Raw genomic sequence first — 72089 nt, 5'->3', positions numbered from 1 at the left:
CTGCAAAAATCCAAAACTCCAAAATTCCGAAACTCGGAAACTCCAAAACTCTGAACCTCCAAAATCTCCAAAGCTCCACAACCCCGAATCTCCAAAACTCTGAAACTCAAAAAATCCATACCTCCAAAATCCAAAATTCTAAAACTCCAAAACTCCAAAACTACAAAATGTTGGAACAACAAAACCCCAAATCTCCAAAAATCCATACCTCCAAAACTCCAAAAATCCAAAACTCCGAAACTCCAAAACTCCAAAAGTGCAAAAATCCAAAACTCCAAAGCTCTAAAACTCCAAAAGTCCAATAATCCGAAACTCCAAAAGTCCAAAACTCCAAAAATCCAAGACTCCAAAAATCCAAAACTCCAAAAATCCAAAACTCGAAAACTCCAAAACTGCAAAAATCCAAAACTCCAAATTTCGAAAATCGGAAACTCCAAAACTCGGAAACTCCTAAACTCCGAACCTCCAAAATCTCCAAAACTCCACAACACCGAATCTCCAAAACTCCGAAAACTCCAAAATTCCATACCTCCAAAATCCAAACTTCTAAAACTCCAAAACTACAAAACTACAAAATTCTGGAACAACAAAACCCCGAATCTCCAAAAATCCATACCTCCAAAACTCCAAAAATCCAAAACTCCGAAACTCCAAAACTCCAAAACTCCAAAACTCCAAAAGTGCAAAAATCCAAAACTCCAAAACTCCAAAACTCCAAAAATCCAAAACTCCAAAACTCCAAAACTCCGAAACTCCGAAACTCCAAAACACCAAAACTCCAAAACTCTGAAACTCCAAAACTCCAAAACTACAAAATTACGAAACTCCAAAACTGCAAAAATCCAAAACTCCAAAATTACGAAACTCGGACACTCCAAAACTCCGAAACTCCGAAACTCCGAAAATCCAGAACTCCAAAACTCCAAAACTCCAAAGCTCTAAAACTCCAGACGTCCAATAATCCGAAACTCCGAAAGTCCAAAACTCCAAACATCCAAAACTCCAAAAATCCAAAACTTAAAATTCGAAACTCCAAAACTCCAAAACTCCGAAACTGCAAAACTCCAAAACTCCGAAACTCCAAAATTCCGAAACTCCAAAACTCCGAAACTCCGAAAATCTGGAACTCCAAAACTCCAAAACTCCAAAGCTCTAAAACTCCAAAACTCCAAAACTCCAAAAATCCAAAACTCCAAAATTCCGAAACTCGGAAACTCCAAAACTCGGAAACTCCAAAACTCCGAACCTCCAAAACTCCAAAACTCCACAACCCCTCAAAACTCAAAACCTCCAAAAATCCAAAACACCAAAACTCCAATGCTTTAAAAATCCAAAACTCCAAAAATCCAAAACTCGAAATATTGAAAACTCCACAAATCCGAAACTCCAAAACTCCGAAACTTCAAAACTCTGAAACTCCAAAACTCCGAAACTCACAAACTCCGAACTCCACAACCCCGAATCTCCTAAACTCTGAAACTCCAAAACTCTGAAACTCCAAAAATCCAGAACTCCAAAACTCCAAAGCTGTAAAACTCCAAATGTCCAATAATCCGAAACTCCGAAAGTCCAAAACTCAAACAATCCAAAACTCCAAAAATCCAAAACTCCAAAAATCCAAAACTCCAAAATTCCGAAACTCGGAAACTCCAAAACTCGGAAACTCCAAAACTCCGAACCTCCAAAACTCCAAAACTCCACAACCCCTCCAAACTCAAAACCTCCAAAAATCCAAAACACCAAAACTCCAATGCTTTAAAAATCCAAAACTCCAAAAATCCAAAACTCCAAAAATCGAAAACTTAAAAACTCCAAAACTCCACAAATCCGAAACTCCAAAACTCCAAAACTCCGAAACTCCAAAAGTCTGAAACTCCAAAACTCCGAAACTCACAAATTCCGAAACTCCGCAACCCCGAATCTCCAAAACTGAAACTCCAAAACTCGGAAACTCAAAAATCCAGAACTCCAAAACTCCAAAGCTCTAAAGCTCCAAAAGTCCAATAATCCGAAACTCCGAAAGTCCAAAACTCAAAGAATCCAGAACTCCAAAAATCCAAAACTTAAAATTCGAAACTCCAAAACTCCAAAATTCCGAAACTCCAAAACTCTGAAACTCCGAAAATCTGGAACTCCAAAACTCCAAAGCTCTAAAACTCCAAAAGTCCAATAATCCGAAACTCCGAAAGTCCAAAACTCCAAAAATCCAAAACTCCAAAAATCCAAAACTCCAAAAATCGAAAACTCGAAAACTCCAAAACTGCAAAAATCCAAAACTCCAAAATTCCTAAACTCGGAAACTCCAAAACTCCGAACCTCCAAAATCTCCAAAGCTCCACAACTCCGAATTTCCAAAACTCCGAAACTCCAAAAATCCATACCTCCAAAACTCCAAAAATCCAAAACTCCAAAACTCCAACACTCCAAAAGTGCAAAAATCCAAAACACCAAAGCTCTAAAACTCCAAAAGTCCAATAATCCGAAACTCTGAAAGCCCAAAACTCCAAAAATTCAAGACTCCAAAAATCCAAAACTCCAAAAATCCAAAACTCGAAAACTCCAAAACTGCAAAAATCCAAAACTCCAAAATTCCGAAACTCGGAAACTCCAAAACTCGGAAACTCCAAAACTCCAAACCTCCAAAATCTCCAAAACTAAACAACCCCGAATCTCCAAAACTCCGAAACTCCAAAAATCCATACCTCCACAATCCAAAATTCTAGAACTCCAAAACTACAAAAATACGAAATTCTGCAACAACAAAACCCCGAATCTCCAAAAATCCATGCCTCCAAAACTCCAAAAATCCAAAACTCCAAAAGTGCAAAAATCCAGAACTCCGAAACTCAAAAACACCAAAAAACCAAAACTCCAAAACTCCAAACCTCCAAACTTCGAAAACTCCCAAACCCCGAATCTCCAAAACTCGGAAACTCCAAAACTCCAAAAGTGCAAAAATCCAAAACTCCAAAACTCAAAATCTCCAGAACTCCAAAAATCCAAAACTCCAAAACTCCGAAACTCCGAAAATCCGAAACTCCAAAACTCCAAAACTCCGAAACTCCAAAACTCCGAAACTCGAAAACTCCTAAACTCCGAAACTCTGAAAATTCAAAACTCCAAAAAGTCAAGACTCCGAAAATCCGAAATTCCGAAACTCCACAACCCCAAATCTCCAAAACTCCACAAATCCAAAACTAGAAAACTCCAAAACTGCAAAACTGCAAAACTCCAAAACTCCGAAACTCCAAAACTCCAAAAGTCCGAAACTCCGAAACCACAAAAATCTGGAACTCCAAAACTCCAAAGCTCTAGAACTCCAAAACTGCAAAAATCCGAAACTCCAAAATTCCGAAACTCCACAACTCCGAATCTCCAAAACGGCGCAACTCTCAAACTTAAAAACTCCGAAACTCCAAAACTCCAAAACTCTGAAACTCGGAAACTCTAAAACTCCAAAACTCCAATAATCCGAAACTCCGAAAATCCTAAACTCCAAAAATCCAAAACTCCGAAACTCCAAAACTCCAACACTCCGAAACTCCGAATTTCTGGAACTCCAAAACTCCAAAGCTCTAAAACTCCAAAACTCCAAAAATCCGAAACTCCTTAAATCCAAAACTAGAAAACTCCACAACTGCAAAAAACTGAAACTCCAAAATTCCGAAACTCCACAACCACGAATCTGCAAAACTGCGAAACTCCAAAACTCAGAAACTCCAAAACTCTGAACCCCCAAAACTACAAAACTTGAAACTCCGAAACTCCGAAACTCCGAAACTCCAAAACTCCAAAACTGCAAAATTCTGGAACAACAAAACCCTGAATCTCCAAAAATCCAAAAATCCGAAACCCCAAAACTCAAATTCCGAAACTCCACAACCCTGAACCTCCAAAACTCCGAAACTCCAAAACTTCGAAATTCCGAAACTCCAAAACTCCAAAACTCCGAACTGCAAAACTCCAAAACTCCGAAACTCCGAAACTCCGGAACTCCGAAACTCCGAAACTCCGAAACTCCAAAACTCCGAAACTCCGAAACTCCGAAACTCCAAAACTCCGAAACTCCAACAATCAATACCTCCAAAACTACAGAATTCGGAAACTCCAAAACCCCGAATTTTCAAAACTCCGAAACTGCAATAGTCCGAAACTCTAAAACTCCAAAAATCCGAAACTCTGAAAATTCAAAAATCCGAAACTCCAAAAATCCGGAACTCTACAACCCCGATTCTCCATACGGCGCAACTCCCAAACTAAAAAACTCCGAAACTCCAAAACTCCGAAACTCGGAAACTCCAAAACTCCAAAACTACAAAATTCTGGAACTCCAAAATTCTGAATCTCCAAAAATCCATACCTCCAAAACTCCAAAACTCTGGAACTCCAAAATCTCCAAAGCTCCACAACCCCGAATCTCCAAAACTCTGAAACTCAAAAAATCCATACCTCCAAAATCCAAAATTCTAAAACTCCAAAACTCCAAAACTACAAAATGTTGGAACAACAAAACCCCAAATCTCCAAAAATCCATACCTCCAAAACTCCAAAAATCCAAAACTCCGAAACTCCAAAACTCCAAAAGTGCAAAAATCCAAAACTCCAAAGCTCTAAAACTCCAAAAGTCCAATAATCCGAAACTCCAAAAGTCCAAAACTCCAAAAATCCAAGACTCCAAAAATCCAAAACTCCAAAAATCCAAAACTCGAAAACTCCAAAACTGCAAAAATCCAAAACTCCAAATTTCGAAAATCGGAAACTCCAAAACTCGGAAACTCCTAAACTCCGAACCTCCAAAATCTCCAAAACTCCACAACACCGAATCTCCAAAACTCCGAAAACTCCAAAATTCCATACCTCCAAAATCCAAACTTCTAAAACTCCAAAACTACAAAACTACAAAATTCTGGAACAACAAAACCCCGAATCTCCAAAAATCCATACCTCCAAAACTCCAAAAATCCAAAACTCCGAAACTCCAAAACTCCAAAACTCCAAAACTCCAAAAGTGCAAAAATCCAAAACTCCAAAACTCCAAAACTCCAAAAATCCAAAACTCCAAAACTCCAAAACTCCGAAACTCCGAAACTCCAAAACACCAAAACTCCAAAACTCTGAAACTCCAAAACTCCAAAACTACAAAATTACGAAACTCCAAAACTGCAAAAATCCAAAACTCCAAAATTACGAAACTCGGACACTCCAAAACTCCGAAACTCCGAAACTCCGAAAATCCAGAACTCCAAAACTCCAAAACTCCAAAGCTCTAAAACTCCAGACGTCCAATAATCCGAAACTCCGAAAGTCCAAAACTCCAAACATCCAAAACTCCAAAAATCCAAAACTTAAAATTCGAAACTCCAAAACTCCAAAACTCCGAAACTGCAAAACTCCAAAACTCCGAAACTCCAAAATTCCGAAACTCCAAAACTCCGAAACTCCGAAAATCTGGAACTCCAAAACTCCAAAACTCCAAAGCTCTAAAACTCCAAAACTCCAAAACTCCAAAAATCCAAAACTCCAAAATTCCGAAACTCGGAAACTCCAAAACTCGGAAACTCCAAAACTCCGAACCTCCAAAACTCCAAAACTCCACAACCCCTCAAAACTCAAAACCTCCAAAAATCCAAAACACCAAAACTCCAATGCTTTAAAAATCCAAAACTCCAAAAATCCAAAACTCGAAATATTGAAAACTCCACAAATCCGAAACTCCAAAACTCCGAAACTTCAAAACTCTGAAACTCCAAAACTCCGAAACTCACAAACTCCGAACTCCACAACCCCGAATCTCCTAAACTCTGAAACTCCAAAACTCTGAAACTCCAAAAATCCAGAACTCCAAAACTCCAAAGCTGTAAAACTCCAAATGTCCAATAATCCGAAACTCCGAAAGTCCAAAACTCAAACAATCCAAAACTCCAAAAATCCAAAACTCCAAAAATCCAAAACTCCAAAATTCCGAAACTCGGAAATTCCAAAACTCGGAAACTCCAAAACTCCGAACCTCCAAAACTCCAAAACTCCACAACCCCTCCAAACTCAAAACCTCCAAAAATCCAAAACACCAAAACTCCAATGCTTTAAAAATCCAAAACTCCAAAAATCCAAAACTCCAAAAATCGAAAACTTAAAAACTCCAAAACTCCACAAATCCGAAACTCCAAAACTCCAAAACTCCGAAACTCCAAAAGTCTGAAACTCCAAAACTCCGAAACTCACAAATTCCGAAACTCCGCAACCCCGAATCTCCAAAACTGAAACTCCAAAACTCGGAAACTCAAAAATCCAGAACTCCAAAACTCCAAAGCTCTAAAGCTCCAAAAGTCCAATAATCCGAAACTCCGAAAGTCCAAAACTCAAAGAATCCAGAACTCCAAAAATCCAAAACTTAAAATTCGAAACTCCAAAACTCCAAAATTCCGAAACTCCAAAACTCTGAAACTCCGAAAATCTGGAACTCCAAAACTCCAAAGCTCTAAAACTCCAAAAGTCCAATAATCCGAAACTCCGAAAGTCCAAAACTCCAAAAATCCAAAACTCCAAAAATCCAAAACTCCAAAAATCGAAAACTCGAAAACTCCAAAACTGCAAAAATCCAAAACTCCAAAATTCCTAAACTCGGAAACTCCAAAACTCGGAAACTCCAAAACTCCAAACCTCCAAAATCTCCAAAACTAAACAACCCCGAATCTCCAAAACTCCGAAACTCCAAAAATCCATACCTCCACAATCCAAAATTCTAGAACTCCAAAACTACAAAAATACGAAATTCTGCAACAACAAAACCCCGAATCTCCAAAAATCCATGCCTCCAAAACTCCAAAAATCCAAAACTCCAAAAGTGCAAAAATCCAGAACTCCGAAACTCAAAAACACCAAAAAACCAAAACTCCAAAACTCCAAACCTCCAAACTTCGAAAACTCCCAAACCCCGAATCTCCAAAACTCGGAAACTCCAAAACTCCAAAAGTGCAAAAATCCAAAACTCCAAAACTCAAAATCTCCAGAACTCCAAAAATCCAAAACTCCAAAACTCCGAAACTCCGAAAATCCGAAACTCCAAAACTCCAAAACTCCGAAACTCCAAAACTCCGAAACTCGAAAACTCCTAAACTCCGAAACTCTGAAAATTCAAAACTCCAAAAAGTCAAGACTCCGAAAATCCGAAATTCCGAAACTCCACAACCCCAAATCTCCAAAACTCCACAAATCCAAAACTAGAAAACTCCAAAACTGCAAAACTGCAAAACTCCAAAACTCCGAAACTCCAAAACTCCAAAAGTCCGAAACTCCGAAACCACAAAAATCTGGAACTCCAAAACTCCAAAGCTCTAGAACTCCAAAACTGCAAAAATCCGAAACTCCAAAATTCCGAAACTCCACAACTCCGAATCTCCAAAACGGCGCAACTCTCAAACTTAAAAACTCCGAAACTCCAAAACTCCAAAACTCTGAAACTCGGAAACTCTAAAACTCCAAAACTCCAATAATCCGAAACTCCGAAAATCCTAAACTCCAAAAATCCAAAACTCCGAAACTCCAAAACTCCAACACTCCGAAACTCCGAATTTCTGGAACTCCAAAACTCCAAAGCTCTAAAACTCCAAAACTCCAAAAATCCGAAACTCCTTAAATCCAAAACTAGAAAACTCCACAACTGCAAAAAACTGAAACTCCAAAATTCCGAAACTCCACAACCACGAATCTGCAAAACTGCGAAACTCCAAAACTCAGAAACTCCAAAACTCTGAACCCCCAAAACTACAAAACTTGAAACTCCGAAACTCCGAAACTCCGAAACTCCAAAACTCCAAAACTGCAAAATTCTGGAACAACAAAACCCTGAATCTCCAAAAATCCAAAAATCCGAAACCCCAAAACTCAAATTCCGAAACTCCACAACCCTGAACCTCCAAAACTCCGAAACTCCAAAACTTCGAAATTCCGAAACTCCAAAACTCAAAAACTCCGAACTGCAAAACTCCAAAACTCCGAAACTCCGAAACTCCGGAACTCCGAAACTCCGAAACTCCGAAACTCCAAAACTCCGAAACTCCAACAATCAATACCTCCAAAACTACAGAATTCGGAAACTCCAAAACCCCGAATTTTCAAAACTCCGAAACTGCAATAGTCCGAAACTCTAAAACTCCAAAAATCCGAAACTCTGAAAATTCAAAAATCCGAAACTCCAAAAATCCGGAACTCTACAACCCCGATTCTCCATACGGCGCAACTCCCAAACTAAAAAACTCCGAAACTCCAAAACTCCGAAACTCGGAAACTCCAAAACTCCAAAACTACAAAATTCTGGAACTCCAAAATTCTGAATCTCCAAAAATCCATACCTCCAAAACTCCAAAACTCTGGAACTCCAAAACTCAAAAATTCCGAAACTCCACAACCCTGAACCTCCAAAACTCCGAAACTCCAAAACTCCAAAACTCCAAAACTCCAAAGCTCCAAAACTCCGAAACTCCAAAACTGCGAAACTGGAAAACTCCAAAACTCCGAAAGTCCAAAACTCAAGAACTCCAAAACTCCGAAACTCCAAAACTCCAATAATCTGCAACTCTGAAAATCCAAAGCTCCAAAAATCCAAAACACAAAAACTCCAATGATCCAAAAATCCAAAACCCCAAATATCCAAAACTCCAAAAATCGAAAACTTAAAAACTCCAAAAATCGAAAAATCCGAAGCTCCAAAACATGAAAACTCCGAAACCCCGAATCTCCAAAACTCCAAAACTCCAAAAATCCATACCTCCAAAACTCCAAAAATCCAAAACTCCAAAAGTGCATAATCCAAAACTCAAAAACTCCAAAACTCCAAAAATCCAAAACTCCAAAACTCCAAAACTCTGAAACACCAAAACTACAAAAATCCGAAACTCCAAAACTCCAAAACTCCGAATCTCCAAAACTACAAAATTCCGAAACTCCAAAACTATGAAACTCCAAAATACTTAAACTCACAACACTAAATCTCCAAAACTCCGAAACTCCAAAGCTCTAAAACTTAAAATTCGAAACTCCAAAGCTCCAAAATTCCGAAACTGCAAAACTCCGAAACTCCGAAAATCTGGAACTCCAAAACTCCAAAGCTCTAAAACTCCAAAAGTCCAATATTCCGAAACTCCGAAAGTCCAAAACTCAAACAATCCAAAACTCCAAAAATCCAAAACTCCAAAAATCCAAAACTCCAAAACTCCAAAATTCCGAAACTCGGAAACTCCAAAACTCGGAAACTCCAAATCTCCGAACCTCCAAAACTCCAAAACTCCACAACCCCTCCAAACTCAAAACCTCCAAAAATCCAAAACACCAAAACTCCAATGCTTTAAAAATCCAAAACTCCAAAAATCGAAAACTTAAAAACTCCAAAACTCCACAAATCCGAAACTCCACAAATCCGAAACTCCAAAACTCCAAAACTCCAAAACTCCACAACCCCTCAAAACTGAAAACCTCCAAAAATCCAAAACACCAAAACTCCAATGCTTTAAAAATCCAAAACTCCAAAAATCTAAAAACTTAAAAACTCCAAAACTCCACAAATCTGAAACTCCAAAACTCCAAAACTCCGAAACTCCAAAACTCTGAAACTCCAAAACTCCGAAACTGACAAATTCCGAAACTCCGCAACCCCGAATCTCCAAAACTGAAACTCCAAAACTCCGAAACTCAAAAATCCAGAACTCCGAAACTCCAAAGCTCTAAAACTCCAAAAGTCCAATAATCCGAAACTCCGAAAGTCCAAAACTCAAACAATCCAGAACTCCAAAAATCCAAAACTTAAAATTCGAAACTCCAAAACTCCAAAATTCCGAAACTCCAAAACTCCGAAACTCCGAAAATCTGGAACTGCAAAACTCCAAAGCTATAAAACTCCAAAAGTCCAATAATCCGAAACTCCGAAAGTCCAAAACTCCAAAAATCCAAAACTCCAAAATTCCGAAACTCGGAAACTCCAAAACTCCGAACCTCCAAAATCTCCAAAGCTCTAAAACTCCAAAACTCCAAAAATCCAAAACTCCAAAAATCTAAAAACTTAAAAACTACCAAAACTCCGAAACTCCGAAACTCCGAAAATCCAAAACACCAAAACTCCAAAACTCCAAAAATCCAAAACTCCAAAACTACCAAAACTCCGAAACTCCGAAACTCCGAAAATCCAAAACACCAAAACTCCAAAACTCTGAAACTCTAAAACTCCAAAACTCCAAAACTACAAAATTACGAAACTCCAAAACTGCAAAAATCCAAAACTCCAAAATTCCGAAACTCGGAAACTCCAAAACTCCGAAACTCTGAAAATCCAGAACACCAAAACTCCAAAACTCCAAAGCTCTAAAACTCCAGACGTCCAATAATCCGAAACTCCGAAAGTCCAAAACTCCAAACATCCAAAACTCCAAAAATCCAAAACTTAAAATTTGAAACTCCGAAACTCCAAAACTCCGAAACTGCAAAACTCCAAAACTCCGAAAATCCGGAACTCCACAACTCCAAAACTCCAAAGCTCTAAAACTCCAAAACTCCAAAACTCCAAAAATCCAAAACTCCAAAATTCCGAAACTCGGAAACTCCAAAACTCGGAAACTCCAAAACTCCGAACCTCCAAAACTCCAAAACTCCACAACCCCTCAAAACTCAAAACCTCCAAAAATCCAAAACACCAAACTCCAATGCTTTAAAAATCCAAAACTCCAAAAATCCAAAACTCCAAAAATCGAAAACTTAAAAACTCCAAAACTCCACAAATCCGAAACTCCGAAACTCCGAAACTCCAAAACTCTGAAACTCCAAAACTCTGAAACTCACAAACTCCGAAACTCTGCAACCCCGAATCTCCAAAACTCTGAAACTCCAAAACTCCGAAACTCCAAAAATCCAGAAGGCCAAAACTCCAAAGCTCTAAAACTCCAAATGTCCAATAATCCGAAACTCCGAAAGTCCAAAACTCAAACAATCCAAAACTCCAAAAATCCAAAACTTAAAATTCGAAACTCCAAAACTCCAAAATTCCGAAACTCCAAAACTCTGAAACTCCGAAAGTCTGGAACAACAAAACCCCGAATCTCCAAAAATCCATACCTCCAAAACTCCAAAAATTCAAAACTCCGAAACTCCAAAGCTCCAAAAGTGCAAAAATCCAAAACTCCAAAACTTAAAAACTCAAAAACTCCAAAACTCCAAAAATCCAAAACTCCAAAACTCCGAAACTCCGAAAATCCAAAACACCAAAACTCCAAAACTCTGAAACTCCAAAACTCCAAAACTACAAAATTACGAAACTCCAAAACTGCAAAAATCCAAAACTCCAAAATTCCGAAACTCGGAAACTCCAAAACCCCGAAACTCCGAAAATCCAGAACTCCAAAACTCCAAAACTCCAAAGCTCTAAAACTCCAGACGTCCAATAATCCGAAACTCCGAAACTCCAAAACTCCGAAACTGCAAAACTCCAAAAATCCAAAACACCAAAACTCCAATGATTTAAAAATCCAAAACTCCAAAAATCTAAAACTTAAAAACTCCAAAACTCCAAAACTCCACAAATCCTAAACTCCAAAACTCCAAAACTGAAACTCCGGAACTCCGAAACTCACAAATTCCGAAACTCCGCAACCCCGAATCTCCAAAACTCAGAAACTCCAAAACTCCGAAACTCCGAAACTCCAAAAATCCAGAACTCCAAAACTCCAAAGCTCTAAAACTCCAAAAGTCCAATAATCCGAAACTCCGAAAGTCCAAAACTCAAACAATCCAAAACTCCAAAAATCCAAAACTAAAAATTCCGAAACTCCGAAACTCCGAAAATCTGGAACTCCGAAAATCTGGAACTCCAAAACACCAAAAATCCAATAATCCGAAACTCCGAAAGTCCAAAACTGCAAAAATCCAAAACTCCTAAAATCCAAAACTCCAAAAATCCAAAACTCCAAAACTCCAAAACTGCAAAAATCCAAAACTCCAAAATTCCGAAACTCGGAAACTCCAAAACTCCGGACCTCCAAAATCTCCAAAGCTCCACAACCCCGAATCTCCAAAACTCCGAAACTCCAAAAATCCATACCTCCAAAATCCAAAATTCTAAAACTCCAAAACTCCAAAACTACAAAATTTTCGAACAACAAAACCCCAAATCTCCAAAAATCCATACCTCCAACTCCAAAAATCCAAAACTCCGAAACTCCAAAACTCCTAAAGTTGAAAAATCCAAAACTCCAAAGCTCTAAAACTCCAAAACTCCAAAAATCCAAAACTCCAAAACTCCGAAACTCCAAAACTCCAAAACTACAACATTACGAAACTCCAAAACTGGAAAAATCCAAAACTCCAAAATTCCGAAACTCGGAAACTCCAAAACTCCGAAACTCCGAAAATCCAGAACTCCAAAACTCCAAAACTCCAAAGCTCTAAAACTCCAGACGTCCAATAATCCGAAACTCCGAAAGTCCAAAACTCCAAACATACAAAACTCCAAAAATCCAACTTAAAATTCGAAACTCCAAAACTGCGAAACTGCAAAACTCCAAAACTCCGAAACTCCAAAACTCCGCAACTCCAAAGCTCTAAAACTCCAAAAGTCCAAAACTCCAAAAATCCAAAACTCCAAAATTCCGAAACTCGGAAACTCCAAAACTTGGAAACTCCAATACTCCGAACCTCCAAAACTCCAAAACTCCACAACCCCTCAAAACTCAAAACCTCCAAAAATCCAAAACATCAAAACTCCAATGCTTTAAAAATCCAACTCCAAAAATCGAAAACTTAAAAACTCCAAAACTCCAAAACTCCACAAATCCTAAACTCCAAAACTCCAAAACTGAAACTCCAAAACTCCGAAACTCACAAATTCCGAAACTCCGCAACCCCGAATCTCCAAAACTCAGAAACTCCAAAACTCCGAAACTCCAAAAATCCAGAACTCCAAAACTCCAAAGCTCTAAAACTCCAAAAGTCCAATAATCCGAAACTCCGAAAGTCCAAAACTCAAACAATCCAAAACTCCAAAAATCCAAAACTTAAAATTCGAAACTCCAAAACTCCGAAACTGCAAAACTCCAAAATTCCGAAACTCCAAAACTCCGAAACTCCGAAAATCCGAAACTCCAAAACTCCAAAACTCCGAATCTCCAAAACTACAAAATTCCGAAACTCCAAAACTATGAAACTCCAAAATGCTTAAACTCACAACACTAAATCTCCAAAACTCCGAAACTCCAAAGCTCTAAAACTTAAAATTCGAAACTCCAAAACTCCAAAATTCCGAAACTGCAAAACTCGGAAACTCCGAAAATCTGGAACTCCAAAACTCCAAAGCTCTAAAACTCCAAAAGTCCAATAATCCGAAACTCCGAAAGTCCAAAACTCAAACAATCCAAAACTCCAAAAATCCAAAACTCCAAAAATCCAAAACTCCAAAACTCCAAAATTCCGAAACTCGGAAACTCCAAAACTCGGAAACTCCAAAACTCCCAACCTCCAAAACTCCAAAATTTCACAACCCCTCCAAACTGAAAACCTCCAAAAATCCAAAACACCAAAACTCCAATGCTTTAAAAATCCAAAACTCCAAAAATCGAAAACTTAAAAACTCCAAAACTCCACAAATCTGAAACTCCAAAACTCCGAAACTCCAAAACTCTGAAACTCCAAAACTCCGAAACTGACAAATTCCGAAACTCCGCAACCCCGAATCTCCAAAACTGAAACTCCAAAACTCCGAAACTCAAAAATCCAGAACTCCGAAACTCCAAAGCTCTAAAACTCCAAAAGTCCAATAATCCGAAACTCCGAAAGTCCAAAACTCAAACAATCCAGAACTCCAAAAATCCAAAACTCCAAAAATCGAAAACTCGAAAACTCCAAAACTGGAAAAATCCAAAACTCCAAAATTCCGAAACTCGGAAACTCCAAAACTCCGAACCTCCAAAATCTCCAAAGCTCTAAAGCTCCAAATCTCCAAAACTCCAAAAATCCAAAACTCCAAAAATCTAAAAACTTAAAAACTACCAAAACTCCGAAATCCGAAACTCCGAAAATTCAAAACACCAAAACTCCAAAACTCCAAAAATCCAAAACTCCAAAACTACCAAAACTCCGAAACTCCGAAACTCCAAAAATCCAAAACACCAAAACTCCAAAACTCTGAAACTCTAAAACTCCAAAACTCCAAAACTACAAAATTACGAAACTCCAAAACTGCAAAAATCCAAAACTCCAAAAATCCGAAATTCCGAAACTCCACAACCCCAAATCTCCAAAACTCCACAAATCCAAAACTAGAAAACTCCAAAACTGCAAAACTGCAAAACTCCAAAACTCCGAAACTCCAAAACTCCAAAAGTCCGAAACTCCGAAACCACAAAAATCTGGAACTCCAAAACTCCAAAGCTCTAGAACTCCAAAACTGCAAAAATCCGAAACTCCAAAATTCCGAAACTCCACAACTCCGAATCTCCAAAACGGCGCAACTCTCAAACTTAAAAACTCCGAAACTCCAAAACACCAAAACTCTGAAACTCTAAAACTCCAAAACTCCAATAATCCGAAACTCCGAAAATCCTAAACTCCAAAAATCCAAAACTCCGAAACTCCAAAACTCCAACACTCCGAAACTCCGAATTTCTGGAACTCCAAAACTCCAAAGCTCTAAAACTCCAAAACTCCAAAAATCCGAAACTCCTTAAATCCAAAACTAGAAAACTCCACAACTGCAAAAAACTGAAACTCCAAAATTCCGAAACTCCACAACCACGAATCTGCAAAACTGCGAAACTCCAAAACTCAGAAACTCCAAAACTCTGAACCCCCAAAACTACAAAACTTGAAACTCCGAAACTCCGAAACTCCGAAACTCCAAAACTCCAAAACTGCAAAATTCTGGAACAACAAAACCCTGAATCTCCAAAAATCCAAAAATCCGAAACCCCAAAACTCAAATTCCGAAACTCCACAACCCTGAACCTCCAAAACTCCGAAACTCCAAAACTTCGAAATTCCGAAACTCCAAAACTCCAAAACTCCGAACTGCAAAACTCCAAAACTCCGAAACTCCGAAACTCCGGAACTCCGAAACTCCGAAACTCCGAAACTCCAAAACTCCGAAACTCCAACAATCAATACCTCCAAAACTACAGAATTCGGAAACTCCAAAACCCCGAATTTCCAAAACTCCGAAACTGCAATAGTCCGAAACTCTAAAACTCCAAAAATCCGAAACTCTGAAAATTCAAAAATCCGAAACTCCAAAAATCCAAAACTCCAAAACTCCAAAATTCCGAAACTCGGAAACTCCAAAACTCGGAAACTCCAAATCTCCGAACCTCCAAAACTCCAAAACTCCACAACCCCTCCAAACTCAAAACCTCCAAAAATCCAAAACACCAAAACTCCAATGCTTTAAAAATCCAAAACTCCAAAAATCGAAAACTTAAAAACTCCAAAACTCCACAAATCCGAAACTCCACAAATCCGAAACTCCAAAACTCCAAAACTCCAAAACTCCACAACCCCTCAAAACTGAAAACCTCCAAAAATCCAAAACACCAAAACTCCAATGCTTTAAAAATCCAAAACTCCAAAAATCTAAAAACTTAAAAACTCCAAAACTCCACAAATCTGAAACTCCAAAACTCCAAAACTCCGAAACTCCAAAACTCTGAAACTCCAAAACTCCGAAACTGACAAATTCCGAAACTCCGCAACCCCGAATCTCCAAAACTGAAACTCCAAAACTCCGAAACTCAAAAATCCAGAACTCCGAAACTCCAAAGCTCTAAAACTCCAAAAGTCCAATAATCCGAAACTCCGAAAGTCCAAAACTCAAACAATCCAGAACTCCAAAAATCCAAAACTTAAAATTCGAAACTCCAAAACTCCAAAATTCCGAAACTCCAAAACTCCGAAACTCCGAAAATCTGGAACTGCAAAACTCCAAAGCTATAAAACTCCAAAAGTCCAATAATCCGAAACTCCGAAAGTCCAAAACTCCAAAAATCCAAAACTCCAAAATTCCGAAACTCGGAAACTCCAAAACTCCGAACCTCCAAAATCTCCAAAGCTCTAAAACTCCAAAACTCCAAAAATCCAAAACTCCAAAAATCTAAAAACTTAAAAACTACCAAAACTCCGAAACTCCGAAACTCCGAAAATCCAAAACACCAAAACTCCAAAACTCCAAAAATCCAAAACTCCAAAACTACCAAAACTCCGAAACTCCGAAACTCCGAAAATCCAAAACACCAAAACTCCAAAACTCTGAAACTCTAAAACTCCAAAACTCCAAAACTACAAAATTACGAAACTCCAAAACTGCAAAAATCCAAAACTCCAAAATTCCGAAACTCGGAAACTCCAAAACTCCGAAACTCTGAAAATCCAGAACACCAAAACTCCAAAACTCCAAAGCTCTAAAACTCCAGACGTCCAATAATCCGAAACTCCGAAAGTCCAAAACTCCAAACATCCAAAACTCCAAAAATCCAAAACTTAAAATTTGAAACTCCGAAACTCCAAAACTCCGAAACTGCAAAACTCCAAAACTCCGAAAATCCGGAACTCCACAACTCCAAAACTCCAAAGCTCTAAAACTCCAAAACTCCAAAACTCCAAAAATCCAAAACTCCAAAATTCCGAAACTCGGAAACTCCAAAACTCGGAAACTCCAAAACTCCGAACCTCCAAAACTCCAAAACTCCACAACCCCTCAAAACTCAAAACCTCCAAAAATCCAAAACACCAAACTCCAATGCTTTAAAAATCCAAAACTCCAAAAATCCAAAACTCCAAAAATCGAAAACTTAAATACTCCAAAACTCCACAAATCCGAAACTCCGAAACTCCGAAACTCCAAAACTCTGAAACTCCAAAACTCTGAAACTCACAAACTCCGAAACTCTGCAACCCCGAATCTCCAAAACTCTGAAACTCCAAAACTCCGAAACTCCAAAAATCCAGAAGGCCAAAACTCCAAAGCTCTAAAACTCCAAATGTCCAATAATCCGAAACTCCGAAAGTCCAAAACTCAAACAATCCAAAACTCCAAAAATCCAAAACTTAAAATTCGAAACTCCAAAACTCCAAAATTCCGAAACTCCAAAACTCTGAAACTCCGAAAGTCTGGAACAACAAAACCCCGAATCTCCAAAAATCCATACCTCCAAAACTCCAAAAATTCAAAACTCCGAAACTCCAAAGCTCCAAAAGTGCAAAAATCCAAAACTCCAAAACTTAAAAACTCAAAAACTCCAAAACTCCAAAAATACAAAACTCCAAAACTCCGAAACTCCGAAAATCCAAAACACCAAAACTCCAAAACTCTGAAACTCCAATGGAGTGCATATTGCAACCGCGCTAAAACGACGCAGGACAAGAAAGGAAAGCACAGGACAAGACGCGGAACTTCAACTAAAGTTCAATCTTCAACTTCAACTTCAACTTCAATCTTTGAAGCCTACTGCATAAAAAAAGAAAATGACCGTTGCATCAGCTCCACTTCAGTATCTTTATCTAAGAAAGAGTTAAACTACCTAGATGTGAACTTGTGCCACGCGCGCCATCGTGCCTGTGTTATTTGATGGTTTCGGCTGTTTATCTGGTGTGATTACGTTTCCTGTATAAATGTGGTTTTCCCGTAGTAAACTTTAGTTGAAGTTCCGCGTCTTGTCCTGTGCTTTCCTTTCTTGTCCTGCGTCGTTTTAGCGCGGTTGCAATATGCACTCCATTGTCAACCACCAACTAGCCCGCCTTCACTTGTTACATCTGAAACTCCAAAACTCCAAAACTACAAAATTACGAAACTCCAAAACTGCAAAAATCCAAAACTCCAAAATTCCGAAACTCGGAAACTCCAAAACCCCGAAACTCCGAAAATCCAGAACTCCAAAACTCCAAAACTCCAAAGCTCTAAAACTCCAGACGTCCAATAATCCGAAACTCCGAAACTCCAAAACTCCGAAACTGCAAAACTCCAAAAATCCAAAACACCAAAACTCCAATGATTTAAAAATCCAAAACTCCAAAAATCTAAAACTTAAAAACTCCAAAACTCCAAAACTCCACAAATCCTAAACTCCAAAACTCCAAAACTGAAACTCCGGAACTCCGAAACTCACAAATTCCGAAACTCCGCAACCCCGAATCTCCAAAACTCAGAAACTCCAAAACTCCGAAACTCCGAAACTCCAAAAATCCAGAACTCCAAAACTCCAAAGCTCTAAAACTCCAAAAGTCCAATAATCCGAAACTCCGAAAGTCCAAAACTCAAACAATCCAAAACTCCAAAAATCCAAAACTAAAAATTCCGAAACTCCGAAACTCCAAAACTCCGAAACTGCAAAACTCCAAAACTCCGAAAATCCGGAACTCCACAACTCCAAAACTCCAAAGCTCTAAAACTCCAAAACTCCAAAACTCCAAAAATCCAAAACTCCAAAATTCCGAAACTCGGAAACTCCAAAACTCGGAAACTCCAAAACTCCGAACCTCCAAAACTCCAAAACTCCACAACCCCTCAAAACTCAAAACCTCCAAAAATCCAAAACACCAAACTCCAATGCTTTAAAAATCCAAAACTCCAAAAATCCAAAACTCCAAAAATCGAAAACTTAAAAACTCCAAAACTCCACAAATCCGAAACTCCGAAACTCCGAAACTCCAAAACTCTGAAACTCCAAAACTCTGAAACTCACAAACTCCGAAACTCTGCAACCCCGAATCTCCAAAACTCTGAAACTCCAAAACTCCGAAACTCCAAAAATCCAGAAGGCCAAAACTCCAAAGCTCTAAAACTCCAAATGTCCAATAATCCGAAACTCCGAAAGTCCAAAACTCAAACAATCCAAAACTCCAAAAATCCAAAACTTAAAATTCGAAACTCCAAAACTCCAAAATTCCGAAACTCCAAAACTCTGAAACTCCGAAAGTCTGGAACAACAAAACCCCGAATCTCCAAAAATCCATACCTCCAAAACTCCAAAAATTCAAAACTCCGAAACTCCAAAGCTCCAAAAGTGCAAAAATCCAAAACTCCAAAACTTAAAAACTCAAAAACTCCAAAACTCCAAAAATCCAAAACTCCAAAACTCCGAAACTCCGAAAATCCAAAACACCAAAACTCCAAAACTCTGAAACTCCAAAACTCCAAAACTACAAAATTACGAAACTCCAAAACTGCAAAAATCCAAAACTCCAAAATTCCGAAACTCGGAAACTCCAAAACCCCGAAACTCCGAAAATCCAGAACTCCAAAACTCCAAAACTCCAAAGCTCTAAAACTCCAGACGTCCAATAATCCGAAACTCCGAAACTCCAAAACTCCGAAACTGCAAAACTCCAAAAATCCAAAACACCAAAACTCCAATGATTTAAAAATCCAAAACTCCAAAAATCTAAAACTTAAAAACTCCAAAACTCCAAAACTCCACAAATCCTAAACTCCAAAACTCCAAAACTGAAACTCCGGAACTCCGAAACTCACAAATTCCGAAACTCCGCAACCCCGAATCTCCAAAACTCAGAAACTCCAAAACTCCGAAACTCCGAAACTCCAAAAATCCAGAACTCCAAAACTCCAAAGCTCTAAAACTCCAAAAGTCCAAAACTCCAAAAATCCAAAACTCCAAAATTCCGAAACTCGGAAACTCCAAAACTTGGAAACTCCAATACTCCGAACCTCCAAAACTCCAAAACTCCACAACCCCTCAAAACTCAAAACCTCCAAAAATCCAAAACATCAAAACTCCAATGCTTTAAAAATCCAACTCCAAAAATCGAAAACTTAAAAACTCCAAAACTCCAAAACTCCACAAATCCTAAACTCCAAAACTCCAAAACTGAAACTCCAAAACTCCGAAACTCACAAATTCCGAAACTCCGCAACCCCGAATCTCCAAAACTCAGAAACTCCAAAACTCCGAAACTCCAAAAATCCAGAACTCCAAAACTCCAAAGCTCTAAAACTCCAAAAGTCCAATAATCCGAAACTCCGAAAGTCCAAAACTCAAACAATCCAAAACTCCAAAAATCCAAAACTTAAAATTCGAAACTCCAAAACTCCGAAACTGCAAAACTCCAAAATTCCGAAACTCCAAAACTCCGAAACTCCGAAAATCCGAAACTCCAAAACTCCAAAACTCCGAATCTCCAAAACTACAAAATTCCGAAACTCCAAAACTATGAAACTCCAAAATGCTTAAACTCACAACACTAAATCTCCAAAACTCCGAAACTCCAAAGCTCTAAAACTTAAAATTCGAAACTCCAAAACTCCAAAATTCCGAAACTGCAAAACTCGGAAACTCCGAAAATCTGGAACTCCAAAACTCCAAAGCTCTAAAACTCCAAAAGTCCAATAATCCGAAACTCCGAAAGTCCAAAACTCAAACAATCCAAAACTCCAAAAATCCAAAACTCCAAAAATCCAAAACTCCAAAACTCCAAAATTACGAAACTCGGAAACTCCAAAACTCGGAAACTCCAAAACTCCCAACCTCCAAAACTCCAAAATTTCACAACCCCTCCAAACTGAAAACCTCCAAAAATCCAAAACACCAAAACTCCAATGCTTTAAAAATCCAAAACTCCAAAAATCGAAAACTTAAAAACTCCAAAACTCCACAAATCTGAAACTCCAAAACTCCGAAACTCCAAAACTCTGAAACTCCAAAACTCCGAAACTGACAAATTCCGAAACTCCGCAACCCCGAATCTCCAAAACTGAAACTCCAAAACTCCGAAACTCAAAAATCCAGAACTCCGAAACTCCAAAGCTCTAAAACTCCAAAAGTCCAATAATCCGAAACTCCGAAAGTCCAAAACTCAAACAATCCAGAACTCCAAAAATCCAAAACTCCAAAAATCGAAAACTCGAAAACTCCAAAACTGGAAAAATCCAAAACTCCAAAATTCCGAAACTCGGAAACTCCAAAACTCCGAACCTCCAAAATCTCCAAAGCTCTAAAGCTCCAAATCTCCAAAACTCCAAAAATCCAAAACTCCAAAAATCTAAAAACTTAAAAACTACCAAAACTCCGAAATCCGAAACTCCGAAAATTCAAAACACCAAAACTCCAAAACTCCAAAAATCCAAAACTCCAAAACTACCAAAACTCCGAAACTCCGAAACTCCAAAAATCCAAAACACCAAAACTCCAAAACTCTGAAACTCTAAAACTCCAAAACTCCAAAACTACAAAATTACGAAACTCCAAAACTGCAAAAATCCAAAACTCCAAAAATCCGAAATTCCGAAACTCCACAACCCCAAATCTCCAAAACTCCACAAATCCAAAACTAGAAAACTCCAAAACTGCAAAACTGCAAAACTCCAAAACTCCGAAACTCCAAAACTCCAAAAGTCCGAAACTCCGAAACCACAAAAATCTGGAACTCCAAAACTCCAAAGCTCTAGAACTCCAAAACTGCAAAAATCCGAAACTCCAAAATTCCGAAACTCCACAACTCCGAATCTCCAAAACGGCGCAACTCTCAAACTTAAAAACTCCGAAACTCCAAAACACCAAAACTCTGAAACTCGGAAACTCTAAAACTCCAAAACTCCAATAATCCGAAACTCCGAAAATCCTAAACTCCAAAAATCCAAAACTCCGAAACTCCAAAACTCCAACACTCCGAAACTCCGAATTTCTGGAACTCCAAAACTCCAAAGCTCTAAAACTCCAAAACTCCAAAAATCCGAAACTCCTTAAATCCAAAACTAGAAAACTCCACAACTGCAAAAAACTGAAACTCCAAAATTCCGAAACTCCACAACCACGAATCTGCAAAACTGCGAAACTCCAAAACTCAGAAACTCCAAAACTCTGAACCCCCAAAACTACAAAACTTGAAACTCCGAAACTCCGAAACTCCGAAACTCCAAAACTCCAAAACTGCAAAATTCTGGAACAACAAAACCCTGAATCTCCAAAAATCCAAAAATCCGAAACCCCAAAACTCAAATTCCGAAACTCCACAACCCTGAACCTCCAAAACTCCGAAACTCCAAAACTTCGAAATTCCGAAACTCCAAAACTCCAAAACTCCGAACTGCAAAACTCCAAAACTCCGAAACTCCGAAACTCCGGAACTCCGAAACTCCGAAACTCCGAAACTCCAAAACTCCGAAACTCCAACAATCAATACCTCCAAAACTACAGAATTCGGAAACTCCAAAACCCCGAATTTCCAAAACTCCGAAACTGCAATAGTCCGAAACTCTAAAACTCCAAAAATCCGAAACTCTGAAAATTCAAAAATCCGAAACTCCAAAAATCCGGAACTCTACAACCCCGATTCTCCATACGGCGCAACTCCCAAACTAAAAAACTCCGAAACTCCAAAACTCCGAAACTCGGAAACTCCAAAACTCCAAAACTACAAAATTCTGGAACTCCAAAATTCTGAATCTCCAAAAATCCATACCTCCAAAACTCCAAAACTCCAAAACTCTGGAACTCCAAAACTCAAAAATTCCGAAACTCCACAACCCTGAACCTCCAAAACTCCGAAACTCCAAAACTCCAAAACTCCAAAACTCCAAAACTCCAAAACTCCGAAACTCCAAAACTGCGAAACTGGAAAACTCCAAAACTCCGAAACTCCGAAAGTCCAAAACTCAAGAACTCCAAAACTCCGAAACTCCAAAACTCCAATAATCTGCAACTCTGAAAATCCAAAGCTCCAAAAATCCAAAACACAAAAACTCCAATGATCCAAAAATCCAAAACCCCAAATATCCAAAACTCCAAAAATCGAAAACTTAAAAACTCCAAAAATCGAAAAATCCGAAGCTCCAAAACATGAAAACTCCGAAACCCCGAATCTCCAAAACTCCAAAACTCCAAAAATCCATACCTCCAAAACTCCAAAAATCCAAAACTCCAAAAGTGCAAAATCCAAAACTCAAAAACTCCAAAACTCCAAAAATCCAAAACTCCAAAACTCCAAGACTCTGAAACACCAAAACTACAAAAATCCGAAACTCCAAAACTCCAAAACTCCGAATCTCCAAAACTACAAAATTCCGAAACTCCAAAACTATGAAACTCCAAAATACTTAAACTCACAACACTAAATCTCCAAAACTCCGAAACTCCAAAGCTCTAAAACTTAAAATTCGAAACTCCAAAGCTCCAAAATTCCGAAACTGCAAAACTCCGAAACTCCGAAAATCTGGAACTCCAAAACTCCAAAGCTCTAAAACTCCAAAAGTCCAATAATCCGAAACTCCGAAAGTCCAAAACTCAAACAATCCAAAACTCCAAAAATCCAAAACTCCAAAAATCCAAAACTCCAAAACTCCAAAATTCCGAAACTCGGAAACTCCAAAACTCGGAAACTCCAAAACTCCGAACCTCCAAAACTCCAAAACTCCACAACCCCTCCAAACTCAAAACCTCCAAAAATCCAAAACACCAAAACTCCAATGCTTTAAAAATCCAAAACTCCAAAAATCGAAAACTTAAAAACTCCAAAACTCCACAAATCCGAAACTCCACAAATCCGAAACTCCAAAACTACAAAACTCCAAAACTCCACAACTCCTCAAAACTGAAAACCTCCAAAAATCCAAAACACCAAAACTCCAATGCTTTAAAAATCCAAAACTCCAAAAATCTAAAAACTTAAAAACTCCAAAACTCCACAAATCTGAAACTCCAAAACTCCAAAACTCCGAAACTCCAAAACTCTGAAACTCCAAAACTCCGAAACTGACAAATTCCGAAACTCCGCAACCCCGAATCTCCAAAACTGAAACTCCAAAACTCCGAAACTCAAAAATCCAGAACTCCGAAACTCCAAAGCTCTAAAACTCCAAAAGTCCAATAATCCGAAACTCCGAAAGTCCAAAACTCAAACAATCCAGAACTCCAAAAATCCAAAACTTAAAATTCGAAACTCCAAAACTCCAAAATTCCGAAACTCCAAAACTCCGAAACTCCGAAAATCTGGAACTGCAAAACTCCAAAGCTATAAAACTCCAAAAGTCCAATAATCCGAAACTCCGAAAGTCCAAAACTCCAAAAATCCAAAACTCCAAAATTCCGAAACTCGGAAACTCCAAAACTCCGAACCTCCAAAATCTCCAAAGCTCTAAAACTCCAAAACTCCAAAAATCCAAAACTCCAAAAATCTAAAAACTTAAAAACTACCAACACTCCGAAACTCCGAAACTCCGAAAATCCAAAACACCAAAACTCCAAAACTCCAAAAATCCAAAACTCCAAAACTACCAAAACCCCGAAACTCCGAAACTCCGAAAATCCAAAACACCAAAACTCCAAAACTCTGAAACTCTAAAACTCCAAAACTCCAAAACTACAAAATTACGAAACTCCAAAACTGCAAAAATCCAAAACTCCAAAATTCCGAAACTCGGAAACTCCAAAACTGCAAAAATCCAAAACTCCAAAATTCCGAAACTCGGAAACTCCAAAACTCCGAACCTCCAAAATCTCCAAAGCTCCACAACCCCGAATCTCCAAAACTCCGAAACTCCAAAAATCCATACCTCCAAAATCCAAAATTCTAAAACTCCAAAACTCCAAAACTACAAAATTTTCGAACAAAACCCCAAATCTCCAAAAATCCATACCTCCAAAACTCCAAAAATCCAAAACTTCGAAACTCCAAAACTCCAAAAGTGCAAAAATCCGAAACTTCAAAGCTCTAAAACTCCAAAAGTCCAATAATCCGAAACTTTGAAAGTCCAAAACTCCAAACATCCAAAACTCCAAAAATCCAAAACTTAAAATTCGAAACTCCAAAACTCCGAAACTGCAAAACTCCAAAATTCCGAAACTCCAAAACTCCGAAACTCCGAAAATCCGGAACTCCAAAACTCCAAAACTCCAAAGCTCTAAAACTCCAAAAGTCCAAAACTCCAAAAATCCAAAACTCCAAAATTCCGAAACTCGGAAACTCCAAAACTTGGAACCTCCAAAACTCCGAACCTCCAAAACTCCAAAACTCCACAACCCCTCAAAACTGAAAACCTCCAAAAATCCAAAACACCAAAACTCCAATGCTTTAAAAATCCAAAACTCCAAAAATCTAAAAACTTAAAAACTCCAAAACTCCACAAATCTGAAACTGCAAAACTCCAAAACTCCGAAACTCCAAAACTCTGAAACTCCAAAACTCCGAAACTGACAAATTCCGAAACTCCGCAACCCCGAATGTCCAAAACTCTGAAACTCCAAAACTCCGAAACTCCAAAAATCCAGAACTCCAAAACTCCAAAGCTCTAAAACTCCAAAAGACCAATAATCCAAAACTCCGAAAGTCCACAACTCAAACAATCCAAAACTCCAAAAATCCAAAACTTAAAATTCGAAACTCCGAAACTCCAAAATTCCGAAACTCCAAAACTCCGAACCTCCAAAATCTCCAAAGCTCAACAACCCCGAATCTCCAAAACTCCGAAACTCCAAAAATCCATACCTCCAAAATCCAAAATTCTAAAACTCCAAAACTCCAAAACTCCTAAAGTTGAAAAATCCAAAACTCCAAAGCTCTAAAACTCCAAAACTCCAAAAATCCTAAATTCCAAAACTCCGAAACTCCAACAATCAATACCTCCAAAACTACAGAATTCGGAAACTCCAAAACCCCGAATTTCCAAAACTCCGAAACTGCAATAGTCCGAAACTCTAAAACTCCAAAAATCCGAAACTCTGAAAATTCAAAAATCCGAAACTCCAAAAATCCGGAACTCCACAACCCCGATTCTCCATACGGCGCAACTCCCAAACTAAAAAACTCCGAAACTCCAAAACTCCGAAACTCGGAAACTCCAAAACTCCGAAACTCGGAAACTCCAAAACTCCAAAACTACAATATTCTGGAACTCCAAAATTCTGAATCTCCAAAAATCCATACCTCCAAAACTCCAAAACTCCGGAACTCCAAAACTCAAAATTCCGAAACTCCACAACCCTGAACCTCCAAAACTCCGAAACTCCAAAACTCCAAAACTCCAAAACTCCAAAACTCCAAAACTCTGAAACTCCAAAACTGCGAAACTGGAAAACTCCAAAACTCCGAAACTCCGAAACTCCAAAACTCAAAAACTCCAAAACTCCGAAACTCCAAAACTCCAATAATCTGCAACTCTGAAAATCCAAAGCTCCAAAAATCCAAAACACAAAAACTCCAATGATCCAAAAATCCAAAACCCCAAATATCCAAAACTCCAAAAATCGAAAACTTAAAAACTCCAAAAATTTAAAAATCCGAAGCTCCAAAACATGAAAACTCCGAAACCCCGAATCTCCAAAACTCCAAAACTCCAAAAATCCATACCTCCAAAATCCAAAATTCTAAAACTCCAAAACTCCAAAACTACAAAATTCTGGAACAAAACCCCAAATCTCCAAAAATCCATACCTCCAAAACTCCAAACATCCAAAACTCCAAAACTCTGAAACACCAAAACTACAAAAATCCGAAACTCCAAAACTCCAAAACTCCGAATCTCCAAAACTACAAAATTCCGAAACTCCAGAACTATGAAACTCCAAAATACTTAAACTCACAACACTAAATCTCCAAAACTCCGAAACTCCAAAGCTCTAAAACTTAAAATTCGAAACTCCAAAACTCCAAAATTCCGAAACTGCAAAACTCGGAAACTCCGAAAATCTGGAACTCCAAAACTCCAAAACTCCAAAAATCCAAAACTTAAAATTCGAAACTCCAAAACTCCGAAACTGCAAAACTCCAAAATACCGAAACTCCAAAACTCCGAAAATCCGGAACTCCAAAACTCAAAACTCCAAAGCTCTAAAACTCCAAAAGTCCAAAACTCCAAAAATCCAAAACTCCAAAATTCCGAAACTCGGAAACTCCAAAACTTGGAAACTCCAAAACTCCGAACCTCCAAAACTCTAAAACTCCACAACCCCTCAAAACTGAAAACCTCCAAAAATCCAAAACACCAAAACTCCAATGCTTTAAAAATCCAAAACTCCAAAAATCTAAAAACTTAAAAACTCCAAAACTCCACAAATCTGAAACTGCAAAACTCCAAAACTCCGAAACTCCAAAACTCTGAAACTCCAAAAGTCCAATAATCCGAAACTCCGAAAGTCCACAACTCAAACAATCCAAAACTCCAAAAATCCAAAACTTAAAATTCGAAACTCTAAAACTCCAAAATTCCGAAACTCCAAAACTCCGAAACTCCGAAAATCTGGAACTCCGAAAATCTGGAACTCCAAAACACCAAAAGTCCAATAATCCGAAACTCCGAAAGTCCAAAACTGCAAAAATCCAAAACTCCAAAAATCCAAAACTCCAAAAATCCAAAACTCCAAAACTCCAAAACTGCAAAAATCCAAAACTCCATAATTCCGAAACTCGGAAACTCCAAAACTCCGAACCTCCAAAATCTCCAAAGCTCCACAACCCCGAATCTCCAAAACTCCGAAACTCCAAAAATCCATACCTCCAAAATCCAAAATTCTAAAACTCCAAAACTCCAAAACTACAAAATTTTCGAACAACAAAACCCCAAATCTCCAAAAATCCATACCTCCAACTCCAAAAATCCAAAACTCCGAAACTCCAAAACTCCTAAAGTTGAAAAATCCAAAACTCCAAAGCTCTAAAACTCCAAAACTCCAAAAATCCAAAACTCCAAAACTCCGAAACTCCAAAAATCCAAAACACCAAAACTCCAAAACTCTGAAACTCCAAAACTCCAAAACTACAACATTACGAAACTCCAAAACTGCAAAAATCCAAAACTCCAAAATTCCGAAACTCGGAAACTCCAAAACTCCGAAACTCCGAAAATCCAGAACTCCAAAACTCCAAAACTCCAAAGCTCTAAAACTCCAGACGTCCAATAATCCGAAACTCCGAAAGTCCAAAACTCCAAACATACAAAACTCCAAAAATCCACCTTAAAATTCGAAACTCCAAAACTCCGAAACTGCAAAACTCCAAAACTCCGAAACTCCAAAACTCCGCAACTCCAAAGCTCTAAAACTCCAAAAGTCCAAAACTCCAAAAATCCAAAACTCCAAAATTCCGAAACTCGGAAACTCCAAAACTTGGAAACACCAATACTCCGAACCTCCAAAACTCCAAAACTCCACAACCCCTCAAAACTCAAAACCTCCAAAAATCCAAAACACCAAAACTCCAATGCTTTAAAAATCCAAAACTCCAAAAATCGAAAACTTAAAAACTCCAAAACTCCAAAACTCCACAAATCCTAAACTCCAAAACTCCAAAACTGAAACTCCAAAACTCCTGACAAATTCCGAAACTCCGCAACCCCGAATCTCCAAAACTCAGAAACTCCAAAACTCCGAAACTCCAAAAATCCAGAACTCCAAAACTCCAAAGCTCTAAAACTCCAAAAGTCCAATAATCCGAAACTCCGAAAGTCCAAAACTCAAACAATCCAAAACTCCAAAAATCCAAAACTTAAAATTCGAAACTCCGAAACTCCAAAATTCCGAAACTCCAAAACTCCGAACCTCCAAAATCTCCAAAGCTCAACAACCCCGAATCTCCAAAACTCCGAAACTCCAAAAATCCATACCTCCAAAATCCAAAATTCTAAAACTCCAAAACTCCAAAACTCCTAAAGTTGAAAAATCCAAAACTCCAAAGCTCTAAAACTCCAAAACTCCAAAAATCCTAAATTCCAAAACTCCGAAACTCCAACAATCAATACCTCCAAAACTACAGAATTCGGAAACTCCAAAACCCCGAATTTCCAAAACTCCGAAACTGCAATAGTCCGAAACTCTAAAACTCCAAAAATCCGAAACTCTGAAAATTCAAAAATCCGAAACTCCAAAAATCCGGAACTCCACAACCCCGATTCTCCATACGGCGCAACTCCCAAACTAAAAAACTCCGAAACTCCAAAACTCCGAAACTCGGAAACTCCAAAACTCCGAAACTCGGAAACTCCAAAACTCCAAAACTACAATATTCTGGAACTCCAAAATTCTGAATCTCCAAAAATCCATACCTCCAAAACTCCAAAACTCCGGAACTCCAAAACTCAAAATTCCGAAACTCCACAACCCTGAACCTCCAAAACTCCGAAACTCCAAAACTCCAAAACTCCAAAACTCCAAAACTCCGAAACTCCGAAACTCCAAAACTCAAAAACTCCAAAACTCCGAAACTCCAAAACTCCAATAATCTGCAACTCTGAAAATCCAAAGCTCCAAAAATCCAAAACACAAAAACTCCAATGATCCAAAAATCCAAAACCCCAAATATCCAAAACTCCAAAAATCGAAAACTTAAAAACTCCAAAAATTTAAAAATCCGAAGCTCCAAAACATGAAAACTCCGAAACCCCGAATCTCCAAAACTCCAAAACTCCAAAAATCCATACCTCCAAAATCCAAAATTCTAAAACTCCAAAACTCCAAAACTACAAAATTCTGGAACAAAACCCCAAATCTCCAAAAATCCATACCTCCAAAACTCCAAACATCCAAAACTCCAAAACTCTGAAACACCAAAACTACAAAAATCCGAAACTCCAAAACTCCAAAACTCCGAATCTCCAAAACTACAAAATTCCGAAACTCCAGAACTATGAAACTCCAAAATACTTAAACTCACAACACTAAATCTCCAAAACTCCGAAACTCCAAAGCTCTAAAACTTAAAATTCGAAACTCCAAAACTCCAAAATTCCGAAACTGCAAAACTCGGAAACTCCGAAAATCTGGAACTCCAAAACTCCAAAACTCCAAAAATCCAAAACTTAAAATTCGAAACTCCAAAACTCCGAAACTGCAAAACTCCAAAATACCGAAACTCCAAAACTCCGAAACTCCGAAAATCCGGAACTCCAAAACTCAAAACTCCAAAGCTCTAAAACTCCAAAAGTCCAAAACTCCAAAAATCCAAAACTCCAAAATTCCGAAACTCGGAAACTCCAAAACTTGGAAACTCCAAAACTCCGAACCTCCAAAACTCTAAAACTCCACAACCCCTCAAAACTGAAAACCTCCAAAAATCCAAAACACCAAAACTCCAATGCTTTAAAAATCCAAAACTCCAAAAATCTAAAAACTTAAAAACTACAAAACTCCACAAATCTGAAACTGCAAAACTCCAAAACTCCGAAACTCCAAAACTCTGAAACTCCAAAAGTCCAATAATCCGAAACTCCGAAAGTCCACAACTCAAACAATCCAAAACTCCAAAAATCCAAAACTTAAAATTCGAAACTCTAAAACTCCAAAATTCCGAAACTCCAAAACTCCGAAACTCCGAAAATCTGGAACTCCGAAAATCTGGAACTCCAAAACACCAAAAGTCCAATAATCCGAAACTCCGAAAGTCCAAAACTGCAAAAATCCAAAACTCCAAAAATCCAAAACTCCAAAAATCCAAAACTCCAAAACTCCAAAACTGCAAAAATCCAAAACTCCAAAATTCCGAAACTCGGAAACTCCAAAACTCCGAACCTCCAAAATCTCCAAAGCTCCACAACCCCGAATCTCCAAAACTCCGAAACTCCAAAAATCCATACCTCCAAAATCCAAAATTCTAAAACTCCAAAACTCCAAAACTACAAAATTTTCGAACAACAAAACCCCAAATCTCCAAAAATCCATACCTCCAACTCCAAAAATCCAAAACTCCGAAACTCCAAAACTCCTAAAGTTGAAAAATCCAAAACTCCAAAGCTCTAAAACTCCAAAACTCCAAAAATCCAAAACTCCAAAACTCCGAAACTCCAAAAATCCAAAACACCAAAACTCCAAAACTCTGAAACTCCAAAACTCCAAAACTACAACATTACGAAACTCCAAAACTGCAAAAATCCAAAACTCCAAAATTCCGAAACTCGGAAACTCCAAAACTCCGAAACTCCGAAAATCCAGAACTCCAAAACTCCAAAACTCCAAAGCTCTAAAACTCCAGACGTCCAATAATCCGAAACTCCGAAAGTCCAAAACTCCAAACATACAAAACTCCAAAAATCCACCTTAAAATTCGAAACTCCAAAACTCCGAAACTGCAAAACTCCAAAACTCCGAAACTCCAAAACTCCGCAACTCCAAAGCTCTAAAACTCCAAAAGTCCAAAACTCCAAAAATCCAAAACTCCAAAATTCCGAAACTCGGAAACTCCAAAACTTGGAAACACCAATACTCCGAACCTCCAAAACTCCAAAACTCCACAACCCCTCAAAACTCAAAACCTCCAAAAATCCAAAACACCAAAACTCCAATGCTTTAAAAATCCAAAACTCCAAAAATCGAAAACTTAAAAACTCCAAAACTCCAAAACTCCACAAATCCTAAACTCCAAAACTCCAAAACTGAAACTCCAAAACTCCTGACAAATTCCGAAACTCCGCAACCCCGAATCTCCAAAACTCAGAAACTCCAAAACTCCGAAACTCCAAAAATCCAGAACTCCAAAACTCCAAAGCTCTAAAACTCCAAAAGTCCAATAATCCGAAACTCCGAAAGTCCAAAACTCAAACAATCCAAAACTCCAAAAATCCAAAACTTAAAATTCGAAACTCCAAAACTCCGAAACTGCAAAACTCCAAAATTCCGAAACTCCAAAACTCCGAAACTCCGAAAATCCGGAACTCCAAAACTCCAAAACTCCAAAGCTCTAAAACTCCAAAAGTCCAAAACTCCAAAACTGCAAAAATCCAAAACTCCAAAATTCCGAAACTCGGAAACTCCAAAACTCCGAACCTCCAAAATCTCCAAAGCTCCACAACCCCGAATCTCCAAAACTCCGAAACTCCAAAAATCCATACCTCCAAAATCCAAAATTCTAAAACTCCAAAACTCCAAAACTACAAAATTTTCGAACAACAAAACCCCAAATCTCCAAAAATTCATACCTCCAAAACTCCAAAAATCCAAAACTCCGAAACTCCAAAACTCCAAATGTTGAAAAATCCAAAACTCCAAAGCTCTAAAACTCCAAAAGTCCAATAATTCGAAACTCCGAAAGTCCAAAACTCCAAAAATCTAAGACTCCAAAAATCCAAAAATCCAAAACTCGAAAACTCCAATACTCCAAAGCTCTAAAACTCCAAAAGTCCAATAATCCGAAACTCCGAAAGTCCAAAACTCCTAAAATCCAAGACTCCAAAAATCCAAAACTCCAAAAATCCAAAACTCGAAAACTCCAAAACTGCAAAAATCCAAAACTCCAAAATTCCGAGACTCGGAAACTCCAAAACTCGGAAACTTCAAAACTCCGAACCTCCAAAATCTCCAAAACTCCACAACCCCGAATCTCCAAAACTCCGAAACTCCAAAAATCCATACCTCCAAAATCGAAAATTCTAAAACTCCAAAACTACAAAACTACAAAATTCTGGAACAACAAAACCCCGAATCTCCAAAAATCCAAAAATCCGAAACTCCAAAACACAAAAATTCCGAAACTCCACAACCCTGAACCTCTAAAACTCCGAAACTCCAAAACTCCGAAACTCCGAAACTCCAGAACTCCGAAACTCCAAAAATCCAAAACTCGAAAACTCGAAAACTGCAAAAATCCAAAACTCCAAAATTCCGAAACTCGGAAACTCCAAAACTCCGAACCTCCAAAATCTCCAAAGCTCCAGAACCCCGAATCTCCAAAACTCCGAAACTCCAAAAATCCATACCTCCAAAACTCCAAAAATCCAAAACTCTGAAACTCCAAAACTCCAAAAGTGCAAAAATCCAAAACTCCAAAGCTCTAAAACTCCAAAAGTTCAATAATCCGAAACTCCGAAAGTCCAAAACTCCAAACATCCAAAACTCCAAAAATCCAAAACTTAAAATTCGAAACTCCAAAACTCCGAAACTGCAAAACTCCAAAATTCCGAAACTCCAAAACTCCGAAACTCCGAAAATCCGGAACTCCAAAACTCCAAAACACCAAAGCTCTAAAACTCCAAAACTCCGAACCTCCAAAACTCCAAAACTCCACAACCCCTCAAAACTGAAAACCTCCAAAAATCCAAAACACCAAAACTCCAATGCTTTAAAAATCCAAAACTCCAAAAATCTAAAAACTTAAAAACTCCAAAACTCCACAAATCTGAAACTCCAAAACTCCAAAACTCCGAAACTCCAAAACTCTGAAACTCCAAAACTCCAAAACTAACAAATTCCGAAACTCCCCAACCCCGAATCTCCAAAACTCTGAAACTCCAAAACTCCGAAGCTCCAAAAATCCAGAACTCCAAAACTCCAAAGCTCTAAAACTCCAAAAGTCCAATAATCCGAAACTCCGAAAGTCCAAAACTCAAACAATCCAAAACTCCAAAAATCCAAAACTTAAAATTCGAAACTCCAAAACTCCAAAATTCCGAAACTCCAAAACTCCGAAACTCCGAAAATCTGGAACTCAGAAAATCTGGAACTCCAAAACACCAAAAGTCCAATAATCCGAAACTCCAAAAGTCCAAACTCCAAAAATCCAAAACTCCAAAAATCCAAAACTCCAAAAATCCAAAACTCGAAAACTCCAAAACTGCAAAAATCCAAAACTCCAAAATTCCGAAACTCGGAAACTCCGAAACTCCGAACCTCCAAAATCTCCAAAGCTCCACAACCCCGAATCTCCAAAACTCCGAAACTCCAAAAATCCATACCTCCAAAATCCAAAATTCTAAAACTCCAAAACTCCAAAACTACAAAATTTTCGAACAACAAAACCACAAATCTCCAAAAATTCATACCTCCAAAACTCCAAAAATCGAAAACTCCGAAACTCCAAAACTCCAAATGTTGAAAAATCCAAAACTCCAAAGCTCTAAAACTCCAAAAGTCCAATAATTCGAAACTCCGAAAGTCCAAAACTCCAAAAATCCAAGACTCCAAAAATCCAAAAATCCAAAACTCGAAAACTCCAATACTCCAAAGCTCTAAAACTCCAAAAGTCCAATAATCCGAAACTCCGAAAGTCCAAAACTCCTAAAATCCAAGACTCCAAAAATCCAAAACTCCAAAAATCCAAAACTCGAAAACTCCAAAACTGCAAAAATCTAAAACTCCAAAATTCCGAAACTCGGAAACTCCAAAACTCGGAAACTTCAAAACTCCGAACCTCCAAAATCTCCAAAACTCCACAACCCCGAATCTCCAAAACTCCGAAACTCCAAAAATCCATACCTCCAAAATCGAAAATTCTAAAACTCCAAAACTACAAAACTACAAAATTCTGGAACAACAAAACCCCGAATCTCCAAAAATCCGAAACTCCAAAACACAAAAATTCCGAAACTCCACAACCCTGAACCTCTAAAACTCCGAAACTCCGAAACTCCGAAACTCCAAAACTCCGAAACTCCGGAAATCCGAAACTCCAAAACTCCAAAACTCCGAAACTCGAAAACTCCGAAACTCCAAAACTCCGAAACTCCGAAAATCTCGAACTCCAAAACTCCAAAGCTCTAAAACTCCAAAAGTCCAATAATCCGAAACTCCGAAAGTCCAAAACTCCAAAAATCCAAAACTCCAAAAATCCAAAACTCCAAAAATCCAAAACTCGAAAACTCCAAAACTGCAAAAATCCAAAACTCCAAAATTCCGAAACTCGGAAACTCCAAAACTCTGAACCTCCAAAATCTCCAAAGCTCCACAACCCCGAATCTCCAAAACTCTGAAACTCAAAAAATCCATACCTCCAAAATCCAAAATTCTAAAACTCCAAAACTCCAAAACTACAAAATGTTGGAACAACAAAACCCCAAATCTCCAAAAATCCATACCTCCAAAACTCCAAAAATCCAAAACTCCGAAACTCCAAAACTCCAAAAGTGCAAAAATCCAAAACTCCAAAGCTCTAAAACTCCAAAAGTCCAATAATCCGAAACTCCAAAAGTCCAAAACTCCAAAAATCCAAGACTCCAAAAATCCAAAACTCCAAAAATCCAAAACTCGAAAACTCCAAAACTGCAAAAATCCAAAACTCCAAAATTCCGAAAATCGGAAACTCCAAAACTCGGAAACTCCTAAACTCCGAACCTCCAAAATCTCCAAAACTCCACAACACCGAATCTCCAAAACTCCGAAAACTCCAAAATTCCATACCTCCAAAATCCAAACTTCTAAAACTCCAAAACTACAAAACTACAAAATTCTGGAACAACAAAACCCCGAATCTCCAAAAATCCATACCTCCAAAACTCCAAAAATCCAAAACTCCGAAACTCCAAAACTCCAAAACTCCAAAACTCCAAAAGTGCAAAAATCCAAAACTCCAAAACTCCAAAACTCCAAAAATCCAAAACTCCAAAACTCCAAAACTCCGAAACTCCGAAACTCCAAAACACCAAAACTCCAAAACTCTGAAACTCCAAAACTCCAAAACTACAAAATTACGAAACTCCAAAACTGCAAAAATCCAAAACTCCAAAATTACGAAACTCGGACACTCCAAAACTCCGAAACTCCGAAACTCCGAAAATCCAGAACTCCAAAACTCCAAAACTCCAAAGCTCTAAAACTCCAGACGTCCAATAATCCGAAACTCCGAAAGTCCAAAACTCCAAACATCCAAAACTCCAAAAATCCAAAACTTAAAATTCGAAACTCCAAAACTCCAAAACTCCGAAACTGCAAAACTCCAAAACTCCGAAACTCCAAAATTCCGAAACTCCAAAACTCCGAAACTCCGAAAATCTGGAACTCCAAAACTCCAAAACTCCAAAGCTCTAAAACTCCAAAACTCCAAAACTCCAAAAATCCAAAACTCCAAAATTCCGAAACTCGGAAACTCCAAAACTCGGAAACTCCAAAACTCCGAACCTCCAAAACTCCAAAACTCCACAACCCCTCAAAACTCAAAACCTCCAAAAATCCAAAACACCAAAACTCCAATGCTTTAAAAATCCAAAACTCCAAAAATCCAAAACTCGAAAGATTGAAAACTCCACAAATCCGAAACTCCAAAACTCCGAAACTTCAAAACTCTGAAACTCCAAAACTCCGAAACTCACAAACTCCGAACTCCACAACCCCGAATCTCCTAAACTCTGAAACTCCAAAACTCTGAAACTCCAAAAATCCAGAACTCCAAAACTCCAAAGCTGTAAAACTCCAAATGTCCAATAATCCGAAACTCCGAAAGTCCAAAACTCAAACAATCCAAAACTCCAAAAATCCAAAACTCCAAAAATCCAAAACTCCAAAATTCCGAAACTCGGAAACTCCAAAACTCGGAAACTCCAAAACTCCGAACCTCCAAAACTCCAAAACTCCACAACCCCTCCAAACTCAAAACCTCCAAAAATCCAAAACACCAAAACTCCAATGCTTTAAAAATCCAAAACTCCAAAAATCCAAAACTCCAAAAATCGAAAACTTAAAAACTCCAAAACTCCACAAATCCGAAACTCCAAAACTCCAAAACTCCGAAACTCCAAAAGTCTGAAACTCCAAAACTCCGAAACTCACAAATTCCGAAACTCCGCAACCCCGAATCTCCAAAACTGAAACTCCAAAACTCGGAAACTCAAAAATCCAGAACTCCAAAACTCCAAAGCTCTAAAGCTCCAAAAGTCCAATAATCCGAAACTCCGAAAGTCCAAAACTCAAAGAATCCAGAACTCCAAAAATCCAAAACTTAAAATTCGAAACTCCAAAACTCCAAAATTCCGAAACTCCAAAACTCTGAAACTCCGAAAATCTGGAACTCCAAAACTCCAAAGCTCTAAAACTCCAAAAGTCCAATAATCCGAAACTCCGAAAGTCCAAAACTCCAAAAATCCAAAACTCCAAAAATCCAAAACTCCAAAAATCGAAAACTCGAAAACTCCAAAACTGCAAAAATCCAAAACTCCAAAATTCCTAAACTCGGAAACTCCAAAACTCCGAACCTCCAAAATCTCCAAAGCTCCACAACTCCGAATTTCCAAAACTCCGAAACTCCAAAAATCCATACCTCCAAAACTCCAAAAATCCAAAACTCCAAAACTCCAACACTCCAAAAGTGCAAAAATCCAAAACACCAAAGCTCTAAAACTCCAAAAGTCCAATAATCCGAAACTCTGAAAGCCCAAAACTCCAAAAATTCAAGACTCCAAAAATCCAAAACTCCAAAAATCCAAAACTCGAAAACTCCAAAACTGCAAAAATCCAAAACTCCAAAATTCCGAAACTCGGAAACTCCAAAACTCGGAAACTCCAAAACTCCAAACCTCCAAAATCTCCAAAACTAAACAACCCCGAATCTCCAAAACTCCGAAACTCCAAAAATCCATACCTCCACAATCCAAAATTCTAGAACTCCAAAACTACAAAAATACGAAATTCTGCAACAACAAAACCCCGAATCTCCAAAAATCCATGCCTCCAAAACTCCAAAAATCCAAAACTCCAAAAGTGCAAAAATCCAGAACTCCGAAACTCAAAAACACCAAAAAACCAAAACTCCAAAACTCCAAACCTCCAAACTTCGAAAACTCCCAAACCCCGAATCTCCAAAACTCGGAAACTCCAAAACTCCAAAAGTGCAAAAATCCAAAACTCCAAAACTCAAAATCTCCAGAACTCCAAAAATCCAAAACTCCAAAACTCCGAAACTCCGAAAATCCGAAACTCCAAAACTCCAAAACTCCGAAACTCCAAAACTCCGAAACTCGAAAACTCCTAAACTCCGAAACTCTGAAAATTCAAAACTCCAAAAAGTCAAGACTCCGAAAATCCGAAATTCCGAAACTCCACAACCCCAAATCTCCAAAACTCCACAAATCCAAAACTAGAAAACTCCAAAACTGCAAAACTGCAAAACTCCAAAACTCCGAAACTCCAAAACTCCAAAAGTCCGAAACTCCGAAACCACAAAAATCTGGAACTCCAAAACTCCAAAGCTCTAGAACTCCAAAACTGCAAAAATCCGAAACTCCAAAATTCCGAAACTCCACAACTCCGAATCTCCAAAACGGCGCAACTCTCAAACTTAAAAACTCCGAAACTCCAAAACTCCAAAACTCTGAAACTCGGAAACTCTAAAACTCCAAAACTCCAATAATCCGAAACTCCGAAAATCCTAAACTCCAAAAATCCAAAACTCCGAAACTCCAAAACTCCAACACTCCGAAACTCCGAATTTCTGGAACTCCAAAACTCCAAAGCTCTAAAACTCCAAAACTCCAAAAATCCGAAACTCCTTAAATCCAAAACTAGAAAACTCCACAACTGCAAAAAACTGAAACTCCAAAATTCCGAAACTCCACAACCACGAATCTGCAAAACTGCGAAACTCCAAAACTCAGAAACTCCAAAACTCTGAACCCCCAAAACTACAAAACTTGAAACTCCGAAACTCCGAAACTCCGAAACTCCAAAACTCCAAAACTGCAAAATTCTGGAACAACAAAACCCTGAATCTCCAAAAATCCAAAAATCCGAAACCCCAAAACTCAAATTCCGAAACTCCACAACCCTGAACCTCCAAAACTCCGAAACTCCAAAACTTCGAAATTCCGAAACTCCAAAACTCCAAAACTCCGAACTGCAAAACTCCAAAACTCCGAAACTCCGAAACTCCGGAACTCCGAAACTCCGAAACTCCGAAACTCCAAAACTCCGAAACTCCAACAATCAATACCTCCAAAACTACAGAATTCGGAAACTCCAAAACCCCGAATTTTCAAAACTCCGAAACTGCAATAGTCCGAAACTCTAAAACTCCAAAAATCCGAAACTCTGAAAATTCAAAAATCCGAAACTCCAAAAATCCGGAACTCTACAACCCCGATTCTCCATACGGCGCAACTCCCAAACTAAAAAACTCCGAAACTCCAAAACTCCGAAACTCGGAAACTCCAAAACTCCAAAACTACAAAATTCTGGAACTCCAAAATTCTGAATCTCCAAAAATCCATACCTCCAAAACTCCAAAACTCTGGAACTCCAAAACTCAAAAATTCCGAAACTCCACAACCCTGAACCTCCAAAACTCCGAAACTCCAAAACTCCAAAACTCCAAAACTCCAAAACTCCAAAACTCCGAAACTCCAAAACTGCGAAACTGGAAAACTCCAAAACTCCGAAACTCCGAAAGTCCAAAACTCAAGAACTCCAAAACTCCGAAACTCCAAAACTCCAATAATCTGCAACTCTGAAAATCCAAAGCTCCAAAAATCCAAAACACAAAAACTCCAATGATCCAAAAATCCAAAACCCCAAATATCCAAAACTCCAAAAATCGAAAACTTAAAAACTCCAAAAATCGAAAAATCCGAAGCTCCAAAACATGAAAACTCCGAAACCCCGAATCTCCAAAACTCCAAAACTCCAAAAATCCATACCTCCAAAACTCCAAAAATCCAAAACTCCAAAAGTGCATAATCCAAAACTGAAAAACTCCAAAACTCCAAAAATCCAAAACTCCAAAACTCCAAAACTCTGAAACACCAAAACTACAAAAATCCGAAACTCCAAAACTCCAAAACTCCGAATCTCCAAAACTACAAAATTCCGAAACACCAAAACTATGAAACTCCAAAATACTTAAACTCACAACACTAAATCTCCAAAACTCCGAAACTCCAAAGCTCTAAAACTTAAAATTCGAAACTCCAAAGCTCCAAAATTCCGAAACTGCAAAACTCCGAAACTCCGAAAATCTGGAACTCCAAAACTCCAAAGCTCTAAAACTCCAAAAGTCCAATAATCCGAAACTCCGAAAGTCCAAAACTCAAACAATCCAAAACTCCAAAAATCCAAAACTCCAAAAATCCAAAACTCCAAAACTCCAAAATTCCGAAACTCGGAAACTCCAAAACTCGGAAACTCCAAATCTCCGAACCTCCAAAACTCCAAAACTCCACAACCCCTCCAAACTCAAAACCTCCAAAAATCCAAAACACCAAAACTCCAATGCTTTAAAAATCCAAAACTCCAAAAATCGAAAACTTAAAAACTCCAAAACTCCACAAATCCGAAACTCCACAAATCCGAAACTCCAAAACTCCAAAACTCCAAAACTCCACAACCCCTCAAAACTGAAAACCTCCAAAAATCCAAAACACCAAAACTCCAATGCTTTAAAAATCCAAAACTCCAAAAATCTAAAAACTTAAAAACTCCAAAACTCCACAAATCTGAAACTCCAAAACTCCAAAACTCCGAAACTCCAAAACTCTGAAACTCCAAAACTCCGAAACTGACAAATTCCGAAACTCCGCAACCCCGAATCTCCAAAACTGAAACTCCAAAACTCCGAAACTCAAAAATCCAGAACTCCGAAACTCCAAAGCTCTAAAACTCCAAAAGTCCAATAATCCGAAACTCCGAAAGTCCAAAACTCAAACAATCCAGAACTCCAAAAATCCAAAACTTAAAATTCGAAACTCCAAAACTCCAAAATTCCGAAACTCCAAAACTCCGAAACTCCGAAAATCTGGAACTGCAAAACTCCAAAGCTATAAAACTCCAAAAGTCCAATAATCCGAAACTCCGAAAGTCCAAAACTCCAAAAATCCAAAACTCCAAAATTCCGAAACTCGGAAACTCCAAAACTCCGAACCTCCAAAATCTCCAAAGCTCTAAAACTCCAAAACTCCAAAAATCCAAAACTCCAAAAATCTAAAAACTTAAAAACTACCAAAACTCCGAAACTCCGAAACTCCGAAAATCCAAAACACCAAAACTCCAAAACTCCAAAAATCCAAAACTCCAAAACTACCAAAACTCCGAAACTCCGAAACTCCGAAAATCCAAAACACCAAAACTCCAAAACTCTGAAACTCTAAAACTCCAAAACTCCAAAACTACAAAATTACGAAACTCCAAAACTGCAAAAATCCAAAACTCCAAAATTCCGAAACTCGGAAACTCCAAAACTCCGAAACTCTGAAAATCCAGAACACCAAAACTCCAAAACTCCAAAGCTCTAAAACTCCAGACGTCCAATAATCCGAAACTCCGAAAGTCCAAAACTCCAAACATCCAAAACTCCAAAAATCCAAAACTTAAAATTTGAAACTCCGAAACTCCAAAACTCCGAAACTGCAAAACTCCAAAACTCCGAAAATCCGGAACTCCACAACTCCAAAACTCCAAAGCTCTAAAACTCCAAAACTCCAAAACTCCAAAAATCCAAAACTCCAAAATTCCGAAACTCGGAAACTCCAAAACTCGGAAACTCCAAAACTCCGAACCTCCAAAACTCCAAAACTCCACAACCCCTCAAAACTCAAAACCTCCAAAAATCCAAAACACCAAACTCCAATGCTTTAAAAATCCAAAACTCCAAAAATCCAAAACTCCAAAAATCGAAAACTTAAAAACTCCAAAACTCCACAAATCCGAAACTCCGAAACTCCGAAACTCCAAAACTCTGAAACTCCAAAACTCTGAAACTCACAAACTCCGAAACTCTGCAACCCCGAATCTCCAAAACTCTGAAACTCCAAAACTCCGAAACTCCAAAAATCCAGAAGGCCAAAACTCCAAAGCTCTAAAACTCCAAATGTCCAATAATCCGAAACTCCGAAAGTCCAAAACTCAAACAATCCAAAACTCCAAAAATCCAAAACTTAAAATTCGAAACTCCAAAACTCCAAAATTCCGAAACTCCAAAACTCTGAAACTCCGAAAGTCTGGAACAACAAAACCCCGAATCTCCAAAAATCCATACCTCCAAAACTCCAAAAATTCAAAACTCCGAAACTCCAAAGCTCCAAAAGTGCAAAAATCCAAAACTCCAAAACTTAAAAACTCAAAAACTCCAAAACTCCAAAAATCCAAAACTCCAAAACTCCGAAACTCCGAAAATCCAAAACACCAAAACTCCAAAACTCTGAAACTCCAAAACTCCAAAACTACAAAATTACGAAACTCCAAAACTGCAAAAATCCAAAACTCCAAAATTCCGAAACTCGGAAACTCCAAAACCCCGAAACTCCGAAAATCCAGAACTCCAAAACTCCAAAACTCCAAAGCTCTAAAACTCCAGACGTCCAATAATCCGAAACTCCGAAACTCCAAAACTCCGAAACTGCAAAACTCCAAAAATCCAAAACACCAAAACTCCAATGATTTAAAAATCCAAAACTCCAAAAATCTAAAACTTAAAAACTCCAAAACTCCAAAACTCCACAAATCCTAAACTCCAAAACTCCAAAACTGAAACTCCGGAACTCCGAAACTCACAAATTCCGAAACTCCGCAACCCCGAATCTCCAAAACTCAGAAACTCCAAAACTCCGAAACTCCGAAACTCCAAAAATCCAGAACTCCAAAACTCCAAAGCTCTAAAACTCCAAAAGTCCAATAATCCGAAACTCCGAAAGTCCAAAACTCAAACAATCCAAAACTCCAAAAATCCAAAACTAAAAATTCCGAAACTCCGAAACTCCGAAAATCTGGAGCTCCGAAAATCTGGAACTCCAAAACACCAAAAATCCAATAATCCGAAACTCCGAAAGTCCAAAACTGCAAAAATCCAAAACTCCTAAAATCCAAAACTCCAAAAATCCAAAACTCCAAAACTCCAAAACTGCAAAAATCCAAAACTCCAAAATTCCGAAACTCGGAAACTCCAAAACTCCGGACCTCCAAAATCTCCAAAGCTCCACAACCCCGAATCTCCAAAACTCCGAAACTCCAAAAATCCATACCTCCAAAATCCAAAATTCTAAAACTCCAAAACTCCAAAACTACAAAATTTTCGAACAACAAAACCCCAAATCTCCAAAAATCCATACCTCCAACTCCAAAAATCCAAAACTCCGAAACTCCAAAACTCCTAAAGTTGAAAAATCCAAAACTCCAAAGCTCTAAAACTCCAAAACTCCAAAAATCCAAAACTCCAAAACTCCGAAACTCCAAAAATCCAAAACACCAAAACTCCATAACTCTGAAACTCCAAAACTCCAAAACTACAACATTACGAAACTCCAAAACTGGAAAAATCCAAAACTCCAAAATTCCGAAACTCGGAAACTCCAAAACTCCGAAACTCCGAAAATCCAGAACTCCAAAACTCCAAAACTCCAAAGCTCTAAAACTCCAGACGTCCAATAATCCGAAACTCCGAAAGTCCAAAACTCCAAACATACAAAACTCCAAAAATCCAACTTAAAATTCGAAACTCCAAAACTCCGAAACTGCAAAACTCCAAAACTCCGAAACTCCAAAACTCCGCAACTCCAAAGCTCTAAAACTCCAAAAGTCCAAAACTCCAAAAATCCAAAACTCCAAAATTCCGAAACTCGGAAACTCCAAAACTTGGAAACTCCAATACTCCGAACCTCCAAAACTCCAAAACTCCACAACCCCTCAAAACTCAAAACCTCCAAAAATCCAAAACATCAAAACTCCAATGCTTTAAAAATCCAACTCCAAAAATCGAAAACTTAAAAACTCCAAAACTCCAGAACTCCACAAATCCTAAACTCCAAAACTCCAAAACTGAAACTCCAAAACTCCGAAACTCAAAAATCCAGAACTCCGAAACTCCAAAGCTCTAAAACTCCAAAAGTCCAATAATCCGAAACTCCGAAAGTCCAAAACTCAAACAATCCAGAACTCCAAAAATCCAAAACTCCAAAAATCGAAAACTCGAAAACTCCAAAACTGGAAAAATCCAAAACTCCAAAATTCCGAAACTCGGAAACTCCAAAACTCCGAACCTCCAAAATCTCCAAAGCTCTAAAGCTCCAAATCTCCAAAACTCCAAAAATCCAAAACTCCAAAAATCTAAAAACTTAAAAACTACCAAAACTCCGAAATCCGAAACTCCGAAAATTCAAAACACCAAAACTCCAAAACTCCAAAAATCCAAAACTCCAAAACTACCAAAACTCCGAAACTCCGAAACTCCAAAAATCCAAAACACCAAAACTCCAAAACTCTGAAACTCTAAAACTCCAAAACTCCAAAACTACAAAATTACGAAACTCCAAAACTGCAAAAATCCAAAACTCCAAAATTCCGAAACTCGGAAACTCCAAAACTCTGAAACTCTGAAAATCCAGAACTCCAGAACTCCAAAACTCCAAAGCTCTAAAACTCCAGACGTCCAATAATCCGAAACTCCGAAAGTCCAAAACTCCAAACATCCAAAACTCCAAAAATCCAAAATTTAAAATTTGAAACTCCGAAACTCCAAAACTCCGAAACTGCAAAACTCCAAAACTCAGAAACTCCAAAATTCCGAAACTCCAAAACTCCGAAACTCCGAAAATCCGGAACTCCAAAACTCCAAAGCTCTAAAACTCCAAAACTCCAAAACTCCAAAAATCCAAAACTCCAAAATTCCGAAACTCGGAAACTCCAAAACTCGGAAACTCCAAAACTCGGAAACTCCAAAACTCCGAACCTCCAAAACTCCAAAACTCCACAACCCCTCAAAACTCAAAACCTCCAAAAATGCAAAACACCAAACTCCAATGCTTTAAAAATCCAAAACTCCAAAAATCCAAAACTCCAAAAATCGAAAACTTAAAAACTCCAAAACTCCACAAATCCGAAACTCCAAAACTCCGAAACTCCAAAACTCTGAAACTCAAAAACTCCGAAACTCACAAACTCCGAAACTCCGCAACCCCGAATCTCCAAAACTCTGAAACTCCAAAACTCCGAAACTCCAAAAATCCAGAACGCCAAAACTCCAAAGCTCTAAAACTCCAAATGTCCAATAATCCGAAACTCCGAAAGTCCAAAACTCAAACAATCCAAAACTGCAAAAATCCAAAACTTAAAATTCGAAACTCCAAAACTGCAAAAATCCAAAACTCCAAAATTCTGAAACTCGGAAACTCCAAAACTCCGAACCTCCAAAATCTCCAAAGCTCCACAACCCCGAATCTCCAAAACTCCGAAACTCCAAAAATCCATACCTCCAAAATCCAAAATTCTAAAACTCCAAAACTCCAAAACTACAAAATTTTCGAACAAAACCCCAAATCTCCAAAAATCCATACCTCCAAAACTACAAAAATCCAAAACTCCGAAACTCCAAAACTCCAAAAGTGCAAAAATCCAAAACTCCAAAGCTCTAAAACTCCAAAAGTCCAATAATCCGAAACTCCGAAAGTCCAAAACTCCTAACATCCAAAACCCCAAAAATCCAAAACTTAAAATTCGAAACTCCAAAACTCCGAAACTGCAAAACTCCAAAATTCCGAAACTCCAAAACTCCGAAACTCCGAAAATCCGGAACTCCAAAACTCCAAAACTCCAAAGCTCTAAAACTCCAAAAGTCCAAAACTCCAAAAATCCAAAACTCCAAAATTCCGAAACTCGGAAACTCCAAAACTTGGAAACTCCAAAACTCCGAACCTCCAAAACTCCAAAACTCCACAACCCCTCAAAACTGAAAACCTCCAAAAATCCAAAACACCAAAACTCCAATGCTTTAAAAATCCAAAACTCCAAAAATCTAAAAACTTAAAAACTCCAAAACTCCACAAATCTGAAACTCCAAAACTCCAAAACTCCGAAACTCCAAAACTCTGAAACTCCAAAACTCCGAAACTGACAAATTCCGAAACTCCGCAACCCCGAATCTCCAAAACTCTGAAACTCCAAAACTCCAAAACTCCAAAAATCCAGAACTCCAAAACTCCAAAGCTCTAAAACTCCAAAAGTCCAATAATCCAAAACTCCGAAAGTCCAAAACTCAAACAATCCAAAACTCCAAAAATCCAAAACTTAAAATTCGAAACTCCAAAACTCCAAAATTCCGAAACTCCAAAACTCCGAAACTCCGAAAATCTGGAACTCCGAAAATCTGGAACTCCAAAACACCAAAAGTCCAATAATCCGAAACTCCGAAAGTCCAAAACTCCAAAAATCCAAAACTCCAAAAATCCAAAACTCCAAAAATCCAAAACTCCAAAACTCCAAAACTGCAAAAATCCAAAACTCCAAAATTCCGAAACTCGGAAACTCCAAAACTCCGAACCTCCAAAATCTCCAAAGCTCCACAACCCCGAATCTCCAAAACTCCGAAACTCCAAAAATCCATACCTCCAAAATCCAAAATTCTAAAACTCCAAAACTCCAAAACTACAAAATTTTCGAACAACAAAACCCCAAATCTCCAAATATCCATACCTTCAAAACTCCAAAAATCCAAAACTCCGAAACTCCAAAACTCCTAAAGTTGAAAAATCCAAAACTCCAAAGCTCTAAAACCCCAAAACTCCGAAACTCCAAAACTCTGCAACTCCAAAGCTCTAAAACTCCAAAAGTCCAAAACTCCAAAAATCCAAAACTCCAAAATTCCGAAACTCGGAAACTCCAAAACTTGGAAACTCCAATACTCCGAACCTCCAAAACTCCAAAACTCCACAACCCCTCAAAACTCAAAACCTCCAAAAATCCAAAACACCAAAACTCCAATGCTTTAAAAATCCAAAACTCCAAAAATCGAAAACTTAAAAACTCCAAAACTCCAAAACTCCACAAATCCTAAACTCCAAAACTCCAAAACTGAAACTCCAAAACTCCGAAACTCACAAATTCCGAAACTCCGCAACCCCGAATCTCCAAAACTCAGAAACTCCAAAACTCCGAAACTCCAAAAATCCAGAACTCCAAAACTCCAAAGCTCTAAAACTCCAAAAGTCCAATAATCCGAAACTCCGAAAGTCCAAAACTCAAACAATCCAGAACTCCAAAAATCCAAAACTTAAAATTCGAAACTCCAAAACTCCAAAATTCCGAAACTCCAAAACTCCGAAACTCCGAAAATCTGGAACTGCAAAACTCCAAAGCTATAAAACTCCAAAAGTCCAATAATCCGAAACTCCGAAAGTCCAAAACTCCAAAAATCCAAAACTCCAAAAATCCAAAACTCCAAAAATCGAAAACTCGAAAACTCCAAAACTGGAAAAATCCAAAACTCCAAAATTCCGAAACTCGGAAACTCCAAAACTCCGAACCTCCAAAATCTCCAAAGCTCTAAAGCTCCAAATCTCCAAAACTCCAAAAATCCAAAACTCCAAAAATCTAAAAACTTAAAAACTACCAAAACTCCGAAACTCCGAAACTCCGAAAATCCAAAACACCAAAACTCCAAAACTCCAAAAATCCAAAACTCCAGAACTCCAAAACTCCAAAGCTCTAAAACTCCAAAAGTCCAATAATCCGAAACTCCGAAAGTCCAAAACTCAAACAATCCAAAACTCCAAAAATCCAAAACTTAAAATTCGAAACTCCAAAACTCCAAAATTCCGAAACTCCAAAACTCCGAAACTCCGAAAATCTGGAACTCCGAAAATCTGGAACTCCAAAACACCAAAAGTCCAATAATCCGAAACTCCGAAAGTCCAAAACTCCAAAAATCCAAAACTCCAAAAATCCAAAACTCCAAAACTCCAAAACTGCAAAAATCCAAAACTCCAAAATTCCGAAACTCGGAAACTCCAAAACTACAAAATTTTCGAACAACAAAACCCCAAATCTCCAAAAATCCATACCTCCAAAACTCCAAAAATCCAAAACTCCGAAACTCCAAAACTCCTAAAGTTGAAAAATCCAAAACTCCAAAGCTCTAAAACTCCAAAAGTCCAAAACTCCAAAAATCCAAAACTCCAAAATTCCGAAACTCGGAAACTCCAAAACTTGGAAACTCCAATACTCCGAACCTCCAAAACTCCAAAACTCCACAACCCCTAAAAACTCAAAACCTCCAAAAATCCAAAACACCAAAACTCCAATGCTTTAAAAATCCAAAACTCCAAAAATCGAAAACTTAAAAACTCCAAAACTCCAAAACTCCACAAATCCTAAACTCCAAAACTCCAAAACTGAAACTCCAAAACTCCGAAACTGACAAATTCCGAAACTCCGCAACCCCGAATCTCCAAAACTCTGAAACTCCAAAACTCCGAAACTCCAAAAATCCAGAACTCCAAAACTCCAAAGCTCTAAAACTCCAAAAGTCCAATAATCCGAAACTCCGAAAGTCCAAAACTCAAACAATCCAAAACTCCAAAAATCCAAAACTTAAAATTCGAAACTCCAAAACTCCAAAATTCCGAAACTCCAAAACTTCGAAACTCCGAAAATCTGGAACTCCAAAACTCCAAAGTTCTAAAACTCGAAAAGTCCAATAATCCGAAACTCCGAAAGTCCAAAACTCCAAAAATCCAAAACTCCAAAAATCCAAAACTCCAAAAATCCAAAACTCGAAAACTCCAAAACTGCAAAAATCCAAAACTCCAAAATTCCGAAACTCGGAAACTCCAAAACTCCGAACCTCCAAAATCTCCAAAGCTCCACAACCCCGAATCTCCAAAACTCCGAAACTCCAAAAATCCATACCTCCAAAATCCAAAATTCTAAAACTCCAAAACTCCAAAACTACAAAATTTTCGAACAAAACCCCAAATCTCCAAAAATCCATACCTCCAAAACTCCAAAAATCCAAAACTTCGAAACTCCAAAACTCCAAAAGTGCAAAAATCCAAAACTCCAAAGCTCTAAAACTCCAAAAGTCCAATAATCCGAAACTCCGAAAGTCCAAAACTCCAAACATCCAAAACTCCAAAAATCCAAAACTTAAAATTCGAAACTCCAAAACTCCGAAACTGCAAAACTCCAAAATTCCGAAACTCCAAAACTCCGAAACTCCGAAAATCCGGAACTCCAAAACGCCAAAACTCCAAAGCTCTAAAACTCCAAAAGTCCAAAACTCCAAAAATCCAAAACTCCAAAATTCCGAAACTCGGAAACTCCAAAACTTGGAACCTCCAAAACTCCGAACCTCCAAAACTCCAAAACTCCACAACCCCTCAAAACTTAAAACCTCCAAAAATCCAAAACACCAAAACTCCAATGCTTTAAAAATCCAAAACTCCAAAAATCTAAAAACTTAAAAACTCCAAAACTCCACAAATCTGAAACTGCAAAACTCCAAAACTCCGAAACTCCAAAACTCTGAAACTCCAAAACTCCGAAACTGACAAATTCCGAAACTCCGCAACCCCGAATGTCCAAAACTCTGAAACTCCAAAACTCCGAAACTCCAAAAATCCAGAACTCCAAAACTCCAAAGCTCTAAAACTCCAAAAGTCCAATAATCCGAAACTCCGAAAGTCCACAACTCAAACAATCCAAAACTCCAAAAATGCAAAACTTAAAATTCGAAACTCCGAAACTCCAAAATTCCGAAACTCCAAAACTCCGAACCTCCAAAATCTCCAAAGCTCCACAACCCCGAATCTCCAAAACTCCGAAACTCCAAAAATCCATACCTCCAAAATCCAAAATTCTAAAATTCCAAAACTCCAAAACTCCTAAAGTTGAAAAATCCAAAACTCCAAAGCTCTAAAACTCCAAAACTCCAAAAATCCTAAACTCCAAAACTCCGAAACTCCAACAATCAATACCTCCAAAACTACAGAATTCGGAAACTCCAAAACCCCGAATTTCCAAAACTCCGAAACTGCAATAGTCCGAAACTCTAAAACTCCAAAAATCCGAAACTCTGAAAATTCAAAAATCCGAAACTCCAAAAATCCGGAACTCCACAAACCCGATTCTCCATACGGCGCAACTCCCAAACTAAAAACTCCGAAACTCCAAAACTCCGAAACTCGGAAACTCCAAAACTCCAAAACTACAATATTCTGGAACTCCAAAATTCTGAATCTCCAAAAATCCATACCTCCAAAACTCCAAAACTCCGGAACTCCAAAACTCAAAATTCCGAAACTCCACAACCCTGAACCTCCAAAACTCCAAAACTCCAAAACTCCAAAACTCCAAAACTCCGAAACTCCAAAACTGCGAAACTGGAAAACTCCAAAACTCCGAAACTCCGAAAGTCCAAAACTCAAAAACTCCAAAACTCCGAAACTCCAAAACTCCAATAATCTGCAACTGAAAATCCAAAGCTCCAAAAATCCAAAACACAAAAACTCCAATGATCCAAAAATCCAAAACCCCAAATATCCAAAACTCCAAAAATCGAAAACTTAAAAACTCCAAAAATCGAAAAATCCGAAGCTCCAAAACATGAAAACTCCGAAACCCCGAATCTCCAAAACGCCAAAACTCCAAAAATCCATACCTCCAAAATCCAAAATTCTAATACTCCAAAACTCCAAAACTACAAAATTCTGGAACAAAACCCCAAATCTCCAAAAATCCATACCTCCAAAGCTGCAAAAATCCAAAACTCCAAAACTCTGAAACACCAAAACTACAAAAATCCGAAACTCCAAAACTCCAAAACTCCGAATCTCCAAAACTACAAAATTCCGAAACTCCAAAACTATAAAACTCCAAAATACTTAAACTCACAACACTAAATCTCCAAAACTCCGAAACTCCAAAGCTCTAAAACTTAAAATTCGAAACTCCAAAACTCCAAAATTCCGAAACTGCAAAACTCGGAAACTCCGAAAATCTGGAACTCCAAAACTCCAAAGCTCTAAAACTCCAAAAGTCCAATAATCCGAAACTCCGAAAGTCCAAAACTCAAACAATCCAAAACTCCAAAAATCCAAAACTCCAAAAATCCAAAACTCCAAAACTCCAAAATTCCGAAACTCGGAAACTCCAAAACTCGGAAACTCCAAAACTCCGAACCTCCAAAACTCCAAAATTCCACAACCCCTCCAAACTGAAAACCTCCAAAAATCCAAAACACCAAAACTCCACAACCCCTCAAAACTGAAAACCTCCAAAAATCCAAAACACAAAACTCCAATGCTTTAAAAATCCAAAACTCCAAAAATCTAAAAACTTCAAAACTCCAAAACTCCACAAATCTGAAACTCCAAAACTCCAAAACTCCGAAACTCCAAAACTCTGAAACTCCAAAACTCCGAAACTGACAAATTCCGAAACTCCGCAACCCCGAATCTCCATAACTGAAACTCCAAAACTCCGAAACTCAAAAATCCAGAACTCCGAAACTCCAAAGCTCTAAAACTCCAAAAGTCCAATAATCCGAAACTCCGAAAGTCCAAAACTCAAACAATCCAAAACTCCGAAACTCCAAAACTCCTAAAGTTGAAAAATCCAAAACTCCAAAGCTCTAAAACTCCAAAACTCCGAAACTCCAAAACTACGCAACTCCAAAGCTCTAAAACTCCAAAAGTCCAAAACTCCAAAAATCCAAAACTGCAAAATTCCGAAACTCGGAAACTCCAAAACTTGGAAACTCCAATAGTCCGAACCTCCAAAACTCCAAAACTCCACAACCCCTCAAAACTCTAAACCTCCAAAAATCCAAAACACCAAAACTCCAATGCTTTAAAAATCCAAAACTCCAAAAATCGAAAACTTAAAAACTCCAAAACTCCAAAACTCCACAAATCCTAAACTCCAAAACTCCAAAACTGAAACTCCAAAACTCCGAAACTCACAAATTCCGAAACTCCGCAACCCCGAATCTCCAAAACTCAGAAACTCCAAAACTCCGAAACTCCAAAAATCCAGAACTCCAAAACTCCAAAGCTCTAAAACTCCAAAAGTCCAATAATCCGAAACTCCGAAAGTCCAAAACTCAAACAATCCAGAACTCCAAAAATCCAAAACTTAAAATTCGAAACTCCAAAACTCCAAAATTCCGAAACTCCAAAACTCCGAAACTCCGAAAATCTGGAACTGCAAAACTCCAAAGCTATAAAACTCCAAAAGTCCAATAATCCGAAACTCCGAAAGTCCAAAACTCCAAAAATCCAAAACTCCAAAAATCGAAAACTCGAAAACTCCAAAACTGGAAAAATCCAAAACTCCAAAATTCCGAAACTCGGAAACTCCAAAACTCCGAACCTCCAAAATCTCCAAAGCTCTAAAGCTCCAAATCTCCAAAACTCCAAAAATCCAAAACTCCAAAAATCTAAAAACTTAAAAACTACCAAAACTCCGAAACTCCGAAACTCCGAAAATCCACAACACCAAAACTCCAAAACTCCAAAAATCCAAAACTCCAGAACTCCAAAACTCCAAAGCTCTAAAACTCCAAAAGTCCAATAATCCGAAACTCCGAAAGTCCAAAACTCAAACAATCCAAAACTCCAAAAATCCAAAACTTAAAATTCGAAACTCCCAAACTCCAAAATTCCGAAACTCCAAAACTCCGAAACTCCGAAAATCTGGAACTCCGAAAATCTGGAACTCCAAAACACCAAAAGTCCAATAATCCGAAACTCCGAAAGTCCAAAACTCCGAAAGTCCAAAACTCCAAAAATCCAAAACTCCAAAAATCCAAAACTCCGAAACTCCAAAAATCCATACCTCAAAAATCCAAAAATCTAAAACTCCACAACTCCAAAACTACAAAATTTTCGAACAACAAAACCCCAAATCTCCAAAAATCCATACCTCCAAAACTCCAAAAATCCAAAACTCCGAAACTCCAAAACTCCTAAAGTTGAAAAATCCAAAACTCCAAAGCTCTAAAACTCCAAAAGTCCAAAACTCCAAAAATCCAAAACTCCAAAATTCCGAAACTCGGAAACTCTAAAACTTGGAAACTCCAATACTCCGAACCTCCAAAACTCCAAAACTCCACAACCCCTCAAAACTCAAAACCTCCAAAAATCCAAAACACCAAAACTCCAATGCTTTAAAAATCCAAAACTCCAAAAATCGAAAACTTAAAAACTCCAAAACTCCAAAACTCCACAAATCCTAAACTCCAAAACTCCAAAACTGAAACTCCAAAACTCCGAAACTGACAAATTCCGAAACTCCGCAACCCCGAATCTCCAAAACTCTGAAACTCCAAAACTCCGAAACTCCAAAAATCCAGAACTCCAAAACTCCAAAGCTCTAAAACTCCAAAAGTCCAATAATCCGAAACTCCGAAAGTCCAAAACTCAAACAATCCAAAACTCCAAAAATCCAAAACTTAAAATTCGAAACTCCAAAACTCCAAAATTCCGAAACTCCAAAACTCCAAAACTCCGAAAATCTGGAACTCCAAAACTCCAAAGTTCTAAAACTCGAAAAGTCCAATAATCCGAAACTCCGAAAGTCCAAAACTCCAAAAATCCAAAACTCCAAAAATCCAAAACTCCAAAAATCGAAAACTCGAAAACTCCAAAACTGGAAAAATCCAAAACTCCAAAATTCCGAAACTCGGAAACTCCAAAACTCCGAACCTCCAAAATCTCCAAAGCTCTAAAGCTCCAAAACTCCAAAACTCCAAAAATCCAAAACTCCAAAAATCTAAAAACTTAAAAACTACCAAAACTCCAAAACTCCGAAACTCCGAAAATCGAAAACACCAAAACTCCAAAACTCCAAAAATCCAAAACTCCAAAACTACCAAAACTCCGAAACTCCGAAACTCCAAAAATCCAAAACACCAAAACTCCAAAACTCTGAAACTCTAAAACTCCAAAACTCCAAAACTACAAAATTACGAAACTCCAAAACTGCAAAAATCCAAAACTCCAAAATTCCGAAACTCGGAAACTCCAAAACTCCGAAACCCTGAAAATCCAGAACTCCAGAACTCCAAAACTCCAAAGCTCTAAAACTCCAGACGTCCAATAATCCGAAACTCCGAAAGTCCAAAACTCCAAACATCCAAAACTCCAAAAATCCAACTTAAAATTCGAAACTCCAAAACTCCGAAACTGCAAAACTCCAAAAATCCAAAACTCCAAAATTCCGAAACTCCAAAACTCCGAAACTCCGAAAATCCGGAACTCCAAAACTCCAAAACTCCAAAGCTCTAAAACTCCAAAACTCCAAAACTCCAAAAATCCAAAACTCCAAAATTCCGAAACTCGGAAACTCCAAAACTCGGAAACTCCAAAACTCGGAAACTCCAAAACTCCGAACCTCCAAAACTCCAAAACTCCACAACCCCTCAAAACTCAAAACCTCCAAAAATGCAAAACACCAAACTCCAATGCTTTAAAAATCCAAAACTCCAAAAATCCAAAACTCCAAAAATCGAAAACTTAAAAACTCCAAAACTCCACAAATCCGAAACTCCAAAACTCCGAAACTCCAAAACTCTGAAACTCCAAAACTCCGAAACTCACAAACTCCGAAACTCCGCAACCCCGAATCTCCAAAACTCTGAAACTCCAAAACTCCGAAACTCCAAAAATCCAGAATGCCAAAACTCCAAAGCTCTAAAACTCCAAATGTCCAATAATCCGAAACTCCGAAAGTCCAAAACTCAAACAATCCAAAACTCCAAAAATCCAAAACTTAAAATTCGAAACTCCAAAACTCCAAAATTCCGAAACTCCAAAACTCCGAAACTCCGAAAGTCTGGAACAACAAAACCCCGAATCTCCAAAAATCCATACCTCCAAAACTCCAAAAATCCAAAACTCCGAAACTCCAAAGCTCCAAAAGTGCAAAAATCCAAAACTCCAAAACTTAAAAACTCAAAAACTCCAAAACTCCAAAAATCCAAAACTTCAAAGCTCCGAAACTCCGAAAATCCAAAACACCAAAACACCAAAACTGCAAAACTCTGAAACTCCAAAACTCCAAAACTACAAAATTACGAAACTCCAAAACTGCAAAAATCCAAAACTCCAAAATTCCGAAACTCGGAAACTCCAAAACTCCGAAACTCCGAAAATCCAGAACTCCAAAACTCCAAAACTCCAAAGCTCTAAAACTCCAGACGTCCAATAATGCGAAACTCCGAAAGTCCAAAACTCCAAACATACAAAACTCCAAAAATCCAACTTAAAATTCGAAACTCCAAAACTCCGAAACTGCAAAACTCCAAAAATCCAAAACACCAAAACTCCAATGCTTTAAAAATCCAAAACTCCAAAAATCTAAAACTTAAAAACTCCGAAACTCCGAAACTCACAAATTCCGAAACTCCGCAACCCCGAATCTCCAAAACTCAGAAACTCCAAAACTCCGAAACTCCAAAAATCCAGAACTCCAAAACTCCAAAGCTCTAAAACTCCAAAAGTCCAATAATCCGAAACTCCGAAAGTCCAAAACTCCAAAAATCCAAAACTCCTAAAATCCAAAACTCCAAAAATCCAAAACTCGAAAACTCCAAAACTGCAAAAATCCGGAACTCCAAAATTCCGAAACTCGGAAACTCCAAAACTCCAAACCTCCAAAATCTCCAAAGCTCCACAACCCCAAATCTCCAAAACTCCGAAACTCCAAAAATCCATACCTCCAAAATCCAAAATTCTAAAACTCCAAAACTCCAAAACTACAAAATTTTCGAACAAAACCCCAAATCTCCAAAAATCCATACCTCCAAACCTCCAAAAATCGAAAACTCCGAAAGTCCAAAACTCCAAAAGTGCAAAAATCCAAAACTCCAAAGCTCTAAAACTCCAAAAGTCCAATAATCCGAAACTCCGAAAGTCCAAAACTCCAAACATCCAAAACTCCAAAAATCCAAAACTTAAAATTCGAAACTCCAAAACTCCGAAACTGCAAAACTCCAAAATTCCGAAACTCCAAAACTCCGAAACTCCGAAAATCCGGAACTCCAAAACTCCAAAACTCCAAAGCTCTAAAACTCCAAAAGTCCAAAACTCCAAAAATCCAAAACTCCAAAATCCCGAAACTCGGAAACTCCAAAACTTGGAAACTCCAAAACTCCGAACCTCCAAAACTCCAAAACTCCACAACCCCTCAAAACTGAAAACCTCCAAAAATCCAAAACACCAAAACTCCAATGCTTTAAAAATCCAAAACTCCAAAAATCTAAAAACTTAAAAACTCCAAAACTCCACAAATCTGAAACTCCAAATCTCCAAAACTCCGAAACTCCAAAACTCTGAAACTCCAAAACTCCGAAACTGACAAATTCCGAAACTCCGCAACCCCGAATCTCCAAAACTCTGAAACTCCAAAACTCCGAAACTCCAAAAATCCAGAACTCCAAAACTCCAAAGCTCTAAAACTCCAAAAGTCCAATAATCCGAAACTCCGAAAGTCCAAAACTCAAACAATCCAAAACTCCAAAAATCCAAAACTTAAAATTCGAAACTCCAAAACTCCAAAATTCCGAAACTCCAAAACTCCGAAACTCCGAAAATCTGGAACTACAAAACTCCAAAGTTCTAAAACTCGAAAAGTCCAATAATCCGAAACTCCGAAAGTCCAAAACTCAAACAATCCAAAACTCCAAAAATCCAAAACTTAAAATTCGAAACTCCAAAACTCCAAAATTCCGAAACTCCAAAACTCCGAAACTCCGAAAATCTGGAACTACAAAACTCCAAAGTTCTAAAACTCGAAAAGTCCAATAATCCGAAACTCCGAAAGTCCAAAACTCCAAAAATCCAAAACTCCAAAAATCCAAAACTCCAAAAATCCAAAACTCGAAAACTCCAAAACTGCAAAAATCCAAAACTCCAAAATTCCGAAACTCGGAAACTCCAAAACTCCGAACCTCCAAAATCTCCAAAGCTCCACAACCCCGAATCTCCAAAACTCCGAAACTCCAAAAATCCATACCTCCAAAATCCAAAATTCTAAAACTCCAAAACTCCAAAACTACAAAATTTTCGAACAAAACCCCAAATCTCCAAAAATCCATACCTCCAAAACTCCAAAAATCCAAAACTCCGAAACTCCAAAACTCCAAAAGTGCAAAAATCCAAAACTCCAAAGCTCTAAAACTCCAAAAGTCCAATAATCCGAAACTCCGAAAGTCCAAAACTCCAAACATCCAAAACTCCAAAAATCCAAAACTTAAAATTCGAAACTCCAAAACTCCGAAACTGCAAAACTCCAAAATTCCGAAACTCCAAAACTCCGAAACTCCGAAAATCCGGAACTCCAAAACTCAAAACTCCAAAGCTCTAAAACTCCAAAAGTCCAAAACTCCAAAAATCCAAAACTCCAAAATTCCGAAACTCGGAAACTCCAAAACTTGGAAACTCCAAAACTCCGAACCTCCAAAACTCTAAAACTCCACAACCCCTCAAAACTGAAAACCTCCAAAAATCCAAAACACCAAAACTCCAAAAATCTAAAAACTTAAAAACTCCAAAACTCCACAAATCTGAAACTGCAAAACTCCAAAACTCCGAAACTCCAAAACTCTGAAACTCCAAAACTCCGAAACTGACAAATTCCGAAACTCCGCAACCCCGAATGTCCAAAACTCTGAAACTCCAAAACTCCGAAACTCCAAATATCCAGAACTCCAAAACTCCAAAGCTCTAAAACTCCAAAAGTCCAATAATCCGAAACTCCGAAAGTCCACAACTCAAACAATCCAAAACTCCAAAAATCCAAAACTTAAAATTCGAAACTCCAAAACTCCAAAATTCCGAAACTCCAAAACTCCGAAACTCCGAAAATCTGGAACTCCGAAAATCTGGAACTCCAAAACACCAAAAGTCCAATAATCCGAAACTCCGAAAGTCCAAAACTGCAATAATCCAAAACTCCAAAAATCCAAAACTCCAAAAATCCAAAACTCCAAAACTCCAAAACTGCAAAAATCCAAAACTCCAAAATTCCGAAACTCGGAAACTCCAAAACTCCGAACCTCCAAAATCTCCAAAGCTCCACAACCCCGAATCTCCAGAACTCCGAAACTCCAAAAATCCATACCTCCAAAATCCAAAATTCTAAAACTCCAAAACTCCAAAACTACAAAATTTTCGACCAACAAAACCCCAAATCTCCAAAAATCCATACCTCCAACTCCAAAAATCCAAAACTCCGAAACTCCAAAACTCCTAAAGTTGAAAAATCCAAAACTCCAAAGCTCTAAAACTCCAAAACTCCAAAAATCCAAAACTCCAAAACTCCGAAACTCCAAAAATCCAAAACACCAAAACTCCAAAACTCTGAAACTCCAAAACTCCAAAACTACAACATTACGAAACTCCAAAACTGCAAAAATCCAAAACTCCAAAATTCCGAAACTCGGAAACTCCAAAACTCCGAAACTCTGAAAATCCAGAACTCCAAAACTCCAAAACTCCAAAGCTCTAAAACTCCAGACGTCCAATAATCCGAAACTCCGAAAGTCCAAAACTCCAAACATACAAAACTCCAAAAATCCAACATAAAATTCGAAACTCCAAAACTCCGAAACTGCAAAACTCCAAAACTCCGAAACTCCAAAACTCCGCAACTCCAAAGCTCTAAAACTCCAAAAGTCCAAAACTCCAAAAATCCAAAACTCCAAAATTCCGAAACTCGGAAACTCCAAAACTTGGAAACTCCAATACTCCGAACCTCCAAAACTCCAAAACTCCACAACCCCTCAAAACTCAAAACCTCCAAAAATCCAAAACACCAAAACTCCAATGCTTTAAAAATCCAAAACTCCAAAACTCCAAAAATCCAAAACTCCAAAAATCTAAAAACTTAAAAACTACCAAAACTCCAAAACTCCGAAAATCCGAAAATCCAAAACACCAAAACTCCAAAACCCCAAAAATCCAAAACTCCAAAACTACCAAAACTCCGAAACTCCGAAACTCCAAAAATCCAAAACACCAAAACTCCAAAACTCTGAAACTCTAAAACTCCAAAACTCCAAAACTACAAAATTACGAAACTCCAAAACTGCAAAAATCCAAAACTCCAAAATTCCGAAACGCGGAAACTCCAAAACTCCGAAACCCTGAAAATCCAGAACTCCAGAACTCCAAAACTCCAAAGCTCTAAAACTCCAGACGTCCAATAATCCGAAACTCCGAAAGTCCAAAACTCCAAACATCCAAAACTCCAAAAATCCAACTTAAAATTCGAAACTCCAAAACTCCGAAACTGCAAAACTCCAAAAATCCAAAACTCCCAAATTCCGAAACTCCAAAACTCCGAAACTCCGAAAATCCGGAACTCCAAAACTCCAAAACTCCAAAGCTCTAAAACTCCAAAACTCCAAAACTCCAAAAATCCAAAACTCCAAAATTCCGAAACTCGGAAACTCCAAAACTCGGAAACTCCAAAACTCGGAAACTCCAAAACTCCGAACCTCCAAAACTCCAAAACTCCACAACCCCTCAAAACTCAAAACCTCCAAAAATGCCAAACACCAAACTCCAATGCTTTAAAAATCCAAAACTCCAAAAATCCAAAACTCCAAAAATCGAAAACTTAAAAACTCCAAAACTCCACAAATCCGAAACTCCAAAACTCCGAAACTCCAAAACTCTGAAACTCCAAAACTCCGAAACTCACAAACTCCGAAACTCCGCAACCCCGAATCTCCAAAACTCTGAAACTCCAAAACTCCGAAACTCCAAAAATCCAGAATGCCAAAACTCCAAAGCTCTAAAACTCCAAATGTCCAATAATCCGAAACTCCGAAAGTCCAAAACTCAAACAATCCAAAACTCCAAAAATCCAAAACTTAAAATTCGAAACTCCAAAACTCCAAAATTCCGAAACTCCAAAACTCCGAAACTCCGAAAGTCTGGAACAACAAAACCCCGAATCTCCAAAAATCCATACCTCCAAAACTCCAAAAATCCAAAACTCCGAAACTCCAAAGCTCCAAAAGTGCAAAAATCCAAAACTCCAAAACTTAAAAACTCAAAAACTCCAAAACTCCAAAAATCCAAAACTTCAAAACTCCGAAACTCCGAAAATCCAAAACACCAAAACACCAAAACTCCAAAACTCTGAAACTCCAAAACTCCAAAACTACAAAATTACGAAACTCCAAAACTGCAAAAATCCAAAACTCCAAAATTCCGAAACTCGGAAACTCCAAAACTCCGAAACTCCGAAAATCCAGAACTCCAAAACTCCAAAACTCCAAAGCTCTAAAACTCCAGACGTCCAATAATGCGAAACTCCGAAAGTCCAAAACTCCAAACATACAAAACTCCAAAAATCCAACTTAAAATTCGAAACTCCAAAACTCCGAAACTGCAAAACTCCAAAAATCCAAAACACCAAAACTCCAATGCTTTAAAAATCCAAAACTCCAAAAATCTAAAACTTAAAAACTCCGAAACTCCGAAACTCACAAATTCCGAAACTCCGCAACCCCGAATCTCCAAAACTCAGAAACTCCAAAACTCCGAAACTCCAAAAATCCAGAACTCCAAAACTCCAAAGCTCTAAAACTCCAAAAGTCCAATAATCCGAAACTCCGAAAGTCCAAAACTCCAAAAATCCAAAACTCCTAAAATCCAAAACTACAAAAATCCAAAACTCGAAAACTCCAAAACTGCAAAAATCCGGAACTCCAAAATTCCGAAACTCGGAAACTCCAAAACTCCAAACCTCCAAAATCTCCAAAGCTCCACAACCCCGAATCTCCAAAACTCCGAAACTCCAAAAATCCATACCTCCAAAATCCAAAATTCTAAAACTCCAAAACTCCAAAACTACAAAATTTTCGAACAAAACCCCAAATCTCCAAAAATCCATACCTCCAAACCTCCAAAAATCCAAAACTCCGAAAGTCCAAAACTCCAAAAGTGCAAAAATCCAAAACTCCAAAGCTCTAAAACTCCAAAAGTCCAATAATCCGAAACTCCGAAAGTCCAAAACTCCAAACATCCAAAACTCCAAAAATCCAAAACTTAAAATTCGAAACTCCAAAACTCCGAAACTGCAAAACTCCAAAATTCCGAAACTCCAAAACTCCGAAACTCCGAAAATCCGGAACTCCAAAACTCCAAAACTCCAAAGCTCTAAAACTCCAAAAGTCCAAAACTCCAAAAATCCAAAACTCCAAAATCCCGAAACTCGGAAACTCCAAAACTTGGAAACTCCAAAACTCCGAACCTCCAAAACTCCAAAACTCCACAACCCCTCAAAACTGAAAACCTCCAAAAATCCAAAACACCAAAACTCCAATGCTTTAAAAATCCAAAACTCCAAAAATCTAAAAACTTAAAAACTCCAAAACTCCACAAATCTGAAACTCCAAATCTCCAAAACTCCGAAACTCCAAAACTCTGAAACTCCAAAACTCCGAAACTGACAAATTCCGAAACTCCGCAACCCCGAATCTCCAAAACTCTGAAACTCCAAAACTCCGAAACTCCAAAAATCCAGAACTCCAAAACTCCAAAGCTCTAAAACTCCAAAAGTCCAATAATCCGAAACTCCGAAAGTCCAAAACTCAAACAATCCAAAACTCCAAAAATCCAAAACTTAAAATTCGAAACTCCAAAACTCCAAAATTCCGAAACTCCAAAACTCCGAAACTCCGAAAATCTGGAACTACAAAACTCCAAAGTTCTAAAACTGGAAAAGTCCAATAATCCGAAACTCCGAAAGTCCAAAACTCAAACAATCCAAAACTCCAAAAATCCAAAACTTAAAATTCGAAACTCCAAAACTCCAAAATTCCGAAACTCCAAAACTCCGAAACTCCGAAAATCTGGAACTACAAAACTCCAAAGTTCTAAAACTCGAAAAGTCCAATAATCCGAAACTCCGAAAGTCCAAAACTCCAAAAATCCAAAACTCCAAAAATCCAAAACTCCAAAAATCCAAAACTCGAAAACTCCAAAACTGCAAAAATCCAAAACTCCAAAATTCCGAAACTCGGAAACTCCAAAACTCCGAACCTCCAAAATCTCCAAAGCTCCACAACCCCGAATCTCCAAAACTCCGAAACTCCAAAAATCCATACCTCCAAAATCCAAAATTCTAAAACTCCAAAACTCCAAAACTACAAAATTTTCGAACAAAACCCCAAATCTCCAAAAATCCATACCTCCAAAACTCCAAAAATCCAAAACTCCGAAACTCCAAAACTCCAAAAGTGCAAAAATCCAAAACTCCAAAGCTCTAAAACTCCAAAAGTCCAATAATCCGAAACTCCGAAAGTCCAAAACTCCAAACATCCAAAACTCCAAAAATCCAAAACTTAAAATTCGAAACTCCAAAACTCCGAAACTGCAAAACTCCAAAATTCCGAAACTCCAAAACTCCGAAACTCCGAAAATCCGGAACTCCAAAACTCAAAACTCCAAAGCTCTAAAACTCCAAAAGTCCAAAACTCCAAAAATCCAAAACTCCAAAATTCCGAAACTCGGAAACTCCGAAACTTGGAAACTCCAAAACTCCGAACCTCCAAAACTCTAAAACTCCACAACCCCTCAAAACTGAAAACCTCCAAAAATCCAAAACACCAAAACTCCAAAAATCTAAAAACTTAAAAACTCCAAAACTCCACAAATCTGAAACTGCAAAACTCCAAAACTCCGAAACTCCAAAACTCTGAAACTCCAAAACTCCGAAACTGACAAATTCCGAAACTCCGCAACCCCGAATGTCCAAAACTCTGAAACTCCAAAACTCCGAAACTCCAAATATCCAGAACTCCAAAACTCCAAAGCTCTAAAACTCCAAAAGTCCAATAATCCGAAACTCCGAAAGTCCACAACTCAAACAATCCAAAACTCCAAAAATCCAAAACTTAAAATTCGAAACTCCAAAACTCCAAAATTCCGAAACTCCAAAACTCCGAAACTCCGAAAATCTGGAACTCCGAAAATCTGGAACTCCAAAACACCAAAAGTCCAATAATCCGAAACTCCGAAAGTCCAAAACTGCAATAATCCAAAACTCCAAAAATCCAAAACTCCAAAAATCCAAAACTCCAAAACTCCAAAACTGCAAAAATCCAAAACTCCAAAATTCCGAAACTCGGAAACTCCAAAACTCCGAACCTCCAAAATCTCCAAAGCTCCACAACCCCGAATCTCCAGAACTCTGAAACTCCAAAAATCCATACCTCCAAAATCCAAAATTCTGAAACTCCAAAACTCCAAAACTACAAAATTTTCGACCAACAAAACCCCAAATCTCCAAAAATCCATACCTCCAACTCCAAAAATCCAAAACTCCGAAACTCCAAAACTCCTAAAGTTGAAAAATCCAAAACTCCAAAGCTCTAAAACTCCAAAACTCCAAAAATCCAAAACTCCAAAACTCCGAAACTCCAAAAATCCAAAACACCAAAACTCCAAAACTCTGAAACTCCAAAACTCCAAAACTACAACATTACGAAACTCCAAAACTGCAAAAATCCAAAACTCCAAAATTCCGAAACTCGGAAACTCCAAAACTCCGAAACTCTGAAAATCCAGAACTCCAAAACTCCAAAACTCCAAAGCTCTAAAACTCCAGACGTCCAATAATCCGAAACTCCGAAAGTCCAAAACTCCAAACATACAAAACTCCAAAAATCCAACATAAAATTCGAAACTCCAAAACTCCGAAACTGCAAAACTCCAAAACTCCGAAACTCCAAAACTCCGCAACTCCAAAGCTCTAAAACTCCAAAAGTCCAAAACTCCAAAAATCCAAAACTCCAAAATTCCGAAACTCGGAAACTCCAAAACTTGGAAACTCCAATACTCCGAACCTCCAAAACTCCAAAACTCCACAACCCCTCAAAACTCAAAACCTCCAAAAATCCAAAACACCAAAACTCCAATGCTTTAAAAATCCAAAACTCCAAAAATCGAAAACTTAAAAACTCCAAAACTCCAAAACTCCACAAATCCTAAACTCCAAAACTCCAAAACTGAAACTCCAAAACTCCGAAACTCACAAATTCCGAAACTCCGCAACCCCGAATCTCCAAAACTCAGAAACTCCAAAACTCCGAAACTCCAAAAATCCAGAACTCCAAAACTCCAAAGCTCTAAAACTCCAAAAGTCCAATAATCCGAAACTCCGAAAGTCCAAAACTCAAACAATCCAAAACTCCAAAAATCCAAAACTTAAAATTCGAAACTCCAAAACTCCAAAATTCCGAAACTCCAAAACTCCGAAACTCTGAAAATCTGGAACTCCAAAACTCCAAAGTTCTAAAACTCCAAAAGTCCAATAATCCGAAACTCCGAAAGTCCAAAACTCCAAAAATCCAAAACTCCAAAAATCCAAAACTCCAAAAATCCAAAACTCGAAAACTCCAAAACTGCAAAAATTCAAAACTCCAAAATTCCGAAACTCGGAAACTCCAAAACTCCGAACCTCCAAAATCTCCAAAGCTCCACAACCCCGAATCTCCAAAACTCCGAAACTCCAAAAATCCATACCTCCAAAATCCAAAATTCTAAAACTCCAAAACTCCAAAACTACAAAATTTTCGAACAAAACCCCAAATCTCCAAAAATCCATACCTCCAAAACTCCAAAAATCCAAAACTCCGAAACTCCAAAACTCCAAAAGTGCAAAAATCCAAAACTCCAAAGCGCTTAAACTCCAAAAGTCCAATAATCCGAAACTCCGAAAGTCCAAAACTCCAAACATCCAAAACTCCAAAAATCCAAAACTTAAAATTCGAAACTCCAAAACTCCGAAACTGCAAAACTCCTAAATTCTGAAACTCCAAAACTCCGAAACTCCGAAAATCCGGAACTCAAAAACTCCAAAACTCCAAAGCTCTAAAACTCCAAAAGTCCAAAACTCCAAAAATCCAAAACTCCAAAATTCCGAAACTCGGAAACTCCAAAACTCCGAACCTCCAAAACTCCAAAACTCCACAACCCCTCAAAACTGAAAACCTCCAAAAATCCAAAACACCAAAACTCCAATGCTTTAAAAATCCAAAACTCCAAAAATCTAAAAACTTAAAAACTCCAAAACTCCACAAATCTGAAACTCCAAAACTAAAACTCCGAAACTCCAAAACTCTGAAACACCAAAACTCCGAAACTGACAAATTCCGAAACTCCGCAACCCCGAATGTCCAAAACTCTGAAACTCCAAAACTCCGAAACTCCAAAAATCCAGAACTCCAAAACTCCAAAGCTCTAAAACTCCAAAAGTCCAATAATCCGAAACTCCGAAAGTCCACAACTCAAACAATCCAAAACTCCAAAAATCCAAAACTTAAAATTCGAAACTCCAAAACTCCAAAATTCCGAAACTCCAAAACTCCAAAACTCCGAAAATCTGGAACTCCGAAAATCTGGAACTCCAAAACACCAAAAGTCCAATAATCCGAAACTCCGAAAGTCCAAAACTCCAAAAATCCAAAACTTAAAATTCGAAACTCCAAAACTCCGAAACTGCAAAACTCCAAAATTCCGAAACTCCAAAACTCCGAAACTCCGAAAATCCGGAACTCCAAAACTCCAAAACTCCAAAGCTCTAAAACTCCAAAAGTCCAAAACTCCAAAAATCCAAAACTCCAAAATCCCGAAACTCGGAAACTCCAAAACTTGGAAACTCCAAAACTCCGAACCTCCAAAACTCCAAAACTCCACAACCCCTCAAAACTGAAAACCTCCAAAAATCCAAAACACCAAAACTCCAATGCTTTAAAAATCCAAAACTCCAAAAATCTAAAAACTTAAAAACTCCAAAACTCCACAAATCTGAAACTCCAAATCTCCAAAACTCCGAAACTCCAAAACTCTGAAACTCCAAAACTCCGAAACTGACAAATTCCGAAACTCCGCAACCCCGAATCTCCAAAACTCTGAAACTCCAAAACTCCGAAACTCCAAAAATCCAGAACTCCAAAACTCCAAAGCTCTAAAACTCCAAAAGTCCAATAATCCGAAACTCCGAAAGTCCAAAACTCAAACAATCCAAAACTCCAAAAATCCAAAACTTAAAATTCGAAACTCCAAAACTCCAAAATTCCGAAACTCCAAAACTCCGAAACTCCGAAAATCTGGAACTACAAAACTCCAAAGTTCTAAAACTGGAAAAGTCCAATAATCCGAAACTCCGAAAGTCCAAAACTCAAACAATCCAAAACTCCAAAAATCCAAAACTTAAAATTCGAAACTCCAAAACTCCAAAATTCCGAAACTCCAAAACTCCGAAACTCCGAAAATCTGGAACTACAAAACTCCAAAGTTCTAAAACTCGAAAAGTCCAATAATCCGAAACTCCGAAAGTCCAAAACTCCAAAAATCCAAAACTCCAAAAATCCAAAACTCCAAAAATCCAAAACTCGAAAACTCCAAAACTGCAAAAATCCAAAACTCCAAAATTCCGAAACTCGGAAACTCCAAAACTCCGAACCTCCAAAATCTCCAAAGCTCCACAACCCCGAATCTCCAAAACTCCGAAACTCCAAAAATCCATACCTCCAAAATCCAAAATTCTAAAACTCCAAAACTCCAAAACTACAAAATTTTCGAACAAAACCCCAAATCTCCAAAAATCCATACCTCCAAAACTCCAAAAATCCAAAACTCCGAAACTCCAAAACTCCAAAAGTGCAAAAATCCAAAACTCCAAAGCTCTAAAACTCCAAAAGTCCAATAATCCGAAACTCCGAAAGTCCAAAACTCCAAACATCCAAACCTCCAAAAATCCAAAACTTAAAATTCGAAACTCCAAAACTCCGAAACTGCAAAACTCCAAAATTCCGAAACTCCAAAACTCCGAAACTCCGAAAATCCGGAACTCCAAAACTCAAAACTCCAAAGCTCTAAAACTCCAAAAGTCCAAAACTCCAAAAATCCAAAACTCCAAAATTCCGAAACTCGGAAACTCCAAAACTTGGAAACTCCAAAACTCCGAACCTCCAAAACTCTAAAACTCCACAACCCCTCAAAACTGAAAACCTCCAAAAATCCAAAACACCAAAACTCCAAAAATCTAAAAACTTAAAAACTCCAAAACTCCACAAATCTGAAACTGCAAAACTCCAAAACTCCGAAACTCCAAAACTCTGAAACTCCAAAACTCCGAAACTGACAAATTCCGAAACTCCGCAACCCCGAATGTCCAAAACTCTGAAACTCCAAAACTCCGAAACTCCAAATATCCAGAACTCCAAAACTCCAAAGCTCTAAAACTCCAAAAGTCCAATAATCCGAAACTCCGAAAGTCCACAACTCAAACAATCCAAAACTCCAAAAATCCAAAACTTAAAATTCGAAACTCCAAAACTCCAAAATTCCGAAACTCCAAAACTCCGAAACTCCGAAAATCTGGAACTCCGAAAATCTGGAACTCCAAAACACCAAAAGTCCAATAATCCGAAACTCCGAAAGTCCAAAACTGCAATAATCCAAAACTCCAAAAATCCAAAACTCCAAAAATCCAAAACTCCAAAACTCCAAAACTGCAAAAATCCAAAACTCCAAAATTCCGAAACTCGGAAACTCCAAAACTCCGAACCTCCAAAATCTCCAAAGCTCCACAACCCCGAATCTCCAGAACTCCGAAACTCCAAAAATCCATACCTCCAAAATCCAAAATTCTGAAACTCCAAAACTCCAAAACTACAAAATTTTCGACCAACAAAACCCCAAATCTCCAAAAATCCATACCTCCAACTCCAAAAATCCAAAACTCCGAAACTCCAAAACTCCTAAAGTTGAAAAATCCAAAACTCCAAAGCTCTAAAACTCCAAAACTCCAAAAATCCAAAACTCCAAAACTCCGAAACTCCAAAAATCCAAAACACCAAAACTCCAAAACTCTGAAACTCCAAAACTCCAAAACTACAACATTACGAAACTCCAAAACTGCAAAAATCCAAAACTCCAAAATTCCGAAACTCGGAAACTCCAAAACTCCGAAACTCTGAAAATCCAGAACTCCAAAACTCCAAAACTCCAAAGCTCTAAAACTCCAGACGTCCAATAATCCGAAACTCCGAAAGTCCAAAACTCCAAACATACAAAACTCCAAAAATCCAACATAAAATTCGAAACTCCAAAACTCCGAAACTGCAAAACTCCAAAACTCCGAAACTCCAAAACTCCGCAACTCCAAAGCTCTAAAACTCCAAAAGTCCAAAACTCCAAAAATCCAAAACTCCAAAATTCCGAAACTCGGAAACTCCAAAACTTGGAAACTCCAATACTCCGAACCTCCAAAACTCCAAAACTCCACAACCCCTCAAAACTCAAAACCTCCAAAAATCCAAAACACCAAAACTCCAATGCTTTAAAAATCCAAAACTCCAAAAATCGAAAACTTAAAAACTCCAAAACTCCAAAACTCCACAAATCCTAAACTCCAAAACTCCAAAACTGAAACTCCAAAACTCCGAAACTCACAAATTCCGAAACTCCGCAACCCCGAATCTCCAAAACTCAGAAACTCCAAAACTCCGAAACTCCAAAAATCCAGAACTCCAAAACTCCAAAGCTCTAAAACTCCAAAAGTCCAATAATCCGAAACTCCGAAAGTCCAAAACTCAAACAATCCAAAACTCCAAAAATCCAAAACTTAAAATTCGAAACTCCAAAACTCCAAAATTCCGAAACTCCAAAACTCCGAAACTCTGAAAATCTGGAACTCCAAAACTCCAAAGTTCTAAAACTCCAAAAGTCCAATAATCCGAAACTCCGAAAGTCCAAAACTCCAAAAATCCAAAACTCCAAAAATCCAAAACTCCAAAAATCCAAAACTCGAAAACTCCAAAACTGCAAAAATTCAAAACTCCAAAATTCCGAAACTCGGAAACTCCAAAACTCCGAACCTCCAAAATCTCCAAAGCTCCACAACCCCGAATCTCCAAAACTCCGAAACTCCAAAAATCCATACCTCCAAAATCCAAAATTCTAAAACTCCAAAACTCCAAAACTACAAAATTTTCGAACAAAACCCCAAATCTCCAAAAATCCATACCTCCAAAACTCCAAAAATCCAAAACTCCGAAACTCCAAAACTCCAAAAGTGCAAAAATCCAAAACTCCAAAGCGCTTAAACTCCAAAAGTCCAATAATCCGAAACTCCGAAAGTCCAAAACTCCAAACATCCAAAACTCCAAAAATCCAAAACTTAAAATTCGAAACTCCAAAACTCCGAAACTGCAAAACTCCTAAATTCTGAAACTCCAAAACTCCGAAACTCCGAAAATCCGGAACTCAAAAACTCCAAAACTCCAAAGCTCTAAAACTCCAAAAGTCCAAAACTCCAAAAATCCAAAACTCCAAAATTCCGAAACTCGGAAACTCCAAAACTCCGAACCTCCAAAACTCCAAAACTCCACAACCCCTCAAAACTGAAAACCTCCAAAAATCCAAAACACCAAAACTCCAATGCTTTAAAAATCCAAAACTCCAAAAATCTAAAAACTTAAAAACTCCAAAACTCCACAAATCTGAAACTCCAAAACTAAAACTCCGAAACTCCAAAACTCTGAAACACCAAAACTCCGAAACTGACAAATTCCGAAACTCCGCAACCCCGAATGTCCAAAACTCTGAAACTCCAAAACTCCGAAACTCCAAAAATCCAGAACTCCAAAACTCCAAAGCTCTAAAACTCCAAAAGTCCAATAATCCGAAACTCCGAAAGTCCACAACTCAAACAATCCAAAACTCCAAAAATCCAAAACTTAAAATTCGAAACTCCAAAACTCCAAAATTCCGAAACTCCAAAACTCCAAAACTCCGAAAATCTGGAACTCCGAAAATCTGGAACTCCAAAACACCAAAAGTCCAATAATCCGAAACTCCGAAAGTCCAAAACTGCAAAAATCCAAAACTCCAAAAATCCAAAACTCCAAAAATCCAAAACTCCAAAACTCCAAAACTGCAAAAATCCAAAACTCCAAAATTCCGAAACTCGGAAACTCCAAAACTCCGAACCTCCAAAATCTCCAAAGCTCCACAACCCCGAATCTCCAAAACTCCGAAACTCCAAAAATCCATACCTCCAAAATCCAAAATTCTAAAACTCCAAAACTCCAAAACTACAAAATTTTCGAACAACAAAACCCCAAATCTCCAAAAATCCATACCTCCAACTCCAAAAATCCAAAACTCCGAAACTCCAAAACTCCTAAAGTTGAAAAATCCAAAACTCCAAAGCTCTAAAACTCCAAAACTCCAAAAATCCAAAACTCCAAAACTCCGAAACTCCAAAAATCCAAAACACCAAAACTCCAAAACTCTGAAACTCCAAAACTCCAAAACTACAACATTACGAAACTCCAAAACTGCAAAAATCCAAAACTCCAAAATTCCGAAACTCGGAAACTCCAAAACTCCGAAACTCCGAAAATCCAGAACTCCAAAACTCCAAAACTCCAAAGCTCTAAAACTCCAGACGTCCAATAATCCGAAACTCCGAAAGTCCAAAACTCCAAACATACAAAACTCCAAAAATCCAACTTAAAATTCGAAACTCCAAAACTCCGAAACTGCAAAACTCCAAAACTCCGAAACTCCAAAACTCCGCAACTCCAAAGCTCTAAAACTCCAAAAGTCCAAAACTCCAAAAATCCAAAACTCCAAAATTCCGAAACTCGGAAACTCCAAAACTTGGAAACTCCAATACTCCGAACCTCCAAAACTCCAAAACTCCACAACCCCTCAAAACTCAAAACCTCCAAAAATCCAAAACACCAAAACTCCAATGCTTTAAAAATCCAAAACTCCAAAAATCGAAAACTTAAAAACTCCAAAACTCCAAAACTCCACAAATCCTAAACTCCAAAACTCCAAAACTGAAACTCCAAAACTCCGAAACTCACAAATTCCGAAACTCCGCAACCCCGAATCTCCAAAACTCAGAAACTCCAAAACTCCAAAACTCCAAAAATCCAGAACTCCAAAACTCCAAAGCTCTAAAACTCCAAAAGTCCAATAATCCGAAACTCCGAAAGTCCAAAACTCAAACAATCCAAAACTCCAAAAATCCAAAACTTAAAATTCGAAACTCCAAAACTCCAAAATTCCGAAACTCCAAAACTCCGAAACTCCGAAAATCTGGAACTCCAAAACTCCAAAGTTCTAAAACTCCAAAAGTCCAATAATCCGAAACTCCGAAAGTCCAAAACTCCAAAAATCCAAAACTCCAAAAATCCAAAACTCCAAAAATCCAAAACTCGAAAACTCCAAAACTGCAAAAATCCAAAACTCCAAAATTCCGAAACTCGGAAACTCCAAAACTCCGAACCTCCAAAATCTCCAAAGCTCCACAACCCCGAATCTCCAAAACTCCGAAACTCCAAAAATCCATACCTCCAAAATCCAAAATTCTAAAACTCCAAAACTCCAAAACTACAAAATTTTCGAACAAAACCCCAAATCTCCAAAAATCCATACCTCCAAAACTCCAAAAATCCAAAACTTCGAAACTCCAAAACTCCAAAAGTGCAAAAATCCAAAACTCCAAAGCTCTAAAACTCCAAAAGTCCAATAATCCGAAACTCCGAAAGTCCAAAACTCCAAACATCCAAAACTCCAAAAATCCAAAACTTAAAATTCGAAACTCCAAAACTCCGAAACTGCAAAACTCCAAAAATCCAAAACTCCGAAACTCCAAAACTCCTAAAGTTGAAAAATCCAAAACTCCAAAGCTCTAAAACTCCAAAAGTCCAAAACTCCAAAAATCCAAAACTCCAAAATTCCGAAACTCGGAAACTCCAAAACTTGGAAACTCCAATACTCCGAACCTCCAAAACTCCAAAACTCCACAACCCCTCAAAACTCAAAACCTCCAAAAATCCAAAACACCAAAACTCCAATGCTTTAAAAATCCAAAACTCCAAAAATCGAAAACTTAAAAACTCCAAAACTCCAAAACTCCACAAATCCTAAACTCCAAAACTCCAAAACTGAAACTCCAAAACTCCGAAACTGACAAATTCGGAAACTCCGCAACCCCGAATCTCCAAAACTCTGAAACTCCAAAACTCCGAAACTCCAAAAATCCAGAACTCCAAAACTCCAAAGCTCTAAAACTCCAAAAGTCCAATAATCCGAAACTCCGAAAGTCCAAAACTCAAACAATCCAAAACTCCAAAAATCCAAAACTTAAAATTCGAAACTCCAAAACTCCAAAATTCCGAAACTCCAAAACTCCGAAACTCCGAAAATCTGGAACTCCAAAACTCCAAAGTTCTAAAACTCGAAAAGTCCAATAATCCGAAACTCCGAAAGTCCAAAACTCCAAAAATCCAAAACTCCAAAAATCCAAAACTCCAAAAATCGAAAACTCGAAAACTCCAAAACTGGAAAAATCCAAAACTCCAAAATTCCGAAACTCGGAAACTCCAAAACTCCGAACCTCCAAAATCTCCAAAGCTCTAAAGCTCCAAAACTCCAAAACTCCAAAAATCAAAAACTCCAAAAATCTAAAAACTTAAAAACTACCAAAACTCCGAAACTCCGAAACTCCAAAAATCCAAAACACCAAAACTCCAAAACTCCAAAAATCCAAAACTCCAAAACTACCAAAACTCCGAAACTCCGAAACTCCAAAAATCCAAAACACCAAAACTCCAAAACTCTGAAACTCTAAAACTCCAAAACTCCAAAACTACAAAATTACGAAACTCCAAAACTGCAAAAATCCAAAACTCCA

Source organism: Amblyomma mixtum, chromosome 10, assembly GCF_055824585.1.
Source record: "Amblyomma mixtum isolate Tamu chromosome 10, ASM5582458v1, whole genome shotgun sequence".
Lineage (NCBI taxonomy): Eukaryota > Metazoa > Arthropoda > Arachnida > Ixodida > Ixodidae > Amblyomma > Amblyomma mixtum.
This window is presented reverse-complemented; position numbering follows the sequence as displayed.